At 44.2% G+C, this 72,089-nt stretch overlaps 1 protein-coding gene and 1 non-coding gene across 2 annotated transcripts; both read right to left on the bottom strand.

The window, feature by feature from the left end:
* Positions 1–38,790: 38,790 nt before the first annotated feature.
* Positions 38,791–38,897, bottom strand: LOC122925264. Its single transcript, XR_006387579.1, has one exon. It is a non-coding gene; the product is annotated as a U6 spliceosomal RNA (small nuclear RNA).
* Positions 38,898–39,182: 285 nt separating this feature from the next.
* Positions 39,183–58,071, bottom strand: YPEL1 (yippee like 1). Its single transcript, XM_044275555.1, has 5 exons — positions 57,900–58,071; positions 49,141–49,419; positions 47,478–47,521; positions 45,330–45,438; positions 39,183–43,926 (listed from the first exon to the last, which is right to left on the bottom strand). The coding sequence occupies exons 2-5, from the start codon at positions 49,255–49,257 to the stop codon at positions 43,837–43,839; spliced, it is 360 nt and encodes a 119-aa protein (XP_044131490.1). The 5' UTR covers positions 49,258–49,419; positions 57,900–58,071; the 3' UTR covers positions 39,183–43,836.
* Positions 58,072–72,089: the final 14,018 nt, after the last annotated feature.

Genomic DNA, 72,089 nt, shown 5'->3' with positions numbered 1-72,089 from the left:
AAGTCTAGTGGCGGTTAGAGCTAAATTAGCCAAAGGACTTCACAAGCACCAGTGACCAGGATTAACTTAAAAGTACCTGGACACAGCCGGGTGATTAGTGCGCAGAATTATTCTCTACCACATGCCTCTATGGACAATTCTTCAGTGAGCATCCCTTCCAAAGAATGGAGCAGAAGACTGATGCCTGCCATTAGGGAGCCGCCCTGTGGATTGCTACTGACCAGTAAGAAGTTATTATATCCAGTACCTGAGTGCTAGAGTGTGGACACAGTATAGATAGATATAGAGAGAAGGAAAACTCCTCAAGTTACAATTGCCAAGCCTGTTATAAGGATTACAGCTAAACCAATATCTGAGTCACATCTTCATGCCATATAAATGAACTGTACTGACTACCTGGAGACAAGTGATTTAAGTAAAAGTTCAACTGTTTTACTACAACCGACTCCTCGTCTTTTCCCCCACCAACCTTTGCACCTAATGGTGCTGGCGTCACGAACAACCAGGGTCCAAGCCTACAAAGCACCCTAAACACCTACACCATCAAGGGCACCTCAATTACCATCTGGCTGGTGATCCCTGTACTAGAGAGTGCCCCGGAGGATTTAGTGCTGTCTTCCCCATCACTGCACGCCGACCCAGGGAGCTACAAAAATGGTGAGTACGACTACTACCCCCATCAGCCCACCGTGCACTCCTCCGATTGCCCCTGTGGTCTGGTTCGCTGCAAAAGCAAATCAGAAATATGATTAGCTTAGTAGTATTGGCACTGTATGAAAGGCAGCTCTTTAATTCCAGAAGGTCAGCAAAACCCACACATGGTATGCAAATGAGCTCTTAACAAGCCCCACCTCTGATGCCACCAGATGTAAGGCAAAGATAAAACTTGTAAAGAAATCGCAGCACTCCCTTGTCTTCAGTATCCAAAGGTTTATTCACCAATACAGTGCGACGTTTCGACCAGTGTGGTCTTTCTCAAGCAACTAACAATGTGAACAAAGACAAATACATATACCCTCCCAGAAGGTCACATGACCTAAATGAATATGCTAATTACCAATTACATATGCTAAGTGCATACCACCTCTCTGTGTGATCCCGTCAAGAGGATCTACTTTTCACCCAGTTCAAATATTATACAACAACCATTGATCGTACATAGTGTAATACAAAGAATATTAAAACTAGAAGCTGTGCTTACTGGAATCCTGGGGAGCACATCCTAGAAGGCGCCATCCTGATTGTGTCCATGCAGGGGAAGCACATGCTCTTCCTGGCATTCCTCCATACGTTCAGCGCATACGCATCCAAGGTATGCGTCTATTCTCTGTGGCGCTACTCCAGTCTCCCAGCGCCTGCGCCGAACGTCCTCCGCTAGTGTCATGGAGACCAAACACACGCGTCCTAGCGTCTCCATGTGTACACTGCGCAGGCGCCCGACACATGTGTAGGCCGGATACGGTGTCAGGTTCCACTTCCCGGCACCTGCGCAGTACATCCCCAGCAGGCGTCATGGAAACTAAGCAAACAAATAGTCAATGTGTAAACGCTACACTCATATTAATGGGTTAAGTGCGACATTCGTCCCAATCCTTGTGCTTGCACCAGTGTCTTTCTATTTCTATAGTCCGTATTAAGTACCTCAGTCAATCATATAGCCATTCAATGTAGATCAATGTCAGTTATGACTGCCTTACATATAAATAGAGCATATTAGTCACTTGTCAGTAGGGATCAGAAGGGACTAATTTAATCCAAATTTGGTACATCCATATATATCTAACAGCATGGTATCTATCGCTATACCATAGTTTAAGAATTGAATTTTATATGGAAAGTGTATCCCCTTATATCCATAATGCCATGGTTAGAAAGTTTTTGAGGGCTCATATGATCATTCCATGGGGGGGGGGGACATACCACACAAGTCATGCGTGGGTCGTTACCCTCCCCTATGACAACACTTTTATACCCTTAATAATGGGCACATCCCCCCCACAGACTATATAGGGTGGACGTATCCACCTAGGGCATCGAACAATCAAAACAAGGTGGGTGTATCCTTCACGCTACGTGAGGAACGCCCCACCTATATGCCAGCCACAACTGACTAACCTAGTCGGGTGGCTGGGCTACCCGTCCCCGGGCTGGCCCGCTATCCCCAACCATGCCGTCCCATTCAGGCTAGCCCTATAGCAGACCATGTAAATAATGGTCTCTAGAATATAAATAGAGGAAGAAGGGGTGACACCTACTCCAAGTATGCTATAAGCAGCAGAAACCCTGTAAGGCGGAGCAATAGTTCCTAGTTACTCTTTAGCCACAATAGATCCCAACTGACGCTGGACTTTATAGTTGCCCTTACACAAAAAACAAACCAAGGTATCCTAAATGTTAGTATATTTAGTCCTTAGTATCTGAAAATAGCTACCATAGGATGTGAACTGTCCAGAAATAGAGTCTCTTCTCAGATTATGCCCCCAGGTTCCATCAGCAGTGCAGGTACCTATAAGAAATTAGAAAATTTTAATAATCACAACCAAATAGGTTGGGTACATAACTTACTTAAAAAAACATATACAATCTTTAGATTAGGTATAGTACTCAAAATCAGTAAGGTAAAAACTAAAACCCGTTCGGCTCAGTAGAGTGAACCAATCTTGAATTCCCTGTTAAGGCCTCTAGGTTCAAGTGTTTGTAATTTGAAAATCCACCTTAATTCCAAACTTTTAAATAATTTTTCCCTGTCGCCGCCTCTCCTTTGTGGAGGTACTCCATCAATCACATGGAAACGGAGTTGGGAAACATTATGTCTAAGTTTCAAGAAATGGTCCGGTACTGGTAATTCGGTTCTTGAAGTATCAGTCTCTCTCTCTCCTGAGTAATTTCCAAATTTTGTAGCGATGCTGATTTAGTCTATTCCTGAATTCCTGTGTAGTTTCTCCCACATATAATAGTCCACATGGGCATTGCAACACATAAATCACATATTCCGATCTGCATGTGTAATAGTCCCTAATTTGCTATCTTTTACCTGTTCTGGGATGTGCAAAAAAACTTCCTTTTAACATTCCATTGCAATTACAACAACCCAAACAGAGGAAGCAGCCCTTCTTCTTGATCTTAGGCATATCAAGATGTCTTGTGTCTTCATGTGTCAGTCTATCCCCTAAATTACGTGACCTTCTGTAGGACATGAGGAGAGTAGTACGGAATTCTTCAATATCTGGAAATGATTGTGAAAGTATGTGCCAGTTGGTTTTGAGGACATGTGCTATTTGCTTACTACATGCTGTATAAGTTGAGACAAAGGGAACCCTTTAGTTCTCACCACGTTGCTTATCCCAACCCATTAACCCTATGTTTATGCCTCTGTACCATGGCCCTTGGATAACCTCTTTGATAAAACTTATTACACATCTCCCTCATTCTGATGTAAAGTCTCTCCTTGTCAGTCACTATCCATTTCACCCTAAGTAATTGACTATAAGGTAATTCTTTCATAAACTTAGGGTGGTCACTTTTAAACAGAAGCATATTATTTCTATCTGTGGGTTTTACAAATAGGTCAGTCCTTAACGTCCCCTCAACACACTGTACCATAGTGTCCAAAAATTGTAAACTCATCTGTGAGTAGACTGCTGTAAATTGTAATTCTTCATATATCGAATTGATGTATCGTTGGAACTCAAGCAGACTGTCCAAAGGCCCTGTCCAGATAAAGAAAATGTCGTCTATATACCTCATCCAGCCCCTCACAAATGTAAAGAGGCTGGATGGGTATACAAAGGACTCCTCAAACTTGCTCATATATATATATTCGCATATGTCGGAGCCACACTTGACCCCATTGCGGTCCCCTGCTGCTGTATATAATATGTATCCTCAAATAGAAAATAGTTACAGGTAAGTACTATCTCTAATAAGGGGATAAATTGTGCCAGATCTTGCTCTGTCTTATCAGTGGACAGGGCCCATTCTACAGCTTCTAATCCCTTAGTATGGTCAATACTTGTGTAGAGACTTACCACATCAAAAGAGACTAAGTATTGTCCCTCTTCAATATGCAATGTTTGTAATTTGTTGAGAAAATCAGTAGTGTCCCTCACATATGACATAGCGTAATTTCTCAGGTATTTATCAAGGAAGGCTGCAGGGAAAAAGCAGAATGAATCCCTTAAACTATGGGGCGTCCAGGGGGATTTTTGAGACTTTTATGTATTTTTGGCAATGTATACAGTAGTGGTGTAACCGGTCATTCGACCAGCAGATGTAAGGCAGTTATTCTATAAGTCAATGTTTGTCCCTTTAAATAGGCTTTGCAACATGATTTCGGATATAAAATAAGCCAGCACCTCATCGGCAGACAGCTGTTTCAGAGAGCTTGCAAAGCTGCATCAGTGCAAAGCAGAGAGTACAGGCTTAACTGCCTGAGAGGCCTAAGTCAGGATTTGGGGGGGTACTATATCTCCTTTGTGAGAGAGCACCTTAATCGGCGTGAAGAGACATATAGGCCATATATGCTCCTCTGTAATTCTGGTAAGAAAGAGATGCAAATGAGCTCCTAACAAGCTTAATTTAATATCAGAGTCATGTTTCAAGGCCTATATAGAGGGTTGAACATATTGACTTATAGCAGGCATGCCCAACCTGTGGCCCTCCAGCTGTTGCAAAACTACAACTCCCAGCAAGCCTACAGCTATCGGCCTACAGCAAGGCATGGTGGGAGTTGTAGTTTTACAACAGCTGGAGGGCATCCCTCACTTATAGGATAGATGCCTTACATCTGGTGGCATTAGAGGCAGAGCTTGTTAAGAGCTCATTTGCATCCCTTTCTTCACAGAATTCCAGAGGAGCATGTATGACCTATAAGTCTCCTCATGCCGACTAAGGCACTGCCTCCCCAAGGAAAGATAGTACTCCCCCCAAATCCTGACTCTCACCCAGTTAAGCCCGTACTCTCGCTGCTCTGCACTGATGAGGAACAATCACCCTGAAACTGCAGGTGAGGTGCTGGTTTATTTATCAGTCATGTCTCAAGGCCTAGTTATAGGATAGCTGCCTTACATTTAGTGGCAGAGCTTGTTAAAAGCTCATTTACATAACATTTTCCCCAGAATTCCAGAGGAGCATGTGTGGCCTACTAATGCCGATTAAAGGGGTTGTCCGGGTTCAGAGTGAGCTGAACCCTGACATACGCCCATTTTCATCCAGGCAGCCCCCCTGACTTAAACATCGGAGCAGTTTATTCTTCAATGCTCTCCATTGCCCTGCGCTAAATTGAGCAGGGCAAAGGCATTTTCTGGAGTTCCGGTGACAAAGCGGGCTCTCCATACGGCTGCCAGGAAGTCTGGTGACGTCACTGGCACTGATGGATTGGCTTTAGCGCTGCCCTAGCCTGTACAACGGCTAGGGCAGCGCTGAGGCCCGCCCATCAGAACCGGAGATGTCACTGAACACACTGCTGGGTGGAAGCCTCCGCCCGGCAGTGTGTTATTGTAAACAAAAGATCGCTTGCCCTGCACGATCTAGTGCAGGGCAATGGAGCGCATCGGAGCATGGTTTAGCTCCTTTCAATAGATATTCAAAGTGAACAACCACGGAAGAAACTGTAGCGTGTTCTACCTGAGAGAACGTGGTGCGTAAACATTGCCTTATTATTTAAAACTGAATCGTATTTAATTTCATCTTGTAGGTCTTATTTAGGGGGAAATGGTCAGAAAATGGACAAAATAAATTTTTTCCACATTTCTTTTTATTTAAAGGGGTTTTCTGGACTTATAGATAATCCACAGGGGTCCAGCTCCCAGTAGCCACACACATCATGTTTTTAATAGCTGCGGTGCTGGAACCAGGCAGAAAAACTGCACAGCCCTGTACACCATGTAGTGGTGGTGTCTGGTTACCGCAGCGGTGGTCTCATTCAAGCAGTGAAAAATGAACAGAAAAATCATTGTTTGTCACAGGCAGGGGCATAGCTATAGGGGATGCAGAGGTAGCAGTCGCTAACGGGCCCAGGAGCCTGAGGGGGCCCAAAGATCCTTGTGCCACATAAGACACTGGCATTATAGAAAGTGCATACTTGTCAATTTACACCTCTGGCTGGGGTTAGGTTAAGAATTTGGCATGAGGGGGTGTCCTTTCAATGTTTGCCTCGGGCAGCAGGAAGGATATGTTCTCCCCTGCCCCTTGTCAACAAGCACTGAGGGACGGGGGCCCAAGCTGAACTCTTGCACCAGGGCTCATGAGCTTTAAGCTACGCCCCTGGTCGCAGGGGTGCACCACCAATGAGGCGAGGTGAGGCGATTGCCTCAGGCAGCACCAGGTCGGGGCAAGAGGGGGGCAGCAGAAGGGGGATTATCTGTTTCTGCTGTATAGTATTGGGAAGCACAGTGGGCACAGTATGTGGCGTTGTATTACCCTGTATGTTTTGTAGCTCTGTATGTAATCTTTTCCAAGTATGTCTTCAACAGTAGGGCTGGAGGGAAGGGGTAGGTTAAGAAATTGGCATTGGGGGTGTTGGGGTGCTGTTTGAGTTTTCACTCAGGCAGCAGAAAGGCTAGGTGCACCCCTGATTTGTCAACACATCTCCCTGTATAAAAAGGGGATATGCTGCTGACTAAAAGGTACTTGTGTAAAGGCACTTTAACCTCTCGGGGACATATGACGTACTGGTACGTCATGATGTCCTGGTACTTAAGGACACATGACGTACCGGTACGTCATTTGTAGTTCCAATCACTGCCGCACGGCGGGCAGTGATCGGAACTGGGTGCCTGCTGAAATCAATCAGCAGGCACCCTGGGACAATGCGCAGGGGGGGCTCCCATGACCCCCCCTGCATCGGCGATCGCTGCAAACCGCAGGTCAATTCAGACCTGCGGTTTGTGGCGTTTACGGGTCATTCCGGCGTGCGAACGGCGGTGCCATCAGGTCCCCGATGGCATGGAAGGCAGCGCGATGCCTTCCGGTGAAGACCCTGTGAGATGCAATATATTATAGATTCACAATAATCTGCTCTATATAAATATCACATGACCTAACCCCTCAGGTGAACACCGTAAAAAAAAAAAAAAAGGGGTGGAGCCTAGCCGCTGATGGAGACGGAGCTGTAGGAGAGATCTCCTTCCTCTAAAGTCCGTGCTCTTCAGCTTATACACAGAAATACCTGAGACAATATGGTAAAAATTGGGAGAGACAAGCCCAGAGAAGCTCCTAGGCACTCCAGCTCGCAGAAAAACCCGGCGGAGATGGACAAATTTCTCTATAAGAAAAGCGCCGTGTCCCCAGCGAGCGCCTCCAAGATGGCGCGGGACGAGAGAGACAGGATCACTGCGGATGATGAAAATGCAGACAGCGATGCGGTGTCATGCGTGGGAGATGACCGCGAAGAAGATAGTGGCGCCCTCACAAAAGCTTTCTTTAAAGCCACGCTACAACAAGCGATTGCCCCGCTCGCAAGGGAAATGCGTGACCACAGCCATGAGATCTCTAGGTCAGCGAGTTGAAAAGCTGGAATCGCGGCATGATCGCATGATCGAGCACAGCACAGCACTTGAACAGAAGCTGGAGCAGCATACCTCCTTGCTGAATACTACCCACCTCATGATAGAGGACCAAGAGAACAGAGGTAGGAGGAGGAATATCCGTCTCAAAGGTCTTTCAGAACTAGTGGCAAATGAAGACTTGGAGTCAGCCACCATGAAGGCATTTACAGATCTGCTGGGGGAACAAAGGGCATCCTCCATTGTCATAGAGCGGATACATCGCTCCCTCAGGGCCAGACCCAAAGTGGATGAACCCCCAAGAGACGTGGTATGTGGACTTTTAAGTTATAGAGACACAGCTGCCATCCTACAAGCCGCGCGGAACGCCAAGGATATCAGGTACACTGATTCTACTATTCTTCTATTTCAAGACCTCGCGCCATCCACACTGGCCAAGAGGCGAATTCTCAGGCCCCTTACGGAACATCTCAGAAGCCAGAAAGTTCTGTACAAATGGTTGTTCCCTTTCGGGTTGTCCTTTGCTAAAAATGGCCGCAGATGTGTGGTGCGCAATCCCTCTGACCTAACGAAGGCCTGGTCCATATTGGGGGCCACACCAGTCCAGATAGACTCTTGGCTACCCGTAGATGCTCTTGCGGGCCAACTTCCTCGCCTCCCGCCAAGGGAACCGTGGGAGACAGTTACCAGACCGAAATCCAGCAACAAGAGACGGGCTGACATTGAATAGGCCCAAAGCATCGGACGATCTACTCTAGTGAATCTGTGCTGATAACCGTTGTTTCTCAGGGCCCCTGGCACAATGGAAACGGCAGTGAGTGAACCCTGACAGTCCATGACTAACTCCTTCCCTGTGAGAGTCACTGTCGACACCCTAAGAGTACGGATCCTGCTGATACCCTGTTTATATGCTTTGTGGCCCAATACACCTGAAATGCGGGTATCTGAAATGGTACAAACCCCAATATTCAAGACCTCAGAGAGCAAGCAACATCCTTGCTTTACTGAGGCCTACGCGCAGGGGTGGCATACTCCAAAAGCCAAATTCACTCACTAAACCAAAATGGTTTATCAGCACGCAGGCTCATAAATAACCTTGTGCTTAGTCTCATAACATGCATGATGTGACCCGAATTTACCCCACTATGTTTACACTGTTGTGTTATATCTCACCTTATGCTCTCCTTATTGAGTTTCATAGCTCTCAAGTATTATACATTAGCTTCTAGGAGCATGGATGTGAGGATCCGCAGGCCCGTCGCTAACCGACAGGCAAAACAAGCAATTGCTTGGGGCCCCAAGCTGGCCCGGGGCCAAGCAGAGCCGGTGCTTGTTTTGCAATTGCTTCCTCGAAGATCCGATGGTATATTCTAACCCCCAGGCGTTCCCATGGTGACGGGGACGCTTGCCTGCGGGTTAGAATATACCATCGGATCTGATTTTTACGAGCTCAGTGAGATCGTAAAAACTCAAATCCGATGGTATATTCTAACCCCCAGGTGTTCCCATGGTGACGGGGACGCTTGCCTGGGGGTTAGAATATACAGGGCCACGCCGCTCACAGCAGTATATTTATAAACTAATCGGTAACTACTTTAACTTTAATCATTGCTCATTGCTGAGCTCTTTACTTGGATTATTTGGATATCTTACTTTGTCTTAGCTCCGGTAATAGCAGGCAGTGCGGGGGGCGGCGCTCACTCACTGACCGACGTCACGCGCCTGCTCCTCCCACTAGGCGGCGCAGGCGCGTGACGTCAGTGAGTGAGCGCCGCCTGCACTGCCTGCTGTTACCGGAGCTAAGACAAAGTAAGATATCCAAATAATCCAAGTAAAGAGCTCAGCAATGAGCAATGATTAAAGTTAAAGTAGTTACTGATTAGTTTATAAATATACTGCTGTGAGCGTAGGGGAGGGGGATCTGTGGATGGCACTGTAGGTGGATCTGTGGATGGCAGTGCCATCCACAGATCCCCCTACAGTGCCATCCACAGATCCCCCCTCCCCTAAACAGTGCCATCCACAGATCCCCCTACAGTGCCATCCACAGATCCCCCCCTCCCCTAAACAGTGCCATCCACAGATCCCCCTACAGTGCCATCCACAGATCCCCCCTCCCCTAAACAGTGCCATCCACAGATCCCCCTCCCCTAAACAGTGCCATCCACAGATCCCCTCCTAAACAGTGCCATCCACAGATCTCCCCCCTAAACAGTGCCATCCACAGATCTCCCCCCTAAACAGTGCTATCCACAGATCCCCCCCCCCTAAACAGTGCTATCCACAGATCCCCCCCTAAACAGTGCCATCCACAGATCTCCCCCCTAAACAGTGCCATCCACAGATCCCCCCTCCCCTAAACAGTGCCACCGACAGATCCCCCCTAAACAGTGCCATCCACAGATCCCCCCTCCCCTAAACAGTGCCATCATGGCACTGTTTAGGGGAGGGGGGATCTGTGGATGGCACTGTTTAGGGGAGGAGGGATCTGTGGATGGCACTGGTATGGGGAGGGAGATCTGTGGATGGCACTGTTTAGGGGGGGATCTGTGGATGGCACTGTTATGGGGAGGGGGATCTGTGGATGGCACTGTTTAGGGGGGGATCTGTGGATGGCACTGTTTAGGGGGGATCTGTGGATGGCACTGTTTAGGGGGGGATCTGTGGATGGAACTGTTTAGGGGGAGATCTGTGGATGGCACTGTTTAGGGGAGGGGGGATCTGTGGATGACACTGTTTAGGGGGGAGATCTGTGGATGGCACTGTTTAGGGGGGATCTGTGGATGGCACTGTTTAGAGGGGGATCTGTGGATGGCACTGTTTAGGGGGGATCTGTGGATGGCACTGTTTAGGGGGGATCTGTGGATGGCACTGTGGATGGCACTGTTTAGGGGGGAGATCTGTGGATGGCACTGTTTAGGGGAGGGGGATCTGTGGATGGCACTGTTTAGGGGGGATCTGTGGATGGCACTGTTTAGGGGGGAGATCTGTGGATGGCACTGTTTAGGGGAGGGGATCTGTGAATGGCACTGTTTAGGGGGGAGATCTGTGGATGGCACTGTTTAGAGGAGGGGGGATCTGTGGATGGCACTGTTTAGGGGGGGATCTGTGGATGGCACTGTTTAGGGGAGATCTGTGAATGGCACTGTTCAAATTTCATGCACATTAAATGCAACAGCAGTATTTGCACTGTAAACCTCCTTTTTTATTTATATAAAGTGTGGGTGAACTTAAACTGTATGGCTATACTGTGGTTCCTGTAGGCTTTGCGTGCGTAAGGTGTGGAGGGGGGGGGGGGCCTCCATGTCTATTTTGCTTGGAGCCCCCAAATTCCTTCAAACGGCCCTGAGGATCCGGGCTAGGATGCTCCTTTGCCATCATTCCCCGCCCTCACATCCCGACCTTATACGCTGTACACATCATCCTTGCTCCAAGGATTGCGTTCAATTGTTCAATGTTATCGAGGCGCATGTTAGTTCCTATGTTTCTCCCCAATTACACTTTCTGGTGCAGATTTACTTGGGTGACCAATACACTTATCTCGCTGATGGACCTTGCTGACCCCTCATGGCGTTAATTAATGTGACCACATTCAATATGAGAGGTCTTAATACACCTCAGAAGCGTTATCAGATTTTCACCATGTTGAGGAAAAGCAAAAGTGACATATGTTTTCTACAGGAAACACATTTTAAAAATGGGAAAGTTCCCAACCTGCCGAAATCTAAATTCTCTCAGTGGTTTCACAACACATACCACAAAGCCGCCAGAGGGGTCAGCATAGCCATTAGTAGAAATGTACCCTTTGTGACCTCAGGGACCCAATTGGACCCGGAGGGTAGATTTATGTTTGTGAAGGGTAGGGTAGGCCAGGTTATGGTTTCCCTGGTGTGTCTTTATGCACCTAATACGCGCCAGCACAAATGGATTAAACACACCCTCAAAAGTTTCAGGGATTTTGCGGAAGGGATACTAATAGTAGGGGGAGATGTCAATGTCTCGCTTAATCCCTCATTAGATGCATCCATAGGTTGCACTGCTCAATCCCAAAGGACGATAGGAGGCATCCAACTGTTGTTGAAGGAATGCAGGCTAATAGATACTTGGAGGATGTTACACAGTTCTGACAGGGATTACACATTTTATTCAGTTGTACACCATACATACCAACGCCTTGACTACAAACCGGATTCCAAAAAAGTTGGGACACTAAACAAATTGTGAATAAAAACTGAATGCAATGATGTGGAGATGGCAAATGTCAATATTTTTTTGTAATAGAACGTAGATGACAGATCAAACGTGTATCATTTTAAAGGAAGAATACGTTGATTCAAAATTTCACGGTGTCAACAATCCCCAAAAAGTTGGGACAAGTAGCAATTAGAGGCTGGAAAAAGTAAATTTGAGCATAACGAAGAGCTGGAAGACCAATTAACACTAATTAGGTCAATTGGCAATATGATTGGGTATAAAAAGAGCTTCTCAGAGTGGCAGTGTCTCTCAGAAGCCAAGATGGGTAGAGGATCAACAATTCCCACAATGTTGCGCAGAAAGATAGTGGAGCAATATCAGAAAGGTGTTACCCAGCGAAAAATTGCAAAGACTTTGCATCTATCATCAACTGTGCATAACATCATCCGAAGATTCAGAGAATCTGGAACAATCTCTGTGCGTAAGGGTCAAGGCAAGGACCACAAACAGGAATGCTACTGTAAAGGAAATCACAGAATGGGCTCAGGAATACTTCCAGAAACCATTGTCAGTGAACACAATCCACCGTGCCATCCGCTGTTGCCAGCTGAAACTCTACAGTGCAAAGAAGAAGCCATTTCTAAGCAAGATCCACAAGCTCAGGCGTTTTCACTGGGCCGGGGATCATTTAAAATAGAGTGTGGCAAAACGGAAGACTGTTCTGTGGTCAGACGAGTCACGATTCGAAGTTCTTTTTGGAAATCTGGGACGCCATGTCATCCGGACCAAAGAGGACAAGGACAACCCAAGTTGTTATCAACGCTCAGTTCAGAAGCCTGCATCTCTGATGGTATGGGGTTGCATGAGTGCGTGTGGCATGGGCAGCTTGCATGTCTGGAAAGGCACCATCAATGCAGAAAAATATATTCAGGTTCTAGAACAATATATGCTCCCATCCAGACGTCATCTTTTTCAGGGAAGACCCTGCATTTTTCAACAAGATAATGCCAGACCACATTCTGCATCAATCACAACATCATGGCTGTGTAGGAGAAGGATCCGGGTACTGAAATGGCCAGTCTGCAGTCCAGATCTTTCACCTATAGAGAATATTTGGCGCATCATAAAGAGGAAGGTGCAACAAAGAAGGCCCAAGACGATTGAACAGTTAGAGGCCCGTATTAGACAAGAATGGGAGAGCATTCCTATTTCTAAACTTGAGAAACTGGTCTCCTCGGTCCCCAGACGTCTGTTGAGTGTTGTAAGAAGAAAGGGAGATGCCACACAGTGGTGAAAATGGCCTTGTCCCAACTTTTTGGGGATTTGTTGACACCATGAAATTCTGATTCAACATATTTTTCCCTTAAAATGGTACATTTTCTCAGTTTAAACTTTTTTTTCCGTGATTTATGTTTTATTCTGAATAAAATATTAGTATTTGGCACCTCCACATGATTGCATTCAGTTTTTATTCACGATTTGTATAGTGTCCCAACTTTTTGGGAATCCGGTTTGTACATATTTATTTCCCAATCCCATGTAGACATGGTGCGGGACTCCACTATAGACCCCATTACTGTTTCCGACCATGCCCAGGTGACTACCACTCTCTCCTTTGCTAACTTACCTGTTAGGGAGTGAGCGTGGCGTCTCAATGAGACTATTTTAGACTGTGAACGCCACTCGTCTGACATCACTAAAAAAACTTGCAAGATATTTCCAGGAGAATGATCCCATGGATACGTCGCAAACGAAAACGTGGGACGCACACAAGGCCTTCATCCGGGGGGAACTTATAGCCCTAGGTTCTCGAATCAAGAAAGAGAGGCAGACAAAAACTCCCTGATAAGTCATATAACCTCCATAGAAACAAAGCAGAAAAGATCAATTGTTCTGTCACTATAGACCGAACTTGAGTCCCTCAGGAGACAACTAAAAGAACTCCTCAACATTAGATGTACTAAGGCTTATCAATACTCCAAAGCCCAATTCTACCTCCATTGGGATAAGGGCAACCGTTTGATGTCATACATGATAAAGAAAAGAAACGAGGCACAACATATTGCAGCCATCAGAACAGATAAAGGTACACTGGTAGCCTCGACTAAAGATATTGCAAGGGAGTTCTGCTCGTTCTACTCAAAATTGTACAATATTGACCCCCCTAAAAAGACTTCGCATACAGAACATACTCATGATAAGAAGAGACAGTTAATAGATAGCTTCCTGACAAAATTGCATCTCCCCAGTTTACAGGAGGCAGATAACTCCTCTCTTCTTAAACCGGTCACAGAAGGTGAAGTCGCAAAAATACTTAGTTCAATGCCATTGGGCAAAGCCCCGGGGCCAGATGGTCTACCAGTAGGCTATTATGAGAAATGTATATCTGTCTTAACCCCAGAACTGACTAAATGGTGCCAGGCACTTCTAGAAGGGAACCCCTTACCAAAACAAACCTTGGAGGCCACTATTACCAGTATCCACAAGGAAGGGAAAGACAACACAGAGTGTGGAAATTACTGTCCCATATCATTGTTAAATATAGACGTCAAGATATGGGCTAAACTCCTAGCTTCTAGACTAGCCCCCCATATACCAAAAATAGTCCACCCAGAGCAGGCGGGTTTCGTGTTGGGTCGAGAGGGTAATTCCCAATCGTGTAGATTGATTAATGCAGCTTTCTGGGTTCATAAGAAGTCTTCTCCACTGGTTCTTCTTAGCACGGACGCAGAGAAGGCCTTCGATAGGGTAAATTGGCTATATATGCAAAGAACTCTACATAGATTTGGAGTGCCAGACCCCTTTTATACGGGCAGTCATGTCTTTATATGGATCCCCAGGAGCAAGAGTAAGAGTTAATGGCACACTGTCTGAGCCCTTTCCCATTACAAATGGGACTCGACAGGGATGCCCCCTGTCGCCCTCTCTCTTCATACTTGTAATGGAAACACTGCTACAAGCATTCAGAGATGATTCACGTATAAGGGGTCTAAAGGTTGGTAAAACGGAACATAAATGTGCTGCATTTGCAGACGACCTTATGCTCCTGATATCAAATCCCACAAAAGCCTTCCCACATATCTTAGACACCTTCTCTGATTTTGGCAAATTGTCCAATTTAAAAAAAAAATACACTAAGTCGGAGGCAATGGGGTTTAACCTCTCGACCCAAGCGATCCATTTATTAAAAGACAGCTTTTCCTTTAAATGGAACCCTACCGCTCTTCCATATCTGGGAATAACTCTTTCCAATAACCCCTCCCTTCTATATAAACTAAACTATCCTACATTAGTGAAAAAGATTCAGGAGCAGTTGAGCTCTCTTGCTCTGCCGTGGCTGTCGTGGATAGGTAGAAAGAACCTCTTACAAACTCACGTACCTGTTACAAATGGTACCTATATTTCTCACAAAGTCTTTCTTCAAAACGGTCAGACAAGTCTTTATGACCTTCCTATGGAGAGGCAAGAAACCTAGGATTTCTTCCCTCAAACTTATAAGGAGCAGAGCTCACGGAGGTTTTGGCCTGCCGGATGTGGAGCACTATTATAAAGCAATCCAATTGAAAAGGTGTACACAGCTGTGCATACCAAGATATAGATTTTTGTCACCTTACATCACAAAAAGTGTAATAGCAAGCGATCAAAAAGTCACACGCACCCCAAAATAGTGCCAATCAAACAGTCATCTCATCCTGCAAAAATCATACTCTACCCAAGATAATCGCCCAAAAACTGAAAAAACTATGTCTCTCAGACTATGGAGACCCTAAAACATGATTTTTTTTTGTTTAAAAAATGAAATCATTGTGTAAAACTTCCATAAATAAAAAAAATTGTATACATATTAGGTATCGCCGGGTCCGTGACAACCTGCTCTATAAAAATATCACATGATCTGACCTGTCAGATGAATGTTGTAAATAACAAAAAATAAAAACCGTGCCAAAACAGCTGTTACTTTGCCTCACAAAAAGTGTAATATAGAGCAACCAAAAATCATATGTACCCTAAAATAGTACCAACAAAACTGCCACCCTATCCCGTAGTTTCCAAAATGTGGTCACTTTTTTGGAGTTTCTACTCTAGGGGTGCATCAGCGGGGCTTAAAATGGGACATTGTGTCAAAAAAACAGTCCAGCAAAATCTGCCTTCCAAAAACCGTATGGCATTCCTTTCCTTCTGCGCCCTGCTGTGTGCCTGTACAGCAGTTTACAACCACATATGGGGTGTTTCTGTAAATTACAGAATCAGAGCCATAAATATTGAGTTTTGTTTGGCTGGTAACCCTTGCTTTGTAACTGGAAAAAAAATATTAAAAAAGAAAATCTGCCAAAAAAGTTAAATTTTGAAATTGTATCTATTTTCCATTAATTCTTGTGGAACACCTAAAGGGTTAAAGACGTTTGTAAAATCAGTTTTGAATACCTTGAGGGGTGTAGTTTCTAGAATAGGGTCATTTTTGGGTGGTTTCTATTATGTAAGCCTCACAAAGTGACTTCAGACCTGAACTGGTCCTTAAAAAGTCGGTTTTGGAAATTTTCCGGAAAATTTCAAGATTTGCTTCTAAACTTCTAAGCCTTGTAACATCCCCAAAAAATTAAATGTCATTCCCAAAATGATCCAAACATGAAGTAGACATATGGGGAATGTAAAGTAATAATTATTTTTGTAGGTATTACTATGTATTATAGAAGTAGAGAAATTGAAACTTGGAAATTTGCAAATTTTTGTAAATTTTTGTAAATTTGGTATTTTTTTAAAATAAAAATTACATTTTTTTACTCCATTTTACCAGTGTCATGAAGTACAATATGTGACGAAAAAACTGTCTCAGAATGGCCTGAATAACTAAAAGCGTTTTAAAGTTATCACCACATAAAGTGACGCTGGTCAGATTTGCAAAAAATGGCCTGGTCCTTAAGGTGAAAATGAGCCTGGTCCCTAAGGGGTTAAATGTGCGATGATCGACTTGTTAAATTGTCAGTCGGTACTCGTTATGGCCCTGTTGTATAACCAATGTAAATATAGCTGTTCAAGGTTTTGAGGCTGTTATGTGTGCATAACAGACACCCGCCTGCTGACATAAATGACTAATCATGCCTTATATCCACCAGCTATTAGTATGCAGTCACCTCAACAAGTTCACCGCCATGGCAGCTCTGTCTTTTTACAAAACACAATGAAATCATCCTCTTAAAACTCTCATTGTTCCTATTGGGTACAATTTATTTTAAAGACAATTTAAAAGGATGTGAACTATACAAAGCATGAATGGTGCTTCTAGAAGTATTTGGAGAGATTTTCCAGTAATGCCATAAAAGCCACAGCTATGCCTGCAATAAAAAGATTTTACAATACCGTTTGCTTATTAATTGAGAAATAAAATGTTTATTGCTATGTTTTATTATCGTGCATCATTGAGTTATTGCACTCCTGTCATATGGATCAAATCAGTGCAGATGGCTCCTAAATATATAGTACTCTATGTATATATATATATATATATATATATATATATATATATATACACACACACATTGTTTATCAAGAAAAAGGCAAACTTTCCTATGGGGTGGTTGACAGTTAAGTCTTGTTTCACATTTGTGTATGCCAATCCGGCATTGTTGGATGCTACCGGAATGCCGTCTGGACCCATTAACTATAATGGAGTCCGGCGGTGATCCACCAAATAGGCCAAGAATTGCATGGACAAATACGGCTGCACACGATGGCTTTCAGAATAAATCCTTGGATGAGTGTCCCATCTCCAGAAATCTAGTACCCATAACTGGTGATGTTGTTACTTTTGAAAGGGAATATGTCACCACATACCTCCATAGTAATCCAAATCAATTTTCATATGTGCACTTGCCTGCCAATTCAAGGCCAGCTTGCCCCATCCTGATCGGTGACCCCATTCTAGAGAAATTCATGCTTTTGTGATATGCAAATGACCTGCTTGGTGCAACAATGGCGCCACCGTTTACCCCTCCTCCCCACAAAAAAAATGTGTTGTGTGCCAGGCCGTGGAGACTATCTCTCGCCTGGTCCTGTATTCTTGAGGCTGCACCTTCCCCTCAGGGTTCAGTGCATGCGCTGTATAGGCCTGATGCTTATCAGGCAGAAGTAATCTATACTGCATATGCGCTGATGGCTTTGGTGTACACCTGGAAGAGACGGATGTCGGCATCAAGTCTTGCTGATGTCAGTGTCATCAGCACATGCAGTGGAGGGAAGCTTATGGGGCAACAGTGACACCATCGTCACATATAACAAAATCATGAATTTCTCTAGAATGGGGCCACCGATCAGGATGGTGTAAACTGGGTTTAAATCAGCAGGCAAGCCCACATTTAAAAAGTGATTTGGATTACTAGAGAGCAGGGATCAGCAACCTTCAGCACTCCAGCTGCTGTGAAACTACAACTCCCAGCATGCACACTTCCTCGGCTGTTATTATAATTCCCATAGAAGTGAAACGAGGATTCTTGGAGTTGTAGTTTCAGAACAGCTGGAGTGCCAGAGGCTGCTGATGCCCTTCTATTGAGGTATGTGGTGACGGATTCCCTTTAAGAAAAGCTTCTAGGTCCTTCTTGTACTTCAATGAATCAGCCATCACAACATCCTGGTGCAGAGAATTCCATAGTCTCACTGCTCTTACAGTAAAGAATGCCCATATACAATGAAACCTTCTGTCCTCTATCTCATGGTTTAAGGCCTAGGTATAAAAAGATCCTTATAAATATTTCTGTACTGTCCATTCATTTTCCAAAATTAATAACCTCAAATTTGATAACCTGCTTTGGTCCTGCAATCCACACTATCCCTGGTTGCCATCCTCTGCACCAGTTAGGGTTGGTTGGTGAATGGGAGCAGTGCTGCAGGTAACCAGCTCTGTCCACTAAACAATGGACAGACCCGTGTAGTTCCATCACTGGAGCAACTCCCAAAAAGATAATTGGCGGGGGTGCAGGGTGTCAGACCCCCACCGATCCGATAATGATGGACATTCCTGAGGTTAAGTCCAAGTTTTACATTTGCTGTCCACCAATATCCCAAAGTCTTTTTCAGTGTCAGTGTTTTAGTATATAGTATATAACTGCACATTCTGTTTCCCTGGACATGTGCATAACTTCATATTTATCTACACAACTTTTTTTTTTTTTAAGGAAAAAGGCAGGGAACGTATTAAAGAAATGCATACTCAATGGGGGCTGCCCTCTCTGCTCTAGTGCTGCCCACTCTGATCGTCATAGCCAGGCTTTCTTTACTGCAGCAGTGACAAGCCCATATACCAATCAGGCCTCTAGGGGCATATTAGGCTTGGGTACGAGGACAGAGGGTGTGCCTCTGGGCTGAGCCACTATCTAGGGTTCTGACAGGGTCAGATTTCCCGCTATGTAGCCCTTATTTGCCCCTGATGCCAAATTTAGAATTGATTATCGGTATAGCAGTGCTACGTTGGGATATACATTGATAGCCCTAATTGGGCTCTTTTTATATATATTAAAAGTTATGTTTTAATAGTTTTTTGCTTTCTGTGATAACCAATCACCTGCCTTGTGCTGCTGAGGCCAGTGATTGGCTGTGCGGTTATGTGCAGTATATGATAAAATAATTCACGGCACTCGAATTAAAATGAATGAAATAATAATATTTATTGTATAGAATTTGCCACCAATAGACGTCAGTTATATGGGCCAACGTTTCGGTCCTCCCGGACCTTGGTCACGGCCTATTAATTATAATAGCATACAATCAGTACAATATGGAAATAATTTTTTAAAAAATATAATATTAGAAAATTTTGACTAAAGAGAAAATATATATAAACATCTAGGGGCAAGTCTTACGTATATCTATATGCATAGTATAATACAATACTGATATAATAATCAAAGCTGCAACTGCATATAAAGAATCAATCGATCAATGAACTGATAGTGGGATAGTACTCACAGAAATTAATCAATGAATAGTCTATTTCAAAAACATTAAGGACCATCAAAGTGGTAAAAGCAAGTACATGAAACCACAGAAATTAACATCAGAGATATTTACAATAAAGATATAATATGGTTATGGGTGTATTGAATATAGTATCAGGTATAGAAGCTCCATGGAACAATCACAATCTAAACATTTGTATATAAGGAAAACAGAGAAGCTGCAAATTAGATCATATAGTCAAATTAGAAATACAGTCATATCTTGATTATCATCTGTGGATTGGCACAATCGAACAAGCTACGTATAAGTTTTTACATAATGATTATCCTATAATGCCAGTCATATATGTGTTGCCTAAAATACATAAGAACCTTCAACAACCACCTGGGCGCCCAATAGTGGCGTCGACTGACTCCTTGTTGGCACCACTATCTATTTATTTGGAAAGGGTCCTTACTCCTCTAGTACGGAATACAAAATCATATCTACTTGATACGTCACATTTCTTACAAATTATCCTCTCTCTAGGCACAATTCCCCCTGATGCACTTTTGGTCACCCTTGATGTCAGCAGCCTGTACACCTCCATCTCCCATGATGGGGGAGTACAGGCTGTTCGCAAATCACTGGTGACCACGACCCTTACCAATGACCAATAAATCTTTTGCATTGGATTATTACAATTTGTTCTACAAAAAAAATTCTTTATGTTTGGGGATCATTATTATATTCAAAAGAAGGGTACGGCAATGGGGGCGAATGTGGCCCCCCCATATGCCAACCTCTTTATGGCCCAGTTTGAAGAGGATTATGTTTATCCACATTCATTATTTCGAGCCCATGCATTAACATGGCGCCGATTTATTGATGATGTTTTTTGTATATGGACTGGTGATAGGGAGTCTTTCCAAACTTTCTACACACATATTAATCATGCGGTTAAGGGTCTCCAATTTACCGCTCATATTGATGAAACCATAATTAACTTTCTTGACACCTCTGTAACCAAGGATTCCACTGGCTCCTTGAAAATTGATATTTACACTAAACCAACAGACCGGAATACGTTACTTTTATATTCAAGTTGTCATCCTAGGAACACGAAAGCCTCATTACCTCGGTCACAGTTTACTAGGGTGTCAAGAATAGTTAGTGATCCAATAGTGCAAAAACAACGTTTGATAGAGATGTCGGATAAGTTTAAAGCACGTGGGTATCCTCGTGGCCTCCTAGAGAAGGAGATTAAATTGATTACCCAGGGGACCCAGGAGTTGAGACCTCAAAGAACACAACATTGTACACCTAGAATTCCACTGGTAGTGACATATCATCCATTTGTACCGAAAATTCAGCGGATTATACAGAAACACTGGCCGCTATTGAGTAAATTCTACCCTGATATTAAGGAATTCAATAATCCATTTAGAATGTGTTACAAGCGTCCAAAAAACTTACGCGATACTCTTATTAAAGCGGATATTGGCCCTGAGAAGAAGCCATTAAGACAGACTATGTTGTCCAGTCCAAAAATGGGCACTTTTCCCTGTTTAAATTGTGCACAGTGTACACATGTCATGAAGGGGAGTACCTTCACGCATCCACACACGGGCAAGACATATAAGATAACAGGCTTTTTCACATGTGCTACATCCTTTGTTATTTATCTCATCAAATGCCCATGCGGCCTCGCTTACGTTGGGGAGACATCCCAATGTGCGAGAGATCGCATCAGTAAACATAAATCTGATATTCGCTGTAGGAAAACAGAACTTCCGATACCTCATCATTTTATTCAGGCCGGTCATCACATAAGTCAACTCAGATTCCAAATTATCGAACATATTCCCTTATCACGTCGAGGCGGAAATCGTAAACTGACACTTCAAAATCGTGAATCATATTGGATCCATGAATTAAAGACACTAGCTCCCTTAGGTTTAAATCGTGATTTTGAATTTTATATACAATGAATTATAACATTTTCTTTTCTTTCCTTTCTATATGACTATTGCAGACTAAATGATAATGTCCGAAGGTAGGATTATTATCTATTATCTTTTATGGAACTACAGTTTCTTGATCATGCTCGTTTGATTTAATTAACTAATCTATTAATATTAATGTCAATTAATATATTTCAAATATGAACATCTAATATACTAATATACCAATATAACTATATGTCTGTAATTATTATTATTTGTCTATTGATTTACTGATTATGTCTGTAGTCTGCCCTCCGATACTGGGTTGATATCTAATTATATATATTTTGACCGAGTATTCTAAATGAACTTTGTGTAATTCTCGCATTAGGAGTCGATGGTCCTGTTTTTTTGACCCGACCTCTTCCTTTTTTTTTGGATGTTTCAAAAAAATTCTATATATTTGCGATTTTTCACATATTGCGATTTTTCACTATTTGCGAATTTTTACCAATTGCGATTTTTTTCTTACCTGCGAATTTTATGCAGTTGCGAATTTTTCTCCTTTGCGAATTTTTTTTACGAATTTTTTCCGATAACCGGACTTCCGCTATTCCGATCGCGAATGCGGACTTCCGGTTCTATGACGTCCTCCCAGTATCGCGAGACCAGACACAGTACAAATACCGGACATGCGCAGGCCACCCAGCGCAATGCCACTCTCCTCTAACCAGTTTATCTCAAGGTATGTAAGTGACATGTACGTATGCAGTTTATTTTGTGAATTATTCTCTATGTGGGTTCAGTACTTTTTCCTTCATAAATCAATTACTGAATCAGTTTTCATCTAGCAGGTTAAACTATTGTTGTACTGACACCCATATAGACGTAATGATCTAATTTGCAGCTTCTCTGTTTTCCTTATATACAAATGTTTAGATTGTGATTGTTCCATGGAGCTTCTATACCTGATACTATATTCAATACACCCATAACCATATTATATCTTTATTGTAAATATCTCTGATGTTAATTTCTGTGGTTTCATGTACTTGCTTTTACCACTTTGATGGTCCTTAATGTTTTTGAAATAGACTATTCATTGATTAATTTCTGTGAGTACTATCCCACTATCAGTTCATTGATCGATTGATTCTTTATATGCAGTTGCAGCTTTGATTATTATATCAGTATTGTATTATACTATGCATATAGATATACGTAAGACTTGCCCCTAGATGTTTATATATATTTTCTCTTTAGTCAAAATTTTCTAATATTATATTTTAAAAAAAATTATTTCCATATTGTACTGATTGTATGCTATTATAATTAATAGGCCGTGACCAAGGTCCGGGAGGACCGAAACGTTGGCCCATATAACTGACGTCTATTGGTGGCAAATTCTATACAATAAATATTATTATTTCATTCATTTCAATTCGAGTGCCGTGAATTATTTTATGATATTATCGGAGGCAATCTCCATCACTGAGCACCGAAGATACCATTTAGTGGAGTGCCAGCCATCACTTCTATTTATGTGCAGTATATGGACACATCACAGCTGCAGCCAAGAAAATGATGTCGTGGCTGCAGTGTCATTAAGGATTGGAGGGCGTTTAAAAACAGTGAGTGTAAAGGTGCATTTACATGCGCCGAGCAGCAGCAGATTGTCAGAAAGAAAGCGCTCCTTCCTGATAGTCGGCTGCTCGTTCAGTGGAGGTGAAGCCCTGGATTTAGATGCAGCGATCGCCTCCACAGTATGAGAAGGAGGGATGGCTTTTACGATCACTTGTCCTCATACAGCTGCAGTATTTCTGCGCAACAGATCGCTGTTTAGACAGCACAATCTGCTGCCCGGAAATGATTTAGGTGCCTGCATGAACAACAGTTTCACGCTCGTTCATTGGGTGATTGACGGGAACGTAGGTTCCTGATAATCTGCCTGTCCATCTTCTTTTATTTATTTAACACTTTCCCTGCCTTTTTCAACTCAGACAACCCCTGTCATTTGTCATCTCTCAGTCCAAGCCTCCAGCTTCCCCAAACTCCTCTATATTATCCTCCTCTGCACTGATCACTATACAGGGCTTGGTGTTATCTGCAAATACTGAACTTCTGCTCTGGAAGCTCTCTGCAAGGTCATTAATACACATAATTACAAAATCCTAATACTGACCCCTGTGGTTTTCCACTGGTAACTGGGAGCCGGTCTGAGGCTGTATCATCACCCCAGTTTCCTGTCACTGAGCTATGAGGTTATGTACATTTCGAATGCCTAGGGCACAGAGAAGAAAGTCTCCCATTATATAGTGTTAGGATCCATCTAAATGAGGTTGCTTGAGATCAATGCACATCAGCATCCATTTTTCTGTTGACATTGATGTGGATTGTGACCAGTGTGAAGATGGCAGAGCAAAGGAAGAGTGTATTTGTCAGAGGCTCATAGGTATGGAGCAGCTGCTTGTATTACAATACATGTAGCGCTGCCTTGCATTAAATGTATGGCAATATCGGAGAGCGCTTAAAACATTAGGGCAGATTTACCAATAAGAACTGAGCCAGAATTCTGGCACACATGCCAAGTGTCATTACCAGTGTTGACCCTCCCTTTCCTTACCAAGCTAATATTGTTCTAGCCATGGCCCTATCTAACTGCAAATGCATAATTAACCTCTGAGCCAACCTACTTGCATTTTATATTTTTCAGGGGACACTTCAGACCTTTATTTTGGATTAGAGCAGTATTCCTCAAATCCAGTCCTTAGGGACCACCTGCGGTTCATGATTTGAGAACATCCCACAGAATGAATACCTGTGGTAAGTCCTGATGCACTGACACTAATTATATCACCTGCTCAATACAAAGGAAACCCTGAAAACATGACCGGCAGGTGGGCCCTGAGGACTGGAGATGAGGAACACTGGATTAGAGGACTGGAATACCAGAGGATGAATAAAAATATCATATGCTGTAACTCATTCCTGATACAACACACATATTAATAACTGTAATCATGTTTGGTATAACGTGGGCATCACAGGGAGTCTAAATACCCCACCTCTGACAGCTGGCATTCCCACATAATGAGCGTCTCATATTCTGGGACCTCTACACAGGTCATATTTGGTATTAAAATGATCAGCAGGATGAAACATGTATTATGAAAATATGTTGGTGCCCATATGTCCGTCAGAGCAGACGGGAAGACATACTTTATTAATACTTCACATCTGCCAGCTGAGTGAGAGAGGTGGAGTATGCAATGTAATGAATGACTTCCCAGAAGGCTGGGCCAAGAATGGAAGGGAGACCCCTCTCAGGCCCACCCTATGCCAAATTGGGGATAAAAATGAGTTATTTTGGACACTTCTGGGACACAATTTGGGCATCCAATCGACATTGGGTTGTGTTCCACGTTCTCCCTATCCCCGGGACCAGAAACTGACTTTTATCAAGCAATTTGCTAAGTATAAAGAACCTTTCTGTTTTAATCCTTTTATTTGTAGAACTGTTTCTGCATGTCTATGTTTGTCTGTTTTTTATTTTTTATTTCTTGTATCATAAGTACTGTACATTTAATTAAAGCTACATCTTTAATGGTTTGCCTTGTGGCCTGGACGAGCCTTTTAAAGCTCCATTTTAAGCGTGTAAGTGCAGTTTGTGTTACCGTGTGTCTGCTATAGGTGTGGTGAGGGCTACTGTGCGAGTGGGGCACTGGGAGATTTTCTATGATGAACAACTGATCAATTTAGCGTTAGTCTAAGTTTGCATCCTCAAAATCTTTAGACGGTAATAATAAATCTGCCCCAATTTGCCTCTACATCACAGTCACTCTCTCATCCTTTTTTTTATTCGCTTTATTGAACATTTGCAATTAACAAAGTAATATAAAAAGCCAGTCAGGACCGAGGCCCTAATAACATAGGTATACACCATATCCGTACATATCAAATTGTAAATAGTACAGATCATATGCGAGAATTGTATAGAGTCACTTGTAGAGAAGCCTATCTAGTTACTGAGGCGATAACATTAGTCATCGTTTGGGATGAATACAAAGTCTGTGTAGAGGAGCACCATGGTCCCCAGAGCCCCAAGAACTTAGAAGAGCACCTCCTATTTTTGAAGACTATATATTCATATGGGATTTTAGTATTTACCAATATCTTCTACTTGTGCATAGTGGGACTTCTGTCTCCCATCCACCTGATTGCTATGGCTTTCCGTGCCAGAAACAAGGCTTCCCGTAGAAAGGTTCTAGTGTAGTGTACATTCGTGGCCAAAAGTTTTGAGAATTACATAAATATTGGAAATTGGAAAAGTTGCTGCTTAAGTTTGTATAATAGCAATTTGCATATACTCCAGAATGTTATGAAGAGTGATCAGATGAATTGCATAGTCCTTCTTTGCTATGAAAATTAACTTAATCCCCAAAAAAAACTTTCCACTGCATTTCATTGCTGTCATTAAAGGACCTGCTGAGATCATTTCAGTAATCGTCTTGTTAACTCAGGTGAGAATGTTAACGAGCACAAGGCTGGAGATCATTATGTCAGGCTGGTTAAAATGGCAGACTTGACCTGTTAAAAGGAGGGTGATGCTTGAAATCATTGTTCTTCCATTGTTAACCATGGTGACCTGCAAAGAAACGTGTGTAGCCATCATTGCGTTGCATAAAAATGGCTTCACAGGCAAGGATATTGTGGCTACTAAGATTGCACCTCAATCAACAATTTATAGGATCATCAAGAACTTCAATTCTTGTTAAGAAAGCTTCAGGGCGTCCAAGAAAGTCCAGCAAGCGCCAGGAGCATCTCTTAAAGAGGATTCAGCTGCGGGGTCGGAGTGCCACCAGTGCAGAGCTTGCTCAGGAATGGCAGCAGGCAGGTGTGAGCGCATCTGCACGCACAGTGAGGCGAAGACTTTTGGAAGACTGTGTCAAGAAGGGCAGCAAAGAAGCCAATTCTCCAAAAAAAACATCAGGGACAGATTGATCTTCTGCAGAAAATATGGTTAATGGACTGCTGAGGACTGGGGCAAAGTCATATTCTCCGATGAAGCCTCTTTCCGATTGTTTGGGGCATCAGGAAAAAGGCTTGTCCGGAGAAGAAAAGGTGAGCGCTACCTTCAGTCCTGTGTCATGCCAACAGTAAAGCATCCTGAGACCATTCATGTGTTGGGTTGCTTCTCATCCAAGGGAGTGGGCTCACTCACAATTTTGCCCAAAAACACAGCCATGAATAAAGAATGGTACCAAAACACCCTCCAACAGCAACTTCTTCCAACAACAGTTTGGTGAAGAACAATGCATTTTCCAGCACGATGGAGCACCGCGCCATAAGGCAAAAGTGATAACTAAGTGGCTCGGGGACCAAAACGTTGACATTTTGGGTCCATGGCCTGGAAACTCCCCAGATCTTAATCCCATTGAGAACTTGTGGTCAATCCTCAAGAGGCGGGTGGACAAACAAAGACCCACTAATTCTGACAAACTCCAAGAAGTGATTATGAAAGAATGGGTTGCTATCAGTCAGGAATTGGCCCAGAAGTTGATTGAGAGCATGCCCAGTCGAATTGCAGAGGTCCTGAAAAATAAGGGCCAACACTGCAAATACTGACTCTTTGCATAAATGTCATGTAATTGTCGATAAAAACCTTTGAAACGATTGAAGTGCGTGTAATTATATTTTACTACATCACAGAAACAACTGAAACAAAAGATCTAAAAGCAGTTTAGCAGCAAACTTTGTGAAAACTAATATTTGTGTCATTCTCAAAACTTTTGGCCACGACTGTAGATAGGTGGCTTCATCAAGAATTCTAAATAAGCATACAGAAGGTTCCATTGGAACAGGAAGGTTCAATAGGTTAGATAGAAAATCAGTAATGTCTTCCCAAAACTTTTGGATATATGAGCATGCCCATATAAGATGCCAAAAATGTGCTCCCTCCACAGTGCATCTATGGCGTCTAGAGTGCGAAAGCCTGCCCATTTTATATAGTCATGTGGGGGATAGGTAAGGCTACTTTCACACTAGCGGCACAGACCTCCGGCAGGCTGTTCTGTCGGGTGAACAGCCTGTCGGATCCGTCCTGACTCTAGTGACCGTGTGCCCCCGGACTGCTGCTCCATCCCCATTGACTATAATGGGGGCAGGGGTGGAGTTACGGCAGAGGTACGGCGAGAGGCTGCCGGAATAAAACTACGACAAATCTGACATTTATTCCAGCAGCCTCTCGCCGTGCACTGCTGTCCTCCGCTGGAACTCTGCCCCATCCCCTTTATAGTCAATGGGGACGGAGCGGCAGTCCGGGGGCACGCGTTTACTAGCAGCAGGACGGATCTGACAGGCTGTACACCTGACAGGAACAGCCTGCCAGAGGTCCGTGCCGCTAGTGTGAAAGTAGCCTAACTTTGGTGTATAATACATAATTGTATGAATTTATTATTGACAGCAGGTGACACCAGTGTGGGTGACTCTAAAACATCATTTACAGGTATATCATTCTCCCTGAGGTCTGGGACCACGGCCCTCCCTTACCAATAACTGATAGCTGGACAGATTGCAATTTGGTACCCAACAGGTGAGTATAACAGGTGAGTATAAATAGCAGAGATGAACCCTTGGGGGGCCCTGGAAACGAAACTAGCTGGGAACAATTAGCGGGTAGGTAGATATCTGAGTGCCACTAAAGTGTGAGTTCATGGCATGCCTGAGTTGAAGATATCTGTAGAATGTCGTGGCAGATCACAGCGAGTGTGCAGGGCATCAAATGTGGCAAATACATTGTTATAGTATTGTTGTGATAAAATATATTAGTTGTAATCAGCTCTCATCAAAGTTTGTGTAAGGAAAAAGGTAACTCCATCTTCCCTCAGCCGCAGCCAGAGAACCACCCAAATGCTACCATCTTGATTGAATTCTCCTGAGCATCTCCCCCTCCTCCTTGCCCAGTGCGTCCTTTATTGACTAAAACAAAAGGTGTAAAAGGGGCTGGCCCAAGACAAGGATACAGGAAGTGATGACATATCAAAGGACAGGGAGGGGCAGCCAATGTGGCTGTGCAGACAATGGACACACCCCATCCTTGAACACATGTATACAATAATCTACCATTACCACTGAGAGACATGATGACAATCTATAAAACACACACACATCCTAAGATAAAATGTCCGAATAATAAAATTTCCACAACAGTATACATTATTTAGAGTGCAAATACCGTGGGTTTTCCAGCATTGGGGTCCGGAAAGAGCGACCAAAGAGGGAAACATGGAGTTATCCCAAAGAGGTGTCTCAGCCATGTTTCCTTGAAATGCATGAATCCCTTTACATGCCACCCAAACCTGTATAGCCAAGTCTATGGATTGGCAGAAGCATGGGGGGGGGGGGGGGGGGAATAACTGAGGTCTCTCCAGCACTGGCCACAAGGACCTGAGATTTAGGCCTCTTGCACACGACTGTGGTTTAGTTCTGCATCCGAGCCCCATTCACTTCAATGGGGCCACAAAAGATGCAGACAGCACTCAGTGTGCTGTCCGCATCTGTTGCTCCGTTCCGTGGCCCCGGAAAAATCAGACAAGAATAGGCATTTCTATAATGGACCGTCTGTTCCGTTCCACAAATTGCGGAAGGCACACGGGCGGCATCCGTGTTTTGTTGATCCGCAATTTGTGGACCGTAAAACATGGCACGTTCATGTGCAAGAGGCCTTAGGTACAAGGCTAGATGTGCATCAGAATTGGGGAGCTGGTCATATGGAGAAAGCCAGGACTTAAGTAGCGCAGCTGACCTGCCAAATAATAAAGATAGAAATTAGGTAAGGACACTGCTCCTCTCGCCTTAGGACGGCATAAATTGGGTATAGAAAGTTTAGGTCTAGTAGATCCCCAGATGAATGGTGATATAAAGGAGTTAAGTTGCTGAAAGAATGACTGAGGTACTATGTATGCGGCATGCTACAGAATATATAGGCATTTGGGTAATGGGATCATCTTGATCAGGTTAAGGCTACATTCACACGACTATGTGTTTTGCGGTCCGCAAAAAATAAATTTAAAAAAAGATGACGTCCGTATGGCATCCTTTTTTTTTTTGCGGATCCATTGTAACAATGCCTATCCTTGTCCACAAAACAGACAAGAATAGGACATGTTCTATGCTACGGAACGGACATACAGATGTGGATAGCACGCGGTGTGCTGTTGGCATTTTTTGCAGACCCATTGAAATGAATGGGTCTGCATCCTATCCGCCAAAACAAACGGAACAGACACGGAAACAAAATCCGTTCATGTGAGACTGACAGTAACAAGCCGCGACACACCCAAAACTTGTCTCTGTAATAATCCAGGAGAGGTTTTATATTAAAAGTGTGGAAAGAGATGGCATCTTTAGTAATAACTAGTCCTAAATATTTAAAGTGGGAAACTACAGGTAATAATCCACTAAGGCGGGCCCAATCAGTATCATACAACAAAAATAGAGCGGATTTAGACCAGTTGATCCGTAGCCCAGAATAATGGCCAAAAGTATCAATTAGAGAGATAGCTTGAGGGAGAGTGTCCTCCACCTCTGACATAAAGAGCACCATATCGTCAGCATAGAGTCTCAGTTTGTCCTCCTTGTCTCGAACACCCCAGAACTGAGAATCACTTTGAATGTGCATGGCTAATGGCTCTATTGCTAGGGCGAATAGTAGCGGAGATAGCGGGCACCCCTGCCTAATTCCCGGTCCCAAAGGGAAATAAGTTGAGCAGATGCCATTCACTAGGATGTTAGATCTTGCACAGGTGCTTGTACAGAATAGAGACCCATTTAATAAAGTTGGGTCTAAAACCGAAACATTGAAGGGTGGCCAACAGATAGTGCCATTCCACTGATTCAAAAGCTTTAGCCGCATCTAACGATGCCAGTGCCCATTGCTGCTGTAGCCAGGGGCGGATTAAGTGCATGATGGGCCCAGGGCTGTCAACCCAACTCGGGCCCCTCCCTCCATTTTTAGTTTAGTTTTTCTATATGAAGAGGCTGTGGTGCTTCGTGAGCGCCACAGTCTCTTCCTAGGCCATATGACATCACATTCATCGTTATATGGTCTAGGTGCATCTCAGTTCCATCCGAGTGATTGGGGCTCAGCTGCAATACAAAGCACAGTGCTATCAAATGACAGCGCTGAGCAAAGAGGCTACGGCGCTTACTGGAACATCGCGGTCTCCTCAAACAGCTTATTGGCTAGGGTGCCAGAAGTGGGACCCCCACCAATCTCATATTGATGACCTATCCTGAGGATAGGCCAGCAATATATAAATCCCAAAGAACATTTTTACCTTATACTATCTGTAGTGTTACATAGGACTGCAAAAATACCCAGGAGCCATTGGCTCCTAAACTGAAAAATTTAGGAGCCAAATAAAAATTTTAAAATAGCTAGATTTGATCGGCACACAACATGTGGAATCATACAGACATATTAGGTATATTTATAAAATCCCAAATTTTATTCAAAAGTAAAACAAATACTAAAATTCATATACATATATACAAAATATTAAAAATATAAAAAAATGAAGGAAGCAACAAGCTGTAATCACTGTTGACCACATACTGCCCTCATTAATGTGGTTGGATTAAGGTGACTGGGATCTCCAGACCAAAATGCACAATCATTCCGAGCCCAATCTGATGTTCAGTGTGCACAGTGTTCTAGTAAATCCTCAGAAACCAGTGTGGGGGCATATAAGTGTTTTTTCTATGGGTTGAGCTATATACGTGATGTGTATAACACCATGGATGGCATGGATAGGAAATGAGCAGATAGGAAACAACGGCTATAGCTTAGCCTACAGTACTTTTAAACTAAAGCCACCAGGTATTACATGTGGAACCCGAATATCAAGCGGGCATTTTATATAAAAATAAAAGATGTATCCAAAAATTGTTTATATCATTTTTTTTTCCTTTTCTTTTTTTTTGAATGTAAGTACCACACGGTCCATATAGGCCGTGTAAGTGAACCGTAGGGGGGGCTGGTGCTATGAAACAAAGAACCATAGAATGTATGTATAAACCGCACAAATCATGCAGGGGAACCACAGGACGCCTAATGAAGACCTAGACAATCCAAATGTAAGGGAAGAATCCTCTCCATGCCTTTCTGTAATCCCAAATATTTTGGAGGGAGTTGTGGGTATTTAAAGGGTACTGACATTGGAGGTCCATTAACCACTGAAGAAGGAGCACGTTAAAAGCTCCGAAACGTGTTTGGTTTCAGGAGACCCCCAGGTAGGAAGTATCCGTTAGGATTTACAAGGGGATAGAATTTGGTGCGCTCCAGACACGCCATTTAATGAACTGCTATTCGAGACAGAAGCCACTGCTGAGTTACCTGCCCGGACTGAATGCAACAAACGGGCTTTGATTTCCTCACTATTCTACACATGCGATTAGTGAGCTGCGATACATCCCAGTGTCAAGTGAGCAGCACTTTAGACAAGCTGCGATACACTTCACAGTAGGGAGTGAATAAACTGGAGGTAAGTCCCGTAGGTGCTGGAGGCCACGTGGGACGCAACGGGCCTTCCTACCTTTACATCCAACCGTGAGTAACCAGCAAACTGCCCGTGCGATTACATACATTGTCAATATCTAAATAGGAACAAATATTTGGACATAGACTTTACTTACCAGTGCGCTGGTTGTTGTATGCATTTTAGTATTGATTTTAGTTTTGAATAAAAATGTGGGATTTTATGAATATACCTAATATGTTCGTATGATTCCACATGTTGTGTGCCGATCAAATCTAGCTATTTTACATAATTTTTCTGATTAGGTGAGTCACTTTGATCAGAGCACCATTTCCTTTGCAGTATTCAGGAGAGCCACCTTAGTATTGTTTGATTATTCAAATTAAATTTTTAGTTGGCAAATTTAAAATACATACTGTATTTTTCGCTTTATAAGATGCACCTGAATGTAAGACGCACCCCAGGTTTAGAGGCGGAAAATAATAAAAAAATATTTTCAACCTAAAGGTGGGTTAAAACATGTGCAGTACATGGGTGCATACCTATGGATGAAGGGGTTTATAGTCACATAATATAAACAGTGTCCAGTGTACCGTAATTCACCTGTGTTATAACCCCCCTCATCCATAGGAATGCACCCATATACTGCAGTACATGGGGGTGTTCCTGTAGATGAGGGGGCTTATGGTCACATATACACAGGTCAATTATGGTACAATCCCTGGACAGTGTTTATATTAAATGCTGCACATGGGTGTATTCCTATGAATGAGGGGGGTTATAGTCACATTTAATGCAAACACTTAGGCCAATAATAGTACAGCTCCTGGATAGTGTTTATATTAAATGTTACTATAACCCCCCTCATCCTAAAGAGTGCACCCATGTACTGTAGCACATAGGTGTATTCCTATAGATGAGGAGAGGTTATAGTCATATGATAAATTATCATTTAAAAAAGACTTGGAGGAGAAGATGAGACGCAGCTCACAGTAGTGAGCCAGCTCTACATATATTCAAATACAGCACCACATACCTCTTACTTCCAGTGACATCTCCTGTCATGTAGATCTTCTCTTTCCTCTTCTCCTCCATTTGTCCCAGAACGCCATGACTAATTCTTTAAGCCGCATCTCGTCTCTACAGAGTTTGTTACACAGACATGTTAGATTTCTCATAATTGGGGTCATTTATCAATTCAAAGTGGAATCTGGTTGCTATGGGCAACTAAGCCAGTTCTACGTTACACCAGTTTGATAAATGACCCCTAAATGTCCCTATAGTGTCTACAGCAATTATAATGTATCCTAGAGTGCCCCCAGTAATAATAACATCCTATATTGTGCTCCAGGTAATAATGCCTGTAATAGTAATATTGTTCACTTGATATGGCTGGCTTTCTAATCACACAATTGGATAAGAAGCTAACAAAATATTTTCTAAAAAGGAATTGTCTTTTCCAAATTCGTCTATACCGTCGATCAAAATAACATTTAGTGATCTATATAATATTCATAAAGAATACTTGAAGGCATGGTGGGAAATTCCAGTCTTTAGACAACTATATTAAAAACTCCATCGTTCCGAAAGGCCTTCCTATTTTTATTTGTCCAGCTAAGCGTATATGTACTCCTGACCTCCTCAGTAAATGGGAACTGGAAGCTACAGCCATCTCCCTATGTTTAATGAACCTTCTCTTAGAACAAGAGAATATTAACCTTACAGCAACTGAAAAACATCTCGAACAACTAACTGAAACAGCACTGAAGTTCAGGGATCACACAAAGTTCTCTAAAAGAGAGAGAGAGAAAGAGAGTTACAAAATAATATTGACAGATTTAAGGCATCATTAATTGAACGAAAACACAGGCAATTCATTAAAGACCTGACAGAATTCCGTAATAAGACATCATATGAAACCTTAGCATCAAGCCAAAAAGGATCTGTCACAGACACTTCCCTGTCTGAAGCCGAAAGTTCAGACTTTGCAGCTAACCAACAACAACAACAACAACATAACTGTAGGGCTAATTGGAGAGGGAGAGGCCGAAATAGGGGCCGACATAGATATTCAGGCCCCAGGACCAACTCAAGGGATAAATCAACCCACGCCATCCTATCAACCCAAACAATGAACTCCACAAAACTTTCAGCCACTGTGATAATGCAGAAAGGGAACAAAGACAGCTGGAGGCCACAGATGGATTATCCGCCTCCTCTTGTGCATTAACACAGCCCTCCTCGTCTTCCAATCCAGCGACTTTTTTAGGCCAAATGCCAACAAACACATACACACTAAGGGACAGACTCCAACCTATCAAAAATAATCATAGGACAAACTAAAGATAAACTTATTGTGCTAAATCTGTCAGGGGTTGCTTTATCTAAAACTGAGGTGGCTGTTCTAGAAAAAGGACTGTCATATGTACCAACAACCCGTTTTAATATGTTTGAATGGGTCAAGGACCTCCATCTTTTCGCAGGGAAACTTAGATGGAAATTGTTTTTTGCATCTATTGATCAGAAAAGATGTTCTGAGCTGGGACTAGAACCAGATGACCAGCAGGGGGTATACACTTTAGTGCAACTACTAAATGAGGAGGATCAGCCTAAAGGACATGGTCCCTTTACCACACTTAAGAAGAAAAGCATCAAAATGCCCCCAAAGACCCTAAGTGAGGCCAATATAGACTTTTTAAAATCAGTAACTAGGGATCTAGAGCATATTCACCCTACTAAGACTATAAAGAACTATTCTTAGAGATGGAGGCACTGAAAGAACTGAGTAACAATAAGAACATTGTGATAAAGCCCTCAGATAAGGGAGGCAATGTCACTGTCTTGACACTTTACCAATATAGGGAAATGTGTCGTTCCCTCCTATTGGATAATCATAACTATGAGCAACTTAAGATGGATACCACTGAGATGTATTCATCTGAATTTATTCAAATACTGCAGGCGGCTTTTGAACACAATCTCATTGATCGTAATGAGTTTGATTTCCCCAGACCCTCCTTTCCTAGAACAGTCACCTTCTACGCACTTCCAAAAATACATAAAGGCCTAAACCCACTGAAGGGACGGCCAATTGTGTCGGGAATTGACTTCCTGACTCGACCAGGTACTCCGTCCCTTTGTGGTAGCGTTACCGTTGTACTTAGGGATACCACTGATCTCCTCCAGCGTCTTGGGCTGGTGGGAGGACACCGTTGTCTTTGCTGATCCACTAGCTCACTGGACCAAACATATTCTACTTTGGTCCAGATTTATTGACGAATTTCTGCTCTTATGGGCAGGTACAAAAGTGGACTTCAAATTGTTTATGAACGAACTAAACTCTCACCACATAGGGCTGTATTTTATCTCTGAGCTCCAACATGACTGTATAACCTTTCTGGACACAAATTGAACGAGGTGAGAATAACTCCATCAGGATGACCTTATATCGTAAAAAAAACCTCAACAAACAGTTTATTGAGATGGAATAGTTTCCACCCTAACCTACTAAAAAGAGGTATACATAAGGGGCAGTTCCCGAGAATCCACAGGAACTGCTCTGAACAAGATGACTTTACAGTGGAGGCATCCAAACTATTCAACCGCTTCAAACAGAGGCTATCCTGAGTCCTGTTTATATCAGGCGTGGAACAATGCCAACTCGGTTGATCGTCCTACCCTATTTCAATCTAAAAGGAAGGAAAAGTCACATGAGAAAATTGGGGTCATTGGCACATGTAATACTGAAGCCAAGCAAATACGTGACATACTCGGTCGCTATTGGTCATTATTGAAAACGGACCCTGATCTAGAGAAATTCCTTCCTGATAGTCCAGCCATCACCTTTGGTCGGAGTATTGGGGACACACTTGTTCATAGCCATCTAGAACAAAGAAATTGCAAAATAGAAGCACAGGTACACTCAGGTGTGGCAAGTGTAAAGCATGCCCCTACATCTCCATGGGGAACACATTTATGAATAGCTGAGAAACAAAGACCTATACAGCACACAGTTTTGCAAACTGTAACACCATGGGAGTAGTGTATCTGGCAGTGTCGATTGAAGTATGTAGGGAAGAAATGTAGAGTCTTTAAAAAACGTATTTTGGAACACCTAGGAGACATACAGAATAGACGTGACAAATCACTTGCTAGACACATTCTATTGCATCATAGTGGTAATATTAACTCCATACATTTTTCAATGATCGAAACCATCAGAGCATTAATACGAGGGGGGGGGGGGGGGGGGGCCTGGACAAAATTCTAAAACAAAAAGAGTCCAGGTGGATCTATTCCCTCAAAACCACTACTCCACTACCATGAGGTATTAATGAAGGCATTGACTTTGCGTGTTTTCTATATATAAGCCCAAGCCTATTATCTAATAAGATATATTTCGCATAACCTATATTGTATAGAGTATCAATTGACATTGGGATCCTTGTAGCCGGCCCCATTCCTCTATATAATGGTGAAATGTCTCTGAATACCTGTATAATCTGCTTTATTGCAATTTTTACTGATATACATATATGTATACAAAGTTTCTCTTTCTTTTCTTTTTTCATTTTAACTTTATCACTTTTTATAAAACTCCAGCTCATTATTCTGCAGAATGTCACTCCCACCTGTCTTGGTCTGCATAACTAACATGTAGCCCTGTGAGGTACATAGTGGATCATACGATGTGGCTCCGTTTATGCTATTGTAGTAGCCACACTTTTTATCGAACCTGATCCTACCTCTGATGACTGAAGTGAGCACTTGTATCAAAGCCTTAGGTCATGTGATCTATCATGTGACCGATGCGGCACCTTGTGACCAGTCATGTGACTCATGACATACGCCGGTGGGAGCAATAAAAGCATGTCCGCATTAGGTAAGGTGCGCTCTGCACCACGGATGCCAGGAGACCCTCTGCCACTGTGACACAGGACCACTATATGTAGTGCCTTATTCACATACAGGTATTTTAAATGGCAATTCTGCCCATGCACTGAAGCGGATATACAATTTGAACGGAGATTCTCTATCTGTTTATATCTCGATAGGGAACTGTGTCACACATCTACGATTGTATAATTTTTATACTGGGCTCACTGTGCTTTGCTAGTTAACTCCACCAGCTCTCCCGTATTCATGTATAGGTAACCTAATTGATTACCATCACTATATGCTCTGATAGGTATCAAGGAATGGCTGATGGTGTTTTGTACATTACAGGTTACTGTGATTTTCGTCTACTGCTGTCCACCCCGTGATTGATATATCAGGGGGTGTGGCTCCTGTACAACAGTATCATCCGATCTTTACCTAGTAGACGCAAGTAGCAGATTGGTTTATTTTCATTTTGAATAGTTCCCAGTCATTGGGAGAATATACCATATTAGTGAGCTGTTTTTGACATCTGCTATACTTACTCCTTTGAGACTTACCATTTCCAGTTTTGTTCTATAAACTGGAAATATCCTACTGGTTTACTTATGTGTTTTCAGATCTAAGTCTTGACCTGATCCTGATAAGGTATCTACCCAACAGGTCCCCTAATGAGCCCAACTATGTGTGGGAGAAACGCGTCAGAATGATGACGTGATAAACTAACACGGCTTATTTATTTCATCAATTTATTTTCTGTGTGTATATTTTTATTTTTTGGGAGACTATATTGAGCTACAGATTGTGGTAGTGACATTTTTTCTGTTAGCATATACTAGCCGTTAGCTTTTTCCCCTATTCAGGGCCATCCTAGGGCGCTCAGGAGGTTCCTAGGCAGGCATTATAGAGTTAGGGACAGTTTGAGGGTCAGAGCCCATAGGATATTATATTTGGGACGCACCTGCCTATCTGTGTCCCTAAGTGCAGAGGATTGAGGATTTAAATCAATATTTTTTTCTTTCATTGTTTTCTTTATGTTAGCACTAGGGTTATTTTTTTTATTTTAATGATATATAATAAAGGCTATGTTTTAGGGGTGGTAGTCTGTGACTGCTGCTATGGGCAACTAAGCCAGTTCTACGTTACACCAGTTTGATAAATGACCCCCAGTAATAATAACATCCTATATTGTGCTCCAGGTAAAAATGCCTATATAGTGGTCCCTAATATGTCCTTGTAATAGAATTGCCCCTATAGTTCCTACCTAATAGCAACATCCCCCACACTACCCCCATATAGTAGTTTGCCCCCACAGTGTACATTTCTCCACACTGCCCCCACAGTATTAATTCCCCCCACACTAGTAATTTCCCCCCACGTAGTAGTTTTCCCCCCACTGTCCCTTCAGTAATATTCTCCTGTGTCCCCCAAAGTTGGCACACAAAAAAAAAAAATATAAGCTAATACTACCTGTGTCCCAGTCGGCGCTCACTCGTAGATGGCAGGCAGGTGTGATGCGCACACATCAGTGTGCAGCGTCCGGGCCCAGGCATGCGATGATGTCATCACGCCCGCCTGCGCCGGGATTTTACTACCGCATAGGCTTCAGGCCTACTAGGCCTGAAGCCTATAGCAGGGATAGGGGGGCAGGGAACTATGTGCGCTCCCGTGCTCCGCTGTAGTTTGTGGGCGTTGGACCCCCTGGCGATGCCAGGCCCGGGGCTACAGACCCAAACGTCCCAATTATAATCCTCCACTGGCTGTTGCCTACGACCTGTTTGAGTCACCACCTGCACTCTAAAAAATATGGAACGCTTCACGAATTTGCGTGTCATGCTTGTGCAGGGGCCATGCTAATCTTCTCTGTATTGTTCCAATTTCAGAATATGTGCTGCCGAAGCGAGTACAGGCAGGTCATTTTTAAACTGCTGACATGCCTGTTTTAACAAATATCTGCATTCCCATGAAATAATGCAGGAGCACCTTTCCTTAAAACTTTGTGTAGTGCTATTCCCCCTGGAAATGTATGAATAAATAAGAAAATAACACACAGTTGGCATTATTTTTCCATACATTTCTAGGGCAGACAAACTCAGAAATGTTATTTTATACAAATCCAAGCATATAGATATAACAGATCTTCCTTTGAAAAGCTGTATGTCTATGAAAGGAAAAGAGATATGAGACTGGTGCTGATTAAAGCCTTTTATTGTGATACCTCAAATTGTATACAACAACGTGAAACAAATCACACAAGTGTTGTACAATATAGCTAGGACAGAACAGCAAAGCTATGACATCTCAAAAAAAAAAAAAGTTTCAGTGTAAAATAGTGAGTGAGATGTCGGCACTAGGCATCACATTGGTGGCAGCATGTCCCATTCATAACAGTGGCCCTGTCTGTAAATCCTCTCAGTACAGAAGGTTTTCAGGGATGAACATCTAGAAGCTCTGCTCAGCAGGCTTCTAACACTTAGTGGTCCAAGTTCACAACATGCACAGTGAATAAAGCTTAGGCCTGTTTAACCCATAATGTTCTGGGGTGTCTGACTTCTGTCACAGGGATAAGAATGTCACAGTTATAACAAGTCATTTCTAATCCTTGCCATCAAGACCAGTAGATTGTGGAGGGGGAAAAAAAAAAAAACTGTCAGAAGCATGATCTCAAAAGGGGTTGTCCAGCATTTTAGACATTTTTTATTTTTATTTTTTACTGTTAACACTAGCCTGCTTTACCTGTTTTTGAAAACATTTAAACTAAAAGTCACACTCACCTGGCCAGTCACTGGCTGCAGCACCGAAGGTGATCCCATTTGGCCAGAAGTTTACAGAAAGGGGACAGGAAGACCCAGAATGGGGTAGTGGGAAACAGGTAAGCATAATTTTTTTCAATATGTACAGCAGGCTGGCATTGACAGGTAAGTCCAATAAGTTAGACAACCCCTTTAAAAAGGGTTATCCGGTTTCATAATGCTTTTAGCTGCCAAGAGTACTCCAAATACTGCATATTTTTTGCCTTATGTACAGTTATTTCATGTCAGCACTTTCTTCCCCCTTTTCTCAACACCACTGCATCCTGGCAGGAAGTTTACCTGCAGAACTTTCTATGGTCATCAGCTTCCTGCAGGGTATCTAACCAATCCCAGCATGTTTCACAGGGCTCGCTCCGCCTAGCTAACATGAAGAGTGGAGATGTAGCTACATGACTACTACAGAGAGACCTGTGTGGCAGGGAAAGCACACCCTGGGAAACTTTACAGTGCTAGTAAAACCAACAGGAAGCTGATAAGAAACAGGAAGTTCTGCATGTTAACATTCTTCCCAGATGAAATGATGCAGAAAAAAAAAAAAAGGGAAGAAAAGTTCTGACATGGAAAACAGGTATATGAGACACAAATATACAGTGTTTGGATTACTCTGGGCAAAAAATTATTATGAAGCCAGAAAACACTTTAAATCACAGTTGCCATTGGCATTACTTAACCCAACAGCGATAGAGTTAAATTCAGAAATGTAACTCAGGCGCATAGGACTCATGACATATTTGCAAAACTGTCAAATACGAAGCAAATGTTAGAGTTTGCAAATACTTTCCAGGCATTTCCCTCCCCCTGCTACTCCGATCCAACAAATAGCCACGCACAGAAGAATGCAAAATACATGCACTTTACAAAGAACTATTCACCTAGTTGTGGAAATATCAAGTGGCCATTCAAATCATTACACAAGTAGCTTGTAGAAATGAGAGGTAGACCATCTCTTCATTATAAACTAACCACAAGGATCTTAGATGGCGGCTATATGGTTGCCCCTTGTAGCTGGCATGAGAACTCTATAAAGAGGGTAGATATTCTAGCAGTTTTACGGAAGGACGCTCAATAGAGACCTAGGAATTGCTGAAACATAGTGAAGTCAATGTCCATCAATATTAGGTCCTAAGTGTCACATCAGGCAGGGCTACAATCTCGTCACTGTTGGCCAAAAAGTGGAACAGCACTGGATGAAGTAAAAGTCACATTAAGTAGTATTCAACTTCGTCACTGGCACTAGGACATGTAGAACAGAGCACCTGATCAAGTACAAGCCCCCTAGAATCACTGTGCATCCAGGGAAAGGCATGGCAAGCCTGCCATCAAGGTATAGGGACAGTTTTAGTACTGAAACACAAAAATTTAATGAATCCTAATTTCCAAACAGCTTATACATATATATATATAAAAAAAATAATATATAAACACACACACACACACACACATACAGAAAAATTAAGTAGCTACAAGAATCATAAAAAAAATAAAAATTGGGAGGGAGGAAACCTTACTATAAACACAAAACGCTTAAATATTATCCATAGATATTATATACAAAAAAACTGGTTAGATGGAAAATGTTTTTTGTTTGTTTTTTTATTTTATACATATATTTTTTTTTTCAAGTTTTATGCAAACTGCTGTAAAACAAAGACAAATCAGGACCAGTAACCAGACTGTCCTATAGATTTATATATAACCGTTGCCACAACCGGGAGCCACTAAAAACTGGTGGGTGCTTTGTTCATGAGGCAAGAACAGGCTACTGATGGTGGCGGTTTATTAGATTTTTCTTTAAATTATGCTTTAATATAAATTTAGAGGCCAATAAGAAATCACTTTGAACCGTGCATTGCTTATTTGTGCACGTGTTCAATGGATCCTTAGCAAAGTGCATAGCAAAATATATAGGGATAGAGTACATAATGTGTCAACCCTTGGAATTTGGATTACACAGGTCAGCACGCTCGCTCATATTCACATGTGAAGGTAAAGGTGCGACAGATTTCACAGATACCGCTCCTATTGGCTTTCTGCCGCACCATGAGCTCTGCATGTTAACTTACTGTAAGCAAATGATATAAATTCAGCTAAAAGATTAGATTATAGTAGAACGTGTTCCTCTAAACTTTAGTGCAGGCACCTGGAGAACCCCTTTCAGTACTAGCAGAGGTTTGATAGATCATTAAGATGGTAGATTAGCAACCACGTGAAGATCTGATACACACAGAGCTAAAAATGACTGTATGTAAAGAATGCACTGAAAAAATAAAGAGGTTCTCTACCTATGTATGGTAGAAGTAATCTACCTTATAGAAATGTAATACAAGCAAGAGCTGATAAATCGACGAAAAGCATAAAGTGCAGTTCAGCCTAGTTCTAGATAATGCATTAAGCAGCAGCACTGAGAGAGTTAGCATTACATAGACTTATACAGAATAGGGCAGGGGATAGTATCATTTGATTCAAAGTGCTCACAGTAGTGGTAGTGTTGTATAGAAAAATAAAATAGTCCTGCAAAAGCCAAATCTGGTTGTAAACCCACCCGGCCCTCTCAAGGCTGGTGAATACCTTAACACCTTTCCAAATAGTTTATGTGCAGAGGATAAAATATTACATTTCACTTTTCGGAAGGGTGAAAAAACAAATCAGCTATAGTAATGCAAAGCCCACATTCACCAGAAAAGCGCAGAGCAAGTACATTTAGAGCAGATGTCTGGGCCTCAGCTCACTGAGGTCTGTAGAAGGGGCAAAAAATATAATAAAATAAAAAATGTGCGGGTACTTTGATTGTTATGTTAAGAAAAGCGGGCCCCACCGGGACACATGCCACACACAGAGAAATGGTGGAGGTTAGGCTCAGTCCGCTCACAATTTCCTTCGCGCTGTGCAATGTAACATGTGAGGTCAGTAACATTTACTTCAGTTTCATTCGTTAAAAATAAGATACAAGAAACTTTGGGAGAGATTTAACCAGCAAACCACCCACACCCCAAGGCTTAAATTACCTATGCTACACAAAATGGGGAATATACTATACAAACAAGAAGGGCCTTTTCACCAGAAAGATTCCCTACATTGTGAATGTGCAAAAAAGCGGGAGCACGCCTAACATGTCAAAATGCCCTCTTTATCCAGTGCATTAAAGAAATGGTATATGGGACCAGCCATAACACAGTTCTGATGTCTGCGGCACCAGTTATACAATAACTGGCTCTGCAGACCACCTTGCTCCCACACGAGGTCCGACCACGCCAACTATTTTTTTTTCTTTCTTTCTTTGCACAGGGTTTCTGAAATGTGAATTAGTCTGGAGCAAATAATCTTTAGGGCAGGAATTATTATTCGGAGTTGGTTTTCTCTTTTGCCACGAGATCCATTCCCCATCCTTAGAGTTTCCTAAATATGTGCAAACCAAAAGGAACATTACTGGAAGCTGGCACTTCTCTGTACTTTGGAACCCCCCCCCCCCTAACAGCAGCACTGAACACCATCTTGTCATCTGCAGTGTCTTCAGTCCCAGGACATGGTACACCTGACCCTGCAAGTTCCATGGTAGAAGTCTTGTAAGGTTGGGAGTTGTTTTCCTTGTAGATTCTTGTCTGACGCACTCTCGCTCCTTCAGCTTCGGAACTGGGATGCTGAGATGTGTGGAGGGGATAGAAAACAGAGAATATAGGCATGCACAATAACCTAACTGCAAGCCGACACAGGTCCCAAGGACATGTAAATTTACAAGTTGGAGGATGGGGAGGATCTAATCCAGTGTGCGACAGTTAACAGCTGATCACACACAAGAATACTTTTACTGGATGGGAAGAGGGAGAAGGAACCTTCAAAGACATGTGAATATTTAAGTCCAGCCACAACGTGTCCATACGCTACTCTACCAATCCATGAGGTTACTTTTTTCTTTTTCTTTTTTTTTGTAAAGTTCAATATTTTATCGGTTGCTCTAGAACAAAATCCACAGTTCAGTTTTACATTGCCTGTAATATAGCTTTCAAAGCAAGGCAACCTGACCAGCGGACAGGACTCACTCCCAGCCATTGTCTTTTATCATGTGAGCCAGTTCAATGATAAACTTTCCTTCCTTGTACTTCTGACTGCTTTCAAAGGCATGTTCCTGTGGGAAACAGGGAAGTGTCATTAATACAGAAGCCATAAGCAAATGCTTTTGCATTGGACACCTCACAAAAGCAATAGCAGCCCCCCCCCCCCCCCCACATGAAGGCCCATGTTTTACCAGAAAAGCCCCGTAAAAAAAAAAAAACAATAATGAAAAGAATTGAGACGCCTTTAGGTCATCAATAGGTTAGAATCTAGCCGTCTGTAGTGAACATGGAACATACATACAGTACAAGCATTTTATAAGCTACATTAGGCCTAGTTCACACGAACGTTTTTTTTGCGAGTGTACGGGACGTTTTTTTTGTGTTTCGTATACAGAACCATTCATTTCAATGGTTCCGCAAAAAAAAACGGAATGTGTTCCGTATGCCTTCCTTTTCCGTATTTCCGTTCCGTTGAAAGATAGAACATGTCCTATATTTGGCCGCAAATCACGTTCCGTGGCTCCATTAAAGTCAATGGGTCCGCAAAAAAAAAACGGAACACATACGGACATGCATCCGTATGTCTTCCGTATCTGTTCCGTTTTTGCTGAACCATCTATTGAAAATGTTATGCCCAGCCCAATTTTTTCTATGTAATTACTGTATACGGTATATGCCATACGGAAAAACAGAAAAGAAACGGAACAACGGATCCGTGAAAAACAGACCGCAAAAAACTATAAAAGCCATATGTTCGTGTGAACTAGGCCTTAAAGGGGGTTCTGTAACTTTATCTTACTGACGATCGTTGGGGTGCGACAACCGGGATCCCCGCACTCACAGTAGCACTGCAGCCTTCTCAAACAGCTGATTAGCGAGGACCCTGGGTGTCAGAACCCCACCGATAAGATGCTGATGACCTATCCAAAGGATAGCTAATCAGTAATAATTGTAGAACCCCTTTAAGAAAAAGGATAAGTGCACTTTACTTGCAAGGGTTTGTACCTCATACACAAGTCATGGACAAAACAAAGAAAATGTTATATTCTTTAAAAAAAAAAAAAGGAAAGCAAATGGACATCATATATTGTGTCAGCAAAAAGTACCATACTGTTTGTAATGTTCTTACACAGAATCATTCCTCCGTTTTATACTGTCCTATCTGACGCCAGAATAAACTGGCGACGGAGACCCTGAGCAAGCCGCAAAATTGATGTGCTCCAGTGCAAGGCAGGCGCCGTTGTCATTGGGGCTCCTGAGCTTATGCCCAGTATTGAGGACTCCAGCCCTGCAGTTGCTCAGTATGAATTTTAGCAGAACGACTGGTTCATTTCAAGTAAGTGACCCAGCGTTCTAAGGGCAGCATAAAGCTGGTGACAGGTTCTTTTAAGAGTCTGTTTAGTAAGTTTTATAAAGAAATGTCTGAAAATATCTCCCCTAAACCCGAACAATCAGGAGTGGATTAATAACTCACATATTTCCAGCCGAGTGTGGTTTTACAGTTCTCACAGTATATATCAGCCACTGCGTGCAACCCGGTTAAAAGGACCCGCTCTTCTGCTGGGCCACAGCCGACATTTACCCTGTAAGACAAAAAGGAGGCTACTGTCAGTAATGAGATCTCAATAAAAAATATGCAACATTAGAAGTGGCACTGTAGTTACTTCCCCTCATGTTGTGAAGAGCACATAAAGCCCCTTAGAAATAGACTCTTATTAAACCAGATGCAACCATGCCTGGGGTTATAATTGCTTACCTCGTATTTATTCAGATCTTTCTTATTGGCCGCATGGTGCTCCTGTCCCAAAATGGCCGCTGTTGGAGAGTCATGTGACCAGATTCATACATCAGCAGCCTCCACTGCCTAACACTGCGCATGCGCTAGTCTTTACTACCGTAGTGTTAGTGAATGGAGGCTGCTGTCATTTTGGGACAGGAGCACGAAGCTGCCATTAAAGAAGATCGGAATAAACGCACCTTCAATACTGCTACACAACAGCCATAATCATTTCTCACTAGAAATGACTGTTAGCAAATCCATAGGATTAGATTTTAATCAAAGATATTGGTCGCACTTAAAAATAAAATAAAAAAAGTAGAGCAGTGTACAAGGTGCTTACATAAACCATAAAGGGGTTAATACATGCAAGCCGCTTGTATCTGCATAAAGCTTACTCAGATTCCAAACCTGCAAATCTTGGCAGCAGAACCGAATACTACAAGCATTTCAGATACTTTCCTAATCTCACTGTGTGAGTTACATGGAATAACCGGGTAGCAAGTCCTCTAGAATTTCCTGCTTGTAAAGCCCGCAAACACTTTCACGCCAAATGCCATCTACACCAGGTGCAAGACGGGCACGACTGCAAAGCAGACTATTCTCTCTGATGTAATCTATTCATAGCCCACAGCTTGGAAGGCTACTCACAAGATTATAAATAAGGAAACGACCTGAACGGAGAAGAGCTTTGCACTCCGGACCAAAATAGCCTTGGCTGGGCGCAATCCCAGTTCAATTTGTAATGCATGGTGGGAGATGGGTGTGTTAACTAAGTGCAGCTACATGTCTGGATCAATGAATGGGATGATATTCATGGTGAGAGCACACAGATATAGTTAAAACCTTGCATGTTCTCTACAGACAAAAATACATTTTTATTTAAAAAAAACGGACTGACAAAAAGCCAGTCTTGTTGGCTATAGCAACCAATCACGGTGCATCTTTCCTCTTCCCAGAGCAGTTTAAGAGGGTTAAAGCTGATCTCTGATAGGTCGCTAGAACCAAGGCCAGGTTGAGTTTGCCCTGTAAGATAGTATTAATATATGAAGCCCACAGTGTTTATTTGACACAAAATAGAATGTTGTTAGGTTTGCTGGTTTTGTATTTTACATCTCTTAAAGCATGTAAAATGCACACATCTTGAAACTAGCTTTGCTTGGTGAAAAACTAAATGTGTTTGGACAACTTTAAAGTTACCTAAACTTGCTGATTTCAGATGGCGATTATACAGGAACAAGTGGACAGTTCCCTAAAGTGCCCTTTAAACGGACCGAGAATCCTGCAGATAATCGCTAACGAGAATTCATAAAAAACTTGTTAGCGATTATCTGGCGATGTAAATGTACCTCTGATTACCCGATGAACGAGCGAAATGCTAGTGCAATCACAAAAATTATCGTTTGCCGGCTGCTGATCAGGCTGTGCATACACGCTCTGCTTCCGGTGAACGAGTCTGTATGGGGACAAGCGATGGCATTAGCTTACTGTGGAGGTGCTCGCTGTAGGTTAGTACAGCGGTCTCCTCCACCAGCGAGCAGATGATTGCCAGGAAGGAACGTTTCCTCCCCAAGAATGTGCTGTTGTATCAGCCGGTGTAAAGGGACCTTTATATATGTCCTTGAAGGAAAGCAGTATTGGGCTGTTGGATTTGAAAAAGCCTGATTGTTTGCGCCCTGGGGAGGTAAGCCAGAGGTGGCTGGCAGCAGCTGTGTGCCTTCACCCTGGGTTGATCCAAGCCTATGCTTACCAGGCATGTGAATGCTATAGATATAGCAGTCCGGCAAGATGTCGTCAGACAGCAGGAGTCTTTAGAAAGCTGAAATTAGGCATGGTAATACTCACACAGAGTTGAAGAGGTAGGCTCGCCCTTGACTTCCCTGAAATGACTGCAGGAAATAAAATAAAACCACAGGATGATCTTAATTACAGAATTAATGCATATGCACAATCCCACCACTGATCTGTGCAGGACAAACTTAACACAAAATGACATGTCATCAAAAATCGCATTTCTGGATATGGTCTAGTCACCAAAACAAATGGGGTCATTTATTAAACTGGTGTGAAGTAGAACTGGCTTAGTTGCCCATAGCAACCAACCAGATTCCACCTTTCATTTTTGACAGCTCCTTTGGAAAATGAAAGGTGGAGTCTGATTGGTTGCTATGGGCGACTAAGCCAGTTCTACTTCACACCAGTTTGATAAATGACCTCACAAGTCTTTATGACTACATCATAGTTTACACTGTAGCTTGCTCTAATGAGGTAAAGATATTCAGGACAACCCCCAGGTACAGGTCCTAGAGGTGGGAATCACATCATGTAGATTTTCCATAAATATCTAAGGTTACAATTAGGGATGAGAGAACTTCTGTTTTCAAGTTTGGCATACAAGGTTTGGGGTATCTAAGTTGTAGTCAGCGGTAGCAGAATCCATAAAGGAAGTCTTACATAGCCCGAAGCTTCTACGCCGAACTTGGAGACAGAAGTTCTCTCAACACTAGTTACAATACCTCTTTATTATAGAGAGTGGTTACTTTTCCTCCAGTAAGTAAGATCTAATAGCCTGGTCACCATTACAATTAGAAAATAGGCCCAGACAACCAGGTTTAACCCCTTGCCATTCAGTCACTGGTAGAGAAGAAAACCAATGATAAACATATAGCACTGTGAGATCCTATTGGGAGAGACCAGTGCTGGATGCTACTACATGCAAAAGTCAAGAATGGGCTGCTGTACATGGCTTCCTGACAGCTCAGGGCGTGTGAAAGGAGGGTACATCAACCAATTTCTGTAGGTCCACCCCTACATCAGATTTTAGCATGAGGTCCCCTCCATACTATTCTGTCTATGGACCGTACAGGATGCTGTAAAGCATATCTCTTAGGGTACTTTCACACTAGCGTTTTTTCTTTTCCGGCATTGAGTTCCGTCACAGGGACTCAATACCGGAAAAGAACTGATCAGTTTTATCCTAATGCATTCTGAATGGAGAGCAATCTGTTCAGGATGCATCAGTTAAGTCCCTCTTACGTTTTTTGGCTGAAGAAAATACTGCAGCATGCTGCAGTTTTATCTCTGGCCAAAAATCCTGAACACTTGCCTGAATGCCGGATCCGGCATTAATTTCCATCAAAATGTATTAGAGCCGAATCCGGCATTAAAATTGGCGCATTGATGGATTCGATCTTCCGGTCCGCGCGCAGACCTTTAAAAATGTGAAAAAAAGAAATACTGGATCCATTTTTCCAGATGACAACCGGAAAGACGGATCCAGCATTGCAATGCATTTGTCAGACGGATCCGCATCCAGATCCGTTGCATCCGATTTGCCGGATCCTCTAAGAATCCTCTGCCGCGAGTGTGAAAGTAGCCTAAATGCTGTATAACAAAAGCTCAGGCAAGATGGCCGCCTCCATAATCACACTCAGGAAATAAAATCTAAAATCTACAATCAGAAAATAAAAACTAAATTAGAAAATAATTAGACACAATGAGAGCTTACCTTGGATATCAGCTCATCATGATTGGCTAAATGTGCTCTACAGTGAATACAGCTGTAGGTTCTGTGACAATTTGGCAGATAAGCCTGAAAAGTTTTAGACTTTGTCATTTTCACCATGTCTGTCGGCGGCTCCTCACTCAGCTCGGGGCTGGCACTGGAAGAGTTACAACTTTGCTGCACTTTCTGACAAAAGAAACACTGGAAAATGCAAGCAAAAGCCGTTGTTGGTTTGGGGAGTGTGTGGCACTGCCCACACAGATGCCAAAGGAGAAAGTCAACCTGTGGGGGGGGGGGAAGGGAGAAGAAAAAAAAAAACATTGAGAAAGGAGGACGAATATTACCCACAGCAGACATACCTCAAAAAGGACACCCCATGGTAATGCTTCTAAGTGGGCTGTGAGTCAGTATCGGCAAGTTGGTGGGGTCTAGGTGTGGATGGCCTGAACCCTGAAACAGCTATGGAAATGTATTTCTCGGCTTTGCCCAAGTCTGGAGCTCTAAGCCGATCGCTGGCTATAAAGTCGGCCATACACGAGATAACTGTTGGCGGTATGCTCGTTCTGCTCCTAGCTATATCCCTCATACAGTATGTGCGAAGTGAGCGGGAGATGGGGAGATACTTCTGGTGGTTGGCTAGTCTTCCGGGCATGCTCAGTCTTTCATTTCCTTGACAGATGACTCCAAGAATGCATTGAGAGGCCACCATACACATTAGATGGTACCGATACTGCCAAAATTGGTGGGTTTGGCTTTACATGGTTAACTGATACAGCCGAAATTGGCGGGTTTGGCATTCGATGGTTGACTGATACTGCCAAAATTGGTGGGTTTGCCCAGCATATATCTAATGGGTAGAGCTAGCTCAAAGGGGCTGTCCAGGATTTTGAGGCTAGTAACCTACCCTCAGGATAGGCCATCAATATCAGATCAGTGGGGGTCAGACACTCTGCGCCCCCATTTGAAATCCACAGCTCCAGCAGTGGACAGAGCTGGTAACCGCAGTGCTGTTCGTACACTTCAATGGGACCAGTGCCTCAGTAACCAGCTCCATCCACTACACAACAGACCGAACTATGGAATTTCACCGCCGACTTCTGGTGCTAGATCTACAACTATACAGCCGATTGGCTGGGTGCAGGCTGTTGAACCCCTGGCGTCCCGATATTGATGACTTATCCTGAGGACAGGTTAAGAATTTCAAAATCTTGAACAGTTCCTTTAGGGTAAAGAGTTTCACAATAACTTTTTTTCCTCTAGGGTAAATTAAGTTCTTTCCATCTAAGGCTAGTTTCACACTAGCGTTCGTCGGTCCGCTCGTGAGCTCCGTTTGAAGGAGCTCACGAGCGGACCCGAACGCCTCCAGTCCAGCCCTGATGCAGTCTGAATGGAGCGGATCCGCTCAGACTGCATCAGTCTGGCGGCGTTCAGCCTCCGCTCGCCTCCGCACGGACAGCTGAACGCTGCTTGCAGCGTTCAGCTGTCCGCCTGGCCGTGCGGAGGCGAGCGGATCCGTTCAGACTTACAATGTAAGTCAATGGGAACGGATCCACTTGAAGAGGTCACCATATGGCTCAATCTTCAAGCGGATCCGTCCCCCATTGACTTTACATTGAAAGTCTGAACGGATCCGCTCAGGCATCTTGCGCACTTAGAAAATTTTCTAAGTTATTAATGCAGACGGATCCGTACTGAACGGAGCCTCCGTCTGCATTAATATGATCGGATCCGTTCAGAACGGATCCGATTAGGGCTGCAGCTAACGATTATTTGAATAATCGATTAGTTGCCGATTAATTACTACGATTAATCGATTAATCGGAAAAAACGACAAAATTACAAAACAGAGAGGTTTATATGATCTTACTTGAAAAATTATGTTCAAAGGCCATATTAAAACAAATTGTGGACGACACTATTATGGGGGATCTGTGGACGACACTATTATGGGGGATCTGTGGACGACACTATTATGGGGGGTCTGTGGACGACACTATTATGGGGGATCTGTGGACGACACTATTATGGGGGATCTGTGGACGACACTTATGGGGGATCTGTGGACGACACTTATGGGGGATCTGTGGACGACACTTATGGGGGATCTGTGGACGACACTATTATGGGGGATCTGTGGACGACACTATTATGGGGGATCTGTGGACGACACTATTATGGGGGATCTGTGGACGACACTATTATGGGGGATCTGTGGACGACACTATTATGGGGGATCTGTGGACGACACTATTATGGGGGATCTGTGGACGACACTATTATGGGGGATCTGTGGACGACACTATTATGGGGGATCTGTGGACGACACTATTATGGGGGATCTGTGGACGACACTATTATGGGGGATCTGTGGACGACACTATTATGGGGGATCTGTGGACGACACTATTATGGGGGATCTGTGGACGACACTATTATGGGGGATCTGTGGACGACACTATTATGGGGGATCTGTGGACGACACTATTATGGGGGATCTGTGGACGACACTATTATGGGGGATCTGTGGACGACACTATTATGGGGGATCTGTGGACGACACTATTATGGGGGATCTGTGGACGACACTATTATGGGGGATCTGTGGACGACACTATTATGGGGGATCTGTGGACGACACTATTATGGGGGATCTGTGGACGACACTATTATGGGGGATCTGTGGACGACACTATTATGGGGGATCTGTGGACGACACTATTATGGGGGATCTGTGGACGACACTATTATGGGGGATCTGTGGACGACACTATTATGGGGGATCTGTGGACGACACTATTATGGGGGATCTGTGGACGACACTATTATGGGGGATCTGTGGACGACACTATTATGGGGGATCTGTGGACGACACTATTATGGGGGATCTGTGGACGACACTATTATGGGGGATCTGTGGACGACACTATTATGGGGGATCTGTGGACGACACTATTATGGGGGATCTGTGGACGACACTATTATGGGGGATCTGTGGACGACACTATTATGGGGATCTGTGCGACCTTATGGGGATCTGTGGACGACACTATTATGGGGGATCTGTGGACGACACTATTATGGGGGATCTGTGGACGACACTATTATGGGGGATCTGTGGACGACACTATTATGGGGGATCTGTGGACGACACTATTATGGGGGATCTGTGGACGACACTATTATGGGGGATCTGTGGACGACACTATTATGGGGGATCTGTGGACGACACTATTATGGGGGATCTGTGGACGACACTATTATGGGGGATCTGTGGACGACACTATTATGGGGGATCTGTGGACGACACTATTATGGGGGATCTGTGGACGACACTATTATGGGGGATCTGTGGACGACACTATTATGGGGGATCTGTGGACGACACTATTATGGGGGATCTGTGGACGACACTATTATGGGGGATCTGTGGACGACACTATTATGGGGGATCTGTGGACGACACTATTATGGGGGATCTGTGGACGACACTATTATGGGGGATCTGTGGACGACACTATTATGGGGGATCTGTGGACGACACTATTATGGGGGATCTGTGGACGACACTATTATGGGGGATCTGTGGACGACACTATTATGGGGGATCTGTGGACGACACTATTATGGGGGATCTGTGGACGACACTATTATGGGGGATCTGTGGACGACACTATTATGGGGGATCTGTGGACGACACTATTATGGGGGATCTGTGGACGACACTATTATGGGGGATCTGTGGACGACACTATTATGGGGGATCTGTGGACGACACTATTATGGGGGATCTGTGGACGACACTATTATGGGGGATCTGTGGACGACACTATTATGGGGGATCTGTGGACGACACTATTATGGGGGATCTGTGGACGACACTATTATGGGGGATCTGTGGACGACACTATTATGGGGGATCTGTGGACGACACTATTATGGGGGATCTGTGGACGACACTATTATGGGGGATCTGTGGACGACACTATTATGGGGGATCTGTGGACGACACTATTATGGGGGATCTGTGGACGACACTATTATGGGGGATCTGTGGACGACACTATTATGGGGGATCTGTGGACGACACTATTATGGGGGATCTGTGGACGACAATTATGGGGATCTGTGGACGACACTATTATGGGGGATCTGTGGACGACACTATTATGGGGGATCTGTGGACGACACTATTATGGGGGATCTGTGGACGACACTTATTGGGGGATCTGTGGACGACACTATTATGGGGGATCTGTGGACGACACTATTATGGGGGATCTGTGGACGACACTATTATGGGGGATCTGTGGACGACACTATTATGGGGGATCTGTGGACGACACTATTATGGGGGATCTGTGGACGACACTATTATGGGGGATCTGTGGACGACACTATTATGGGGGATCTGTGGACGACACTATTATGGGGGATCTGTGGACGACACTATTATGGGGGATCTGTGGACGATCTGTTGGACCTATTATGGGGGATCTGTGGACGACACTATTATGGGGGATCTGTGGACGACACTATTATGGGGGATCTGTGGACGACACTATTTGGGGGATCTGTGGACGACACTATTATGGGGGATCTGTGGACGACACTATGGGATCTGGGCGACACTTATTATGGGGGATCTGTGGACGACACTATTATGGGGATCTGTGGACGGACACTATTATGGGGGATCTGTGGACGACACTATATGGGGGATCTGTGGACGACACTATTATGGGGGATCTGTGGACGACACTATTATGGGGGATCTGTGGACGACACTATTATGGGGGATCTGTGGACGACACTATTATGGGGGATCTGTGGACGACACTATTATGGGGGATCTGTGGACGACACTATTATGGGGGATCTGTGGACGACACTATTATGGGGGATCTGTGGACGGACACTATTATGGGGGATCTGTGGACGACACTATTATGGGGATCTGTGGACGACACTATTATGGGGGATCTGTGGACGACACTATTATGGGGGATCTGTGGACGACACTATTATGGGGGATCTGTGGACGACACTATTATGGGGGATCTGTGGACGACACTATTATGGGGGATCTGTGGACGACACTATTATGGGGGATCTGTGGACGACACTATTATGGGGGATCTGTGGACGACACTATTATGGGGATCTGTGGACGACACTATTATGGGGGATCTGTGGACGACACTATTATGGGGGATCTGTGGACGACACTATTATGGGGGATCTGTGGACGACACTATTATGGGGGATCTGTGGACGACACTATTATGGTGGATCTGTGGACGACACTATTATGGGGATCTGTGGACGGCCGTAGTTATGGAGAGGGGGTCTGTGGACGGCGTAGTTATGGAGAGGGGGATCTGTGGGTGGCGCCGTTATGGAGCGCGAGTAAGGGATATGTGCACTGTTATGGGCATAACAGTGCACAGATCCCTTTCCTCATAACAGTGCACAGACCCCCCTCCTCCATAGCAGTGCCATAGACAGATCCTCCCCATAGCAGTGCTATACACAGACCCCCCCTTCCCATAGCAGTGCCATAGACAGATCCCCCCTCCCCCTTACAGCCCCGGCCCCGATGCTTGCATCTTTATTTTACCTTTTTACAATGACGCTCCCGCTCCTGTAACAGCCAGGAAGAGCGGACGGCGGCGTAACGTCACTCAATCACGTGACGCGCCTGCTCCGCCCACTTCATGAATGAAGGAGGCGGAGCAGGCGTGTCACGTGAGTGAGTGACGTTACGCCGCCGTCCGCTCTGCCTGGCTGTTACAGGAGCGGGAGCGTCATTGTAAAAAGGTAAAATAAAGATGCAGCGACCGCCCGCCCGCCCGAATAGCAACGAATCGGCGATTATTCGATAACTGGATTCGTCGACAACGAATCCAGTTATCGAATATAATCGATTACATCGATTAATCGTTGCAGCCCTAGATCCGATCAAGCGCTAGTGTGAAAGTAGCCTAAAACAGTGATGCAAAGAGATCTGAATTCCTAATAAGGCAGGGGCCCCAAATGGTTAATGTCATACTGTGTGACAACCGTATGTACACAGTGTACAGGGCACTCTTCTGAAACGCGGCTAGCAAGCTGAAACCTAAACAAACAACTTGCAAGCGCAGCAAACCAAATCCGTGTGTGGTATCTAAGAATAGCAAGGTAAATATAGCATACGTATTACTGCCGATGCAGAGCGCAGCTCTGGAGGACGGGGAGGGGGCATATATTGTCTGCTCCTGCTGAACTTCAATTACTGGAGGCAGAGAGCCTTTAATAAAGACATTGGAATGACCCTGGCCAGCGAAGCTCAGTGAATGCTCACATTATACTTCCTAACGAGCCCCAATCAGTGCAGAATTCTGGAAATCTTCTAGTAATCGCATTAAAAGTGGAAACCCAGGATTGAAACATGCAGTGCAAGCGGCTGATCTGTACTCTGAAGAATGACACTGAATCAAGCCCCTCGCAGGGTTACTGTTATCTAGAAAGCGCCAACATATTCCACATCGCTGTACACAATTTACGTCAGCGGGCAGGCTGTAACCTGATGGGAGCAACTCCCAGAGGCCGAGCCAGGGAGTTCCTGCTGCCACTGCTAACCTTTGAACACCGTCTATAGTAAATCTATCTAAATCTACATAAAAAGTAAGTAACCAGAGCCTGTAAGGAATGCTGGGAAATGTCAGCTTTGAAGCCTGCAGAATTACGAATGCAGCTCCGGGTTCTTGCAACTCAAGATTGGTAAAGAAATATACACAGAAACTTACTGAACTTTTATGTTAAGGTGCGCCATCATAAAATAACCTATTAAATTACATTTTTAAGATTTTTGGTGAGTTTTTCATTTATCCAAGCCCCCTAATAGGCTGACGCTTCCCGTTCGTTGCGATTCATTACAGTGACAGGTAACATCTATATTGTGTACTGGTAACATCGGATCCACCTTTGACAATCAGAACAGCTCTCATTGTGACCAACCTCACATTACAGGGGCACAGCTGGCATCTATACTGTAAAGTAATGCAGTGGCATAGCCTACGCCTACCCGACAAGGGGGGTATTAAAATGAATATTTCCAACACAGACGCCGGCCCCAGGGACCTGCACTAATGTAAATATCATGCTGCTCGGCCCGGAGAAGTGAATAGAGAGCCGCGTACATGGGCAGCCACCCCTCCATTCATTCCTGGCTGTGGTGGGTGACTCACCCGGCAGATCTGGGGGCCCCCCATTCTCCATATACATACAGGTCCCAGAGGAAGGACTTCTATCTGTCAGTGAGATTTCCTGCACTGAAGTCATAGTGCTGCCTCATTCTAAGGTATTATTGATGATATACATCCCTCGGATGTGCCAAAATGATCCACTGTCCTATGCTGTGACTATGGAGGGGCCCTATACAGACAGGTTCACCCATATGCCCCCTCCCCTTCTTGCGGGCCCCAGAGCAGCTGTAAGGGCTGTCTATAGCATGCACAAAAGATATGCAAAAATTGGATAGGCGAAAGCTTGAGCAGCTGCTATAGAGGTCTGCTGTGACCGTCAATAAATACACCGCCACAGAAGACAGGCGAGGGAAATACTGCGCTCAGGAAAACCCAAATACACCCCTCTAATTGGACGCGCACACCATGAAGTCTCTAGTAGTACGCACAAAGCACTTTCCTACATTCATCTCCCCCCAATGAATACAAGCTAACGTCTAGGAGATGGATCTGGGATCCATCAGATCACAGCCCCCCCATTTACAGCTGACCAGACCAGGTGACGCCCCCTGTGCATGCACAGAAAACACGTATACCCATCAGGCTGGTGATGTATCGGACCAGAGCGTGGTGACGCAAGCATGATTTGGTTATAGCCTTTCCTTCAAACAAAGAAGAGAGGCACATGGCTGAGAGCAGTCCCTTTAACCCTTAAGAGCCAGCGAGCGGAGGACGCAGCCGAGGTCTCCAGATCTGGTCGACGCTGGGGCAGGCACAAAGCCGCTTCCTGATTACAGTCACGCAGGAAAATCATTTCTGGCCCAAAGTCCAAGGGGATCTTTGTTTTGCTGAGGTGGAGAACGGGCGCAATGTTCATGGGATCGGGAGGGGGGGGGGGGGGGGTTTATAACCCCATAGTACCGTCCAGTTGACACCCACACTGCCCCAATACACCCACATAAAGAGAACAAGTCCTGGGAGCAGGAAGAGGAAGCGGGGCACACCAGACATGTCGCAGCCTTTGTTACAGAGATACTATCTTCTGGTTTATGGGGCGACATTAACACTTTGCACACCAGGAAACCCATAGATCATACAAGAAAACAAACACACAAAAACAACAAAAGAAAAGAAATAGAATGCAAGTGTCACGACATACTGCAGATCTGTGGTCAGGCCAGGAGATACCTTATAATTAGTGACACCAAGGGGTGACAATTATCCCCTAGTTACCAGGTGCTTTGTGATCTGCATTGTTAACCCGTGAGTTACCACAACAGAGACAGGCTGCAGCAGACACATGATAAATACATGTGACATGTGGAGTGATCATGTGACATGGCTCTAGTTGTCCCTGTCTGTGGGGGGCGCTCACACTGCTGGAGGGGTTAGCTGCCCTCTGCTCCCTGGCACACATGATTCGGCAGTGTGCCCACCATGGAGTCACTGGCCCTGGGGTAGTCACGATGCCCCTCACTGGCAGCAGACACAATGGACCCCCTCTTTCCCACATTTTACCCTCTGCTTCCCCCTCCTTACTCGTTGCTGCTTGTCCCCGCTTCTCTTTCACCTTCACCAGTTTCTACGTCGTTCATTCTCCGGGCGGCCTTCACAACCCGCCGCCGCCGCCACCTCCTCCCGCCGCTTTTGTTTTGTTTCTGACTGGAAACCGATCAACGGCGGTTTAGAGAGATGGGGGTTGGAGTCTACGTAAAAACAGTGTCGTGAACAGCCAATCAGAGGAGGGATACTTTTTACCGTCACCAAGTCAGGAACCAAGCATTCAGAAGCGCAGGACAGTGAAACAGAGCTAGCCAATCAAACCCAGACTCCTTGCGCGTCACAGCCAATGAGCGCCCAGACCTTCTGAGCATTGACCAATGGCGAGCGGAGGCTGCTGCGAGACAAAGGATGTTTTGGTTGCAGTTGGGGGAGGTGACTAGCTGGTGGGGGCGTGGCATGCGATGACTGCCGCTTTACAGACCTATTCCTGGGATTGGTTGTCAACTATGACAACTTCTCTTCTTATCCAATTAGCGGTGGGGGCGGAGTCCGGCACTGTTGTTTGGGTTCTTAACAACAGGCGCGGGCCCGGGCAGCACGCGGCGATGGGGAGGAGCTACGGGGACGCGCTAAGGTTATAAACAACAGGAGAGTGACGAAAGCGCGGCTGCTGCGGTAACCTTAACCCGTTACTGGCAGGGCAGCCATTATTTCCTGAGCTCATCAACGGCAGCTATGTCTGGGTTACGTGGCAACTGAAAGTCGCTTGCGATGTGCATGAAAATCGCGGTCGCAATGCGAATTCTGTTTAACCATGTAAAAGAAGTCTCCATAAAGCCAGACATGGCTGGAAATGCTGAGACACAATGCGGGAGATTCATGAAGGAAGAGAGTACAGTAGTTGCCCATAGCAACCGATGAGTGCAGCTTTCAGATGATAGAATCGTATTGGTTGCTATGGGCAACAACTCCACTTCTGCTTTAATACTCTGGTTTTCAGAATTGCCCTCCACTGACTTCAGAAGGGTAACAAGAGCGCAGGCTTCAGCATGCTTCCTTTTATTGGCCACATTGACGTTTTGTCACATGTATACCTCTATATTACCAAGTTTTCACCAGAATTTTATGCAGAAAATCTGCAGCAGGAATGTAGGTGGGAAAAAAAGCACTTTGAAAAAATTCCTTAAAGGGATTGTTCACGCTTGGAGGCCTTTTGGGTAGACCCCCGCAACATGGCTGGACCTGCGGAGGGAATCATAACTGTTCCCCGCTGCTTTGCTTCTCCGCCACCACTGCTGCGCCCCAGTCTATGTTGACACGGGTCATGTGGCCACTGCAGTCAATGACTGGCTGCAGTGGTGATGTGTCTGTCCTCTGTGTTCCATGTCACATGACACATGAGGGTCACCTCAGCACTGCAACCAGTCCTTGGCTGCAGCGGCCATGACCGGATGATGACACGTGGAGACTGGAGAGCTGCGGCAGGGAAGTGAAGAAACCGGAACCCAGGGGTGGGGATCAGGTATGTATGATTTCCTCCACAGGTGCGGCCATGTTGGGGGTTGTGCTCGAAAGGTCCCCAGGGGGTGAACAACCCCTTTAATGAAATCCACACACATAACTTTATATGCAGTGTGGATTTCTACTTTAGATTATACGCTTTGCAATACGTAAGGTAAAAAAAATGCAGCTCTCACCTGTTACATCTGCTGGGAGCTCGGTTATCAGCCTGGACACTGCTGTTGCTTAGAAATGGAAAAAATCAGTGAAAAGTCCAGCTCTTAACAACAGTCGGTACTTTATTTGCAGTGCGGTAAAAACTTCCAACTCTCAAATGCAAGAAACAGTCTACGCTTTTCGGACCCTCATGTTTCGGTCCTTAATCATAACACTGCGCACCAAACGCCAATTTTCTGGTCGTGAGTCAGATGGGTATTTTCAGCGGACCGGTACCTCGTATTCTGGGAATTTATGTGACCTGATGAATGACACCAAGCTTCGTCCGTCATGAAGTACAGCAATGGGTCCAGATGTCTGTTAGAAGGGATGAGCGAACTTGTGTTTCAAGTTTAGTGTACAAGGTTCGAGTTCGGGTTATCTAAGAATTCCGTTATGGATTCCGCTACCGCGAACCATAAGTTATCAGCGGAATCCATAACAGAATTCTTAGAGAACCCGAACCTTGTACGCCAAACTGGAAACACAAGTTCACTCAACACTATCGGTCAGCAATCGCAGTCAGCAACCAAGTCCAGTAATTTAGGCGCTTAGCCCTGTCAGACTCTTTCAGTTCCTGCGCACATGTTATTCGGTACGGTTTCACGTTCAGAGATTTCAGCACTCGCCGACACATCGCTCGTGAGACACCAACTTGCTGAGACCGTCTTTGAGTTGATTTTTGGGAGCTACTTGCAATCTGCTGCTGAATTTTAGGCGTCCTGATCAATGGAGGCCTCAGTTTCTTCATGTTTGCAGCAGGGCCAGGGTGATGCCATTTCTGAACCAGCCTCTGAATACAGCGTTTAGCTGGTGGGTTTGTTCCTGGGTACTTGCCGGTAAAGGCCTCGTGTTTTCTTTGATCGATCTGCTTCGCACATAACCTTCCACAATCAATATTCGCTGTTCCAGGGAGAACACCATCTTTCTGACACCATAGGACACTCTTATCAAACTGCCTAATAATAAATCAGTCTTAGTTGCCCAGAGCAACCAATCAGAGCTCAGCTTTCAGTTCCTACAGGGCTCCGAGAAAATGAAAGCTGAGTTCTGATTGGTTGCTATGGACAACTAAAACAGATTTACTTTTATGCAGTTTGATTTGAAACTATTGGGGTGGGCTACTTTTTGGTGGGCCACCATGTAGGAGTAGCACTACAGAACAGTATGCACTGGGTGGCTTTGTATTACAGAACACACATCCTTTCTCCTTATGGCACCTTATTCTGTTGTCTGGCAGGTTTGTTGAGAAATTTCTGTGACTGTAAATCCATTAGATACATCTGTATGCGGTTGTTTCTGCCAGGGCTGTGGAGTTAGGAAGCCAAAGTTCTGACTCCGACTCATAAACGGCCAATAGTTTAGTAGTAACAAGTTTATTGTAGTAAAATGGTAACATCAGGCCTTTCTATCGTGTAAGGGTACATTAACACTTGCGGCAGAGGATTCCATCGCCAGAACTGCCTGCCGGATCCGTCAAAACGTATGCAAACTGAGGGCATTTGTCAGACGGATCAGGATCCTGATCCGTATGACAAATGCATTGAAATGCTGGATCCGTCTTTCCGGTGTCATCCGGAAAAACAGATCCGGCATTTATTTATTTTTTCAAATTTTTGGCGGTCTGAGCATGCACAGACCGCAATGCTGGATCCATTTTGCTGGAACACTCGGGGCCGGATCTGGCATTAATGCATGTCAATGGGAAAAAATGCCGGATCCGACATTCCGGCAAGTGTTCCGGAATTTTGGCCGGAGATAAAACCGCAGCATGCTGCGGTATTATCTCCGTCCTGAAAAGGTAAAAAAGCTAAACTGAAGACATCCTGATGCATCCTGAACAGATTGCTCTCTATTCAGAATGCATGGGGATAAAACTGATCAGTTCTATTCCGGTATAGAGCCCCTAGGACGGAACTCAGTGCCGGAAAAGAATAACGCTAGTGTGAAAGTACCCTCAGTAATCACACCACTTAGGTGAAAAATCAAACATATTTATTGGAATACAATTTCTGAAGTTCCTGAAATGTTCTAAATTCCTGTAAGTAAATATGCAATGGACTATGCACTTAATAACTGTTATACACGTAATATAATTGTAAGAAATCTATAAATCTGTCCTCAAAAAAAGTAAAAAAAAAAAGCTATATATATATATATGTCCTGAAAATGCAGGGAATCATGTAAGTGTAAATGGGAATAAAATAAATATATGAAAAGTGAAGCTACTATATTCAGTGCTTGCCATGAAAGGATTGTCCGGGAATAAGTAACTTTTCGCAGGAGTCCGCAGCCTGCCTTTCCTATGGAAAGAATCATACTTGCCTGCTGTCCGCAGGAAGGTTATCAGTACTGATTTTCAGATACCAACGTTTCTGGGGGGGAAGTGGGCTGCAGCGCAGGCTTGTCCTGGATTAAATTAGATCAATTGGACCTGTACTGTCATAGTGTTGGCCCAGGTGCTGTGCCTTACACTAGTGGTCGTCACTAGGGATGAGTGAATCGACTTCAGATGAAACAGTCAATTTGCATAAATCTTTGTTCCAATACTGTACTTTGCAGGAGCTCCACACAGTATTAGAATGTATTGGCTCCGATGAGCCAAGTGATACCACTTGGAATCGAACCCAAGTTCGGGAAATGTTTTTTTTACAGTACAGATTAATTTATGAAGTTATTACCTGAAGTCTTGCGAAACTTTGCAAAGCAATAACTTTGGCTCATCTGAGCCAATACATTCTAATTCTGTACGGAACTCCTGCTCCGTACAGTATTGGGACGAAGTTTTATGCAAACCGACTTCGGATGTTTCATCCAAAGTCGATTCGCTCATCCCTAGTTGTCACCTGTCCACAATTCTGCTCTTTCCTGTGCCACGGTCCTGTTGACCACCAGACCACAAGTGGCTTGGGTCACCAGCCACGTGCTAGAACAGCAAATCACTAGTACATCTCTCGCAGTGCCGTTCTAGCACATGTGACCGCTGAGGCCAAGCTACTTCCAGGCAGGCAGGGAACTGGTGATTATTTTTTTTATTTTTTTATTGGGCATAGGTTACAACTAGAAATAAGCGAATTGAGCTTCGCATCCTAAATCTGAAGTCGGTTTGCTCAAAACTTCGTTTTACTGCTGTATAGAGACGGGTCTCCATACAGCATTACAATGTATGGGCTCTGGCGAGGTGAAGTGAGTTATTCCCGAAGTCTCACGGGACTTTGGTGAATAACTTTGGGATTTGGTTTTTAAATCCATTTTAAAACATGGATCTGGAGTTGGTGCCGAGATACCAGTCAGTACCAAAGCCAACTTGAAATCCATGTTTTAAGATGGTTTTAACGTTTAAAAATTGATGGCCAAAGTTATTCACCGAAGTCTCGTATGCAGCATTAAAACGAGTTACAACATTGAGGTTTTTGGCTCCTAGGCTGGACCACTCCTTTAGGCTGGGTTCACACCTGAGCGTTTTACAGTGCGTTACTACACGCTGTAAAACGCTCAACAGGCAAAAACCAATGATTCCCTATGGGCATGGTTCTCACCTGAGCGTTTTACAGCGCGTACAAACGCACTGTAAAACGCCCTACGCCCCAAGAAGTACAGGAGCTTCTTTGGGGTGTATTGTCGCGTGTACGCCTCTGTGGTCAATAGCAAGAACGCGCGTACGACGCGCGTTTCCAAACAAAAAACGCCCCAAAATGCGCCCGATAAAAACGCCTGTAAACAGCGCTTATCGTATACACTCAGGTGGGAACCCAGCCTTAAGTACCAAACCAGGCTGTGTCGTTAAAGGGTTAAAGAGGTAAGTAGATGAGATCCATGGCTGTTCAATGTCAGCGGTATTATTGCATAGCCCTTATTGTAATTTAGAAGCACATCTTAATGTTGTGGAAATACAATATATTGTGTCTTTTTACAACAAAAACTTATACATTATGTATTTCACTTTTGAGCCAAAACACTGGCAACGTGGGCACAAGTGCATCTCTGTTGTTTACACAGATTCCGATCGCCCTCCAGTGGTCAGACACGGCACTTCAGTGCTTCCTTTCTAGCACACAGAATTAGGATCTCCTTTATTTCTACTATAACATGGGTCGGTTGTTTCCACTGTCACTTGTGATGTCATTATATGAGAGTATATCTTGGTAAAGATATGGATCAGCGTATGATCCGGAAATGTACGTTGTACCTACACACTGAGCCCAGCTACACATTGCAGGGTAATTTGTCATTCATGCTACATATACACCCACTACTCAAATGTTTAGTGACTGTGGCAGGATCTGAGTAGCTACAGTAGTAGTTCACTAGTAACTAATTTGGAAGATTGACCAATTGGACAAGACGAATCACAAGTGTTAGTGATTTTACATTTCTTGCATGGAAATGAAGTGTATTCTGTCTAGAAAAAGAAGTATAAATATGATGAAATTCTGTGCTTAGTGTATACATTCCAGAGCTCACAATGCTCCTGGGACATCACTAGCAATGTCAGGGAGATGCTCCGGAGGGTGTTACTATCTCAGTCATTAGGGACGTGACTGGGCCTGTATTGTTAGGGGCGGCCCCGCTCAGTCTCACCTGCACTATCCAGCACAGCGCTGTCCATACTAACTAAAAATCTTTCCTCCTACCTCCCCCCATCCCACACAACAGTCCTGACGCTAACCCAGTGTCAGAATATTTTTTGCAGAAACCGTGGCCCACACAAAATTTCTTGCACTAGACAGCATGAGTAACTTTTTGAACTTCCGCAGTCAGCGTCCTAATGTTCTGGCTCCATCTCCTCAGCCGGGCCTACGGGCTCTGCAAAGTAAGGGCTCATGTATACGACTGTTGCCTATTTTGTAGTCCGCAAACACAGATACTGGCTGTGTTTTGTGGAACGGAACGTCCGGCCCATAATGGTACAGTCCTATCCTTGTCCATAATGCAGACAAAAATAGGACATGTTCTATATTAGGGCTGCAGCTATCGACTATTTTTGTAATCGAGTATTCTATTGATTACTCTAACAATGAATCAAGTACACTAATAACAAAAAACTAATTAAAAGAATGTTTTTCTTTATGAAAACTCATCAGCCCCCCCGTGCCAATAGCTGCCCCCTGCCAACAGCTTCCACCCAGTGCCATCAGCTGCCCCCTCAGTGCCATCAGCTGCCCCCCATAGTGCCATCAAGCAGCCCCCCGTTGCCATCAGCTGCCCCCCCCGTTGCCATCAGCTGCCCCCCCAGTGCCATCAGCTGCCCCCCCAGTGCCATCAGCTGCCCCCCCAGTGCCATCAGCTGCCCCCCAGTGCCATCAGCTGCCCCCCAGTGCCATCAGATGCCCCCTCAGTGCCATCAGCTGCCCCCTCAGTGCCACCATCTCCCCCTCCTGGCCATGTCCCCAGCGCCAGTGAGATAAAATACCTCTCCTGTAAGGGCGCCGCAACACAGCTCGTCCACACAGCGTCAGGTCATAGTGCATGCTTACGTGCACCGTGTCCTGACAAGGTGTCAGGAGAAAAGTGCAGCGCGGTGCGGGCCGGCGGGTGACCACAGATCGGTGAGTAATAGCAAGCGCTTCACTCCCGTTCCCTGGTCACATGATGCAAACGAATCCTCAATACAAAAAAATTGCATCAAGGATTTTTTGGTGTCTAATTACTCGATTCAATCGAGTAATCATTTCAGCCCTATTCTATATTATACTGTATATACATATTTTTACGGATGCCACAGAACGGAGTGCCACATGGAGTGCTGTCCTCATCTTTTGTGGCCCCATTGAAGTGAATAGGTCCACATCCGACCTACAAAAATTGCAGATCGAGTGCAGACAAAAATAGGTTTATGTGCCCTAAGGCCGAACAGGACCTGACCCCAACCAATCTTCCAGTACCAAACATACATAGACAACCAGACCTCAGAGAAGTCCATCACAATGATTCACACACTCCGGCTGCATCACAATGTGGCTGAAAACTGCATCAACTATCTGATCGGTGGTGGTTGGACCCCCGGGACCCCCACTGATCAGCTGTTTTGAGAAGGCAGTGGCACTCCTATGATCGCCGTACATTATATAGCGGCTATGCTTGCTATTGCAGCTCAGCCCCGTTCACTTCAATGGGGGCTGAGCTGCTCCTAAGCCACGTGTTGGATAAACGTGTCATCACTGGCCTAGAGAAAGCTGAGAGAAGGCCGTGGCGCTCACACGAGCATCGGTGCCTTCTCAAACAGCTGATCAGCGGGGGTCCTGGTTGTCAGGCCCCAACCAATCAGATACTGTTTACCTATCCAGAGGACAGGTCATCAGTAAAACATTTTTTAGGAAAACCCCTTTAAGTGACTGCAGCTAAAACACTTTTATTTTAAAATGGCCTTTTCACTGTATAACCTCAAGACTATTAAAAATAAAAGTGCTTTTAGCCACAGTACTTTAACCACTTCACATCCGCCCATAGGATATAAACATCCTATGGGTAGATGTTTATCTCTGAATGGACGTTCTGGAACGTCCATTGAGAGATGGCAGCTGCACGCTAATCGTGCAGCTGCCGAGCTGGGGGCCCGTTGTCAGTGACAGCAGGGAAACCCAGAGAGAAGGCAGAGACAGTTCACAGGTGTCCCTGCCTTCTAGATCGCTGTATACACAGCGCTCATTGAGAGCTGTGTATACAAATCAGGAAGCGCTATGCGCTTCCTGTCCCGGCTCGGTGGTCATGTGACCGCCGGGGCCGGGAGAGTGCAGGAGCTGTCGGGTCTTTCACAGAGGCTGTACAGCGCTGTATTATGCTGTATTTCCCCTGTAACTGGGGCTACTATGTCAACCCCAGTTAAAGGATAAATCAATAGTGGAAAAAAAAAGTGAAGTTAAATGTCCCCCAGAGGTCTTGTATGACCTGGGGGGATGCAAAGTGGAAAAAAAAATAAAATAAAAATTCACATGTGAAAAAAAAGAATCCCCAAATGAAGTAATAAAAAAAACAGTTAAAAATAGAAAAAAATAAAATAAAATAGACATATTTGGTATTACCGCGTCCGTAACAACCGGATGTATAAATATATCACATGATCCACCCCGTTCGATAAACACAAAAAAACTGTGTCAAAAAAAGCAATTTGCAATTTTTGTCACCTTACATAACAAAAAGTGCAACTCCAAGTCAAAAAGGCATATGTCCCACAAAATAGTACCAATAAAACCGTCACATCATCCCGCAAAAAATGAGCCCTTACATAAGAAATTCGCAAAATAAAACAAACAAATTATAGCTCTCAAAACATGGAGACATTAAAACGTTTCAAAAATACTATTATTGTGTTAAAGTGAAATAAATAAAAAATGTATACATATTAGGTATCGCCACGTCCATAACAACCAGCTCTATAAAAATATCACATGACCTAACCCCTCAGGTGAACACCGTAAAAAATGAACACCGTAAAAAAAAAAAAAACTGTGGTCACCTTACATCACAAAAATTGCAACACCTAGCGATCAAAAAGGCGTATGCCCCCCAAAATAGTACCAATCAAACCGTCACCTCATCCCACAAAAAATGAGACCCTACCTAAGACAATCGGTCAAAGAATAAAAAAAACTATAAGGCCCCTTTCACGTGGGCGAGTTTTCCGCGCGGGTGCAATGAGCGAGGTAACGCATTGCACCTGCACTGAATCCGGACCCATTTACTTCAGTAAAGCTGTGCAAATAAGCGGTGATTTTCACGCATCACTTGTGCGTTGCGTGAAAATCGCAGCATGTTCTATATTGTGCGTTTTTCATGCAACGCATGCCCCATAGAAATGAATGGGGTTGCATGAGAATTGCAAGCATCCGCAAGCAAGTGCAGATGCGGTGCGATTTTCATGCATGGTTGCTAGGAGATGATAGGGATGAGCAACCCCGGACCCCATTAAAGTCTATTCACTGTATTATTTTCCCTTATAACATTGTAAAATGTACCTTGAGGGGTTAAAAAAAAATTAAAAATGAACTCACCTCACTTGATCACGCAGCTGACATTGTCTTCTTTCTTCTTTCAGGACCTGCAAAAGGACCTTTGATTACATAATCATGCTCACCACCACCCAGCTTCTCAAACCTATCCTGGAAGTTTCATGGATTTTGGTTTAACGTACAAAAAAACAACTCAGCTGTTAATCAATTTCCCCCAAACTTCCTATACTACAACCAAGACTATAGACAATAGTATAGACAAGACTATACTACAAGACTCTCTCTAATATACCCCTACTTGATCGGTCCTGAAAAGTCACCTCTATTTTACTCTGTGAGTGCGATCTCACATTCCACCCTACTAACAAAGTCGGATAGAAGTGACATCTCAGAACCGAACAGCTGTTCCAGGGCAGATCAGTTCTCCTGCACATACGATTTCCAATAGCGATCTGCCCTGGAACAGCTGACAAAGCGTTGGAATGCTTGACCTAGTGGCGGTCACACATTCCACCGCCAAAAAACTGGGCGGGATTACATTAAAATGTGTGACCACGTCCAGTCACACATTCCAAACTTTGACAGAACAGCGGTCCTGTCTAATCAGCTAATCAGATAATTTGATTGTAATAGGCAACATGACAGTTTAATGTTCCCCATTATAATACATTTTTCTAATTAAATGAAATAACAGCACAAAGTTTCACCCGTACACCCGCTCCTTATTCAGACTCACCTGCCAAGCCTCACAGCCAGCATTCCAGCCAGTTTTAGGATTGGAATAAAATAGTTTATTGTGAATAACTTTTGGTATGTTTTCTCAAATGACCCAAAATCTTCAGAATATGTTGGCATAGAGAGAGTCTTGTAGTATGGGAAGTTTGGGGGAAATCGGTTAACATCTGAGTTGTTTTTTGTACGTTAAGCCACATTAAGCTCCCCAAAAACAAGCTTAATGTCAATCATTTGCCTTGTGGGCAGCCAAAATCCATGAAACTTCCAGGATAGGTTTAAGAAGTTGGGATCTTAGGTTGTGCAAAGTTTCAAGGCAATTGATTGAGGTTTAGGCACATTATGGTACATTAAGCTACGGTAAATGTTTTCGAAAAGGAATAAACTAGTTTAGGCCCATTATGGTAAATTAAGCTATATTAAGCCATTTTCACATTGTTTTAGGCTGTCCCCATTATACTTACCATTCTGTATTAAAGAATGCAATTATTTTCCATTATAACCATGTTATAATGGAAAATAATAAAATCTACAGAACACCGAACCCAAACCTGAACTTCAGTGAAGAAGTTTGGGTCTGGGTACCACATTCAGTTTTTTCTCACGCGCGTGCAAAACGCATTACACTCGCGTGGAAAAAACTGAACATCAGAACGCAATCGCAGACAAAACTGACTGCAATTGCGTGCCTACTCCTGCAGGTTTCCCGCAATGCACCCTGAAGGTATCTGCCCCTTACCGGCGACACCCGTGTAAAGGGGGGCCTAACTCTTAGACAATGGAGACACTAAAATATGTTTTTATGGGGTTTTTTTGCTTCAAAACTGCTATTAGGCCCCCTTCACACGGGCATAGCGGGTGAGGACCGCATGCGCTCAGAATGCATTGTGGGAAACGCAATTGCAGTCAGTTTTGTCTGCGATTGCGTTCAGATGTTCAGTTTTTTCCGCGCGAGTGCAATGCGTTTTGCACACACGTGAGAAAAAACTGAATGTGGTACCCAGACCCGAACCCGGATTTCTTCACTGAAGTTTGGGTTTGGTGTTCTGTAGATTTTATTATTTTCCAATATAACATGGTTATAAGGAAAAATAATAGCATTCTTTAATACAGAATGCTAAGTATAATGTCAATTGAGGGTTAAAAAAATAAAATAAAAATAACTCACCTCTTCCACTTGATCATGCAGCCGACATTGTCTTCTTTCTTCTTCTTTCGGGACCTGCAAAAGGACCTTTGACGTAATCGCGCTCACCACGTGGTGACGTCAGCTCTGGTCCTGCTGAATGAAGATTGAAGGATCACGTCATCAAAGGTCCTTTTGCAGGTCCGGAAAGAAGAAGAAAGGAGACGATGGCGGCTGCACAATCAAGTGGATGTGGTGAATTAATATATATTTTTTAAAACCCTCAATTGACTCAGCATTCTGTATTAAAGAATGCTATTATTTTCCCCTTATAACAATGTTTGCTCTGGGGCCCATAGAGCTCTAGGTATGCCACTGATGGTTCTGTAGAAGTTGGGCAGCACGGTGGCTTAGTGGTTAGCACTGGGGTCCTGGGTTCAAATCCGACCAAGAACAACATCTAGAGATTGGAGTTTGCATGAGTTTCCTCCAGAGACATACTGACAGGGAACCTAGATTATGAGCCCCATTGGGGACAGTGTGATGCTAATGTCTGTAAACTGTTGCGCAGTGGCGTACCAAGGGGGGGCGGGCCGCCCCAGGTGCCCCTCACAAGGGAGGTGCCAGGCCGCCTGTCTTTAAAAAAAAAAATTATATTTTTTATTCTTCAGGGCCGCACCGCCGATCGCCACAGGCGGCGCGGCCCTGGATGTAATTGCGGCCGCTGTGTGCTGTGGGGCAGGGGAGGGAGAGGCGTGTCCCTCCCCTGTTCTTCTGATAGGCCGCAGGCACTAATGCCTGCAGCCTATCAGAGGCCGGCTCAGGCAGCGCGATGATGTCATTATCATCGCGATGCCTGAGCCCGGCAGCACACAGCAGGGACACAGGCCGGAAAAGGCTTGCATCGCTGCTGAGCTGATGGAGGTAAGTATTCGTTTTTTTGTTTTTTTTCCCTCTTTGCGGGGGGGGGGGGGGGGGATCTGGCACTATGGGGGGGGGGGAGCTGGCACTATGGGGGAACTAGCACTATGGGGGGTCACTATAGGGGGGAGATCTGGCACTATAGGGGGGAGATCTGGCACTATAGGGGGGAGATCTGGCACTATAGGGGGAGATCTGGCACTATGGGGGGAGATCTGGCACTATGGGGGGGAGCTGGCACTATGGGGGGAGATCTGGCACTATAGGGGGGAGATCTGGCACTATAGGGGGGAGATCTGGCACTATGGGGGGAGATCTGGCACTATAGGGGGAGATCTGGCACTATAGGGGGGAGATCTGGCACTATAGGGGGAGATATGGCACTATAGGGGGGAGATCTGGCACTATGGGGGGAGATCTGGCACTATGGGGGGGAGCTGGCACTATGGGGGGAGATCTGGCACTATGGGGGAACTAGCACTATGGGGGGCACTATAGGGACAGCTGGCACTATAGGGGGAGCTGACACTATAGAGGGAGCTGGCACTATAGGGGGGGCTGGCACTATAGGGGGGGCTGGCACTATAGGGGGGGCTGGCACTATGGGGGCATTTCTTACTGGCACATTATGGGGGGGCACCATGGGGGTATCTGTGGGCTTTTTTTTATTATTGGCACATTCTGGGGGGCACTATAGGGGAGAGCAGCACTATGGGGCATCTGGTGTTACTATCGGGGCATTATTGGGGGGCACTATGGGGAAGTGGGGGCTCTAAAGTGGTCTTTTGTATTGGAACATTATGGGGGGCACTGGCATTTGGTGGCACTAAGGGGGCATTTTTTACTGGCACATTATGGGAGGCACTATAGGGGAGAGCGGCACTATGGGGGAGTGGAGCACTATTGAGGCATATGGTGGCACTAAGAAGGGGCATTTTTTTACTGACACATTGTGGGGGAGGAGCACTATAGGGGCATCTGCTGGGGGCACTAAGGGGCATTTTTTTACTGGCATATTATGGGGGACACTATGGGGAAGGGGGAGAGGAGCAGTATGAGGGCATTTACTGGGGCACTATATAGGGGTATTTTATACTGGCATACATTATGCGGACATTAGCTCAACTGCGGGCACTAAGCGGGGGTATTTCATGTACTGTCATATTATAGGGAAAATTAGTACTACTAGGGGGTATTATGGGGAGCTATACTACTACTGGGGGCTATGAGGAACATGATTACTAGGGCACTATAGTAGTATTTCTAGGGGGACTGTTTCTGCAGTATAGTATTGGGGGTGGCAGGAAACTAATGTCTGTTTCTCAATCTCTGCAGAGACGGGAGATGGCAGAAAAATCATCATGGCGGTCTGGTTTGAATGGAGAAGATGAGGAAAGAGAACGTCTACATCAAAGGTGACATCACTGGATGTAAGAGGTATGGGGCGCTATGTAGGAGAGGAGATGCCCCTTATGAACCACTGATCACCCCTGATCACCCCATATAGACTCCCTGATCACCCCCCTGTCATTGATCACCCCCCTGTAAGGCTCCATTCAGAGGTCCGTATGATTTTTACGGATCCACTGATACATGGATCGGATCCGCAAAACACATGCGGATGTCTGAATGGAGCCTTACAGGGGGGTGATCAATGACAGAGGGGTGATCACCCATATAGACTCCCTGATCACCTCCGTCATTGATCACCCCCCTGTAAGGCTCCATTCAGACGTCCGTATGATTTTTACGGATCCACTGATACATGGATCGGATCCGCAA

Source organism: Bufo gargarizans, chromosome 1 (assembly GCF_014858855.1).
Source record: "Bufo gargarizans isolate SCDJY-AF-19 chromosome 1, ASM1485885v1, whole genome shotgun sequence".
NCBI lineage: Eukaryota > Metazoa > Chordata > Amphibia > Anura > Bufonidae > Bufo > Bufo gargarizans.
The sequence above is the reverse complement of the archived record's forward strand: the minus strand, read 5'-3'. Positions and strand labels throughout refer to the sequence as shown.

Bases quoted from the DNA above. Each gene is read 5' to 3' on its own strand.
- YPEL1 (XM_044275555.1), bottom strand. From the start codon at position 49,257: ATGGTGAAAATGACAAAGTCTAAAACTTTTCAGGCTTATCTGCCAAAT. The intron at 45,439-47,477 runs GTGAGTATTACC...TTTGTCTTACAG, and splicing joins GCCTACCTCTTCAACTCTGT to GGTAAATGTCGGCTGTGGCC. The intron at 43,927-45,329 runs GTGAGTTATTAA...TGTTTCCCACAG, and splicing joins CCACACTCGGCTGGAAATAT to GAACATGCCTTTGAAAGCAG.